The following is a 59,159-nucleotide window of genomic DNA, read 5'->3' on the forward strand; positions in this document are numbered from 1 at the left end:
TGACTGTCAGTATGGCACAGAGCTATTAGTTAGGTACTGTATGCCTAATGAGGGATGAACTCAGACCTCTCTCTCTCACTCTCTCTTCCTGAGTCCATCTCTTCAGCTGAGCGTCTTGTGCCACAGGTCGAAGCAGGGCACCACGTGTAGCCTGACGTACTTGTGCCCACCGGAGGAGCACTCCAGACAGCCGTAGACCGTCTCCCTCGGTGTCTGGCCCCGGCCACACAGGGCACAGGGGCCCTTGGGGATGTTGTGGTTGAGGAGGTTGACACGGGAGTGGGAGTCCCCTCTCAGATAGGCGGTGGAGACGTCCGTCATGCTGGCTGCTTTTTCGTAGTAGTCTGTCACTACGTCGTCCATATAGGTGTCTGAGTGGGTGTGCGTGAGCTCCTCAAACGTCCTGTCGTCTTGAGTAGGGAAAAGGAAGGATGAGGATTAGAGTGTCACTGGAACATCGGAAAATGTGCAGGGATTATTTTGTTTTCACTCATTATCTTTACATTACCCTGTGCTTTAACTAGCATTTGTGTCAGTGGTTTCCTGCAGTCAAATGACCTAGTGGCCTCATTCCTATTTTTCATAATTTCATAATTAATAACATGTTTGTTTTTTAAACACAGAAAATCCTGTGTTTCGTATATGTCAAACAGTTTTGTTATATTTCAGTCTTCTATGATGTATTTAAAGTGTGATATCGGGATGCATTTCAACTCTATATCTGACATAGTACAGGTGTCTTCTTTTTTTAAGCCCATAATCATGTGTGTGAGGTGTATACGCTTGTTTCAAAGTAGATTTGTTTAAGACTACCAAGAATCACTATGTGACCCTGATTCAGCCCACTGCAGTAAAAGGTTAAGAGATGAAAGAAGGTTCCCACCTGCTCTGAAGGGGTTCCCGTACACAATCCCAGACAGGAACCTGCGTAGCCGTCCCATAGAGAATCGACCAATGAAACCACCCAGCTGCTCTCTGATCAGCTCCTTCTCAAATCCGCCTGACGACTCAGGGCTTACGCAGATATCTGATCAGGAGAAGGGGAACTATATTAGTGTGTGTGTGTGTGTGTGTGTGGTGTGTGTGTGTGTGTGTGGTGTGTGTGTGTGTGTGTGTGTGTGTGTGTGTGTGTGTGTGTGTGTGTGTGTGTGTGTGTGTGTGTGTGTGTGTGTGTGTGAGATTGAGAGAGAGAGGCAGACAGACAGACAGACAGACAGACAGACAGACAGACAGACAGACAGACAGACGCAGAGAAAGACAGAGACAGAGAGAGAGAGAAAGAGAGAGAGACAGAAAGAGAGAGAGAGAGAGAGAGAGAGGGAGAGAGAGAGAGAGAGAGAGAGAGAGAGAGAGAGAGAGAGAGAGAGAGAGAGAGAGAGAGAGAGAGAGAGAGAGAGAGAGAGAGAGAGAGAGAGAGAGAGAGAGAGAGAGAGAGAGAGAGAGAGAGAGAGAGAGAGAGAGAGAGAGAGAGAGAGAGAGAGAGAGAGAGAGAGAGATGGGGGTCAAGTGTAACTGTGTCTGTGTGTTTGTTGTGGTTGTCTCACCAAGTCGTCCATCCAATCGAACAAACAGTTCAAAGATGCTGAATGCGATGGTGGTGTGAGCTGGGATCACTATGGCCTTGTCTCGACCTTTGGGGTTTCGACCATCATCAATCTGAAACTGTAGAACCCCAGTCAGACAGGTGAGACAGGGCATTCATCCATTCAACCATTACCTGCTAAGAGTGTCAGATGTCAGTGTTTCTGTGTGTACTGTACAGTGTGTGAGTGTGTGTGGTGTGTAGGTGTGTGTATTGTGTCTGTGTGTATGGTGTGTGTGTGTGTAGGTGTGTGTACTGTGTGTGTGTACTGTGTGTACTGCATGTTTGTAGGTGTGTGTACCCTTATGTGTACGTGTGTGTACCCTTATGTGTACAGTGTGTGTACGGTGTGTGTACGGTGTGTGTACGATGTGTAGGTGTACGTATTGTATGTGTGTGTGTACTGTGTGTGTACTGTAGGTGTGCGTTTACCCTCATAGTCGTCCGTCTCATGCCAGCGTGGACAGTGAGAGAACACTGACGAGTCGTACGGATGCTCTCCATGACAACGCAGAGAACGCTCCGCCCACTTTCTTTGGACTGACGAATCAGACAGTGATCAAGATCCACTTTCCTATAGTGGACAGAAACCAGAACACAAACCTGTGTCAGAAAGACTTTTACTGTCCAGGTGTAATATACAGTATGTACAACCAACATGGTCTCATTAGAATATAAACAGCTTGGTTCTATCTGCAAAAAGATGATTCTGAGATAATTGGCTTTAAAGTTCTGAAACCTCATTGGTTTGAATGGTGTCAACTACTTTTATCTTGTATTATTTTAAACTTAACATGAATTGAGGTATTTAGACTACTGTATAGGTAGAGAACGTTGAACAGAACTATGTCAATAACTAAATGTTGAGTAAAATACAGATAGAACCAATAGTCCCAAGCTACTCTGCACCAATGTGTCGGAGGAAACACCATACACCCGGTCAGCGTGCACTGCGCCCGGCCCGCCACAGGAGTCACAAGTGCGCGATGAGACAAGGATATCCCTGCCGGCCAAACCCTCCCTAACCCGGACGACGCTGGGCCAATTGTGCGCCGCCCCATGGGCCTCACGGTCGCGGCCAGTTGCGACAGAGCCTGGGCTCGAACCCACAATCTCTGGTGGCACAGCTAGCCACTGCACCACCCAGGAGGCCCCATCGTAGTTATATATTAACTAACCTGATATATTAGTAGTTTGTCATCGCCATTGTGACCCTTGGTAATATCTTATCAGAAACAAGAATGCAATAGAATAAAGTTGAAGCTATTTTCCACCACCTGCAGTGTACCTGGAGTTGAGTTCCCTGAGTAGAGTTGGGACCTCCACCTCGTGTTTGGTGACGATCCCAAAGGAGGCTTTGACGGCCACAGAGTCTGAACCACTGATGTTGAACCCCACGTCGTTCATCAGGTGGTTCCCTAATCTGCCGTTCAGGGCCACGTCAGATTTGTCCTCATAGTTCAGGAGCTGGTACGACGACACCCCTGTTTGAATGCAATAAAAGGCCTTGTTAAAGGCATCTGATATTGTATGGGACTAGCTTTTCATCTGCAGAAAACACATGACGGTCCTGCTTTACTTTGTCAAAGAGAGAGACCGTTATAATGCATTATGAGCCCATTATAATGCCTTATAAGCTATTCATAATGCACTATAATGAATGACATAGGCGTTAATAGCTGCTGATAAAAATGCATTCCTCCTCTCACTGGACTCTACCTGCTGTGATCTCCTTCTCCCCCACCAGGATGTCTTTCAGGGAGAAGGGGGTTGAGGCATACTTGGTTTTCTTCCAGAAGTGTCTCTTCCTCTTCCTGGTGACCAGGCTGAGCGGTTGGTAGCGGTCAGCCTCACTCAGACTCGGTACGGGGATCAACCGACCTGTGTCTCCCACCTGCTTCACAAAGTTCTTGGTCGCCGCAGCGAACATAGCGGTGACCAAGAAACAGCAGACGGGTGCAGGAGTCACTGCTGGACACGCACGGCAGCAACAGGTAAGTGTCCGCTGTCCAGGCAAATGTCAATCCTTTAGTTTACACTATTAAAGAAGTTTATTCTTCTCTTTTCCTTATCTTTGGTGAGTTCACATTGGGAAGTTCTGCACAGGTGGACAGTTGTTCTGATAGATCTCTCTCAAACAAGTAGAGTCATTCAGCTGTGCAGCTCAGGGCTCAGGGCTAATGAATAATGGAGACACCACGTAAGGGGATATGGGGACAAGCTGTCCCATAACATGATTGGACAGGTAGTTCCCTTCATTCTTCCTGTCATGTGACCAGTGAGCTCATCAATGGGTTATGCAGTACTTCCTGTGCTACTCTGCCTTTGAGGCCCTAGATGTCTATCAATAATGCTGCCCTAAGTGCTGAAAGAGATATCAGTGTAAGTAAGGTATCAATAGTTTCATTGTAGCTGGTTAGGGAATCTGATCACATTCAAATGGGTCAGGGTTACACACCTTAAAGCAAAACTCCACCCAAAAGCTATCTATTGGTGTGGTCCCAAATGTTGTTGATATAGTCACAAATGTTTTGCATGTCAGCAATCAAGTTTTCAAGATATATAACCTTCATAATACAGAAATACAGCCGGTATGATACATTCAGCATCACATGAAAGTTATATATCTTGAAAACTTGATTGCTGACATGCATTTTTTAATTGAACCTTTATTTAAATAGGAAAGTCAGTGAAGAACAAATTCTTATTTACAATGACGGCCTACACCGGCCAAACCCGGACGATGTAGGCCAATTGCGCGCCGCTGTGCCACTTGGGGCTATATCAACAATGGACTAATGAAACAAATACCAGAGTAGCATGTGAAACATCTGGTTCCTGTGTTGTGAACTAGCATGACAAATAGCAAGAAGAGTGGTGGTCTTTGTGGTGTCTATGTTCAAATGTACTTTTCTTGTGGTTGTGTCTGGTACCAATAATAGACTAGTCTACATGTTACAGGGAGTTTAATACTTCTAGACCAAGGCTTTCCCCACCCAAAGATCATACAGGATATTTTATGTTATGACCTTGCCTTGCCTTCCTTGTAATTTAGCTGTTTGGCTCGGAAATTAAACGTAATGTTGTTTATTTATGAGACTTTTTAAAAAGTGGGGAATGGGTGTGGTTTCCACAGTGTAAACTATGTCTGTATTCACACTGGTCCATTAACACTGAACAGGAATAGAACGCTCTTTCTAAAGGTCAGAATGACTACCCAGGTAGGCTATTATAGAGATAAGCAGGACACAAAGCAGGACAAGCAGGACAAGCAGGACACAAACACTTATAACTGTACAAATGACCATATGGGGACATGGAATGAATAAACTTCTGTGAATGCCTTCACAGTTTTAAGTAAATCCAGAGAAACTACTGTTGTGAAGCTGGTGAGCGTTTCCAAGCCTTCTGCTGCAAAATGGCTGCCTTGACATCTCAGAATACATTACCTCCTGCTGGTGTGTTTGTGGTGTTTTGATTTGTTTGGCGCGTCAGGTTTTGTTTGTGTAATCATTTTAATATCCTACCCTCCTCATTTTAATACAGACATTCATCAGGATTTTTGTGTCCAAAAGACATTTTTGATTCATCAAGACAGCTCTTTTACAAGCTATAGGATGACACACATGACATCCTATATACACTGCTCAAAAAAATAAAGGGAACACTTAAACAACACAATGTAACTCCAAGTCAATCACACTTCTGTGAAATCAAACTGTCCACTTAGGAAGCAACACTGATTGACAATAAATTTCACATGCTGTTGTGCAAATGGAATAGACAAAAGGTGGAAATTATAGGCAATTAGCAAGACACCCCCAAAAAAGGAGTGATTCTGCAGGTGGTGACCACAGACCACTTCTCAGTTCCTATGCTTCCTGGCTGATGTTTTGGTCACTTTTGAATGCTGGCGGTGCTCTCCCTCTAGTGGTAGCATGAGACGGAGTCTACAACCCACACAAGTGGCTCAGGTAGTGCAGTTCATCCAGGATGGCACATCAATGCGAGCTGTGGCAAAAAAGGTTTGCTGTGTCTGTCAGCGTAGTGTCCAACGCATGGAGGCGCTACCAGGAGACAGGCCAGTACATCAGGAGACGTGGAGGAGGCCGTAGGAGAGCAACAACCCAGCAGCAGGACCGCTACCTCCGCCTTTGTGCAAGGAGGTGCACTGCCAGCGCCCTGCAAAATGACCTCCAGCAGTCCACAAATGTGCATGTGTCAGCATATGGTCTCACAAGGGGTCTGAGGATCTCATCTCGGTACCTAATGGCAGTCAGGCTACCTCTGGCGAGCACATGGAGGGCTGTGCGGCCCCACAAAGAAATGCCACCCCACACCATGACTGACCCATCGCCAAACCGGTCATGCTGGAGGATGTTGCAGGCAGCAGAACGTTCTCCACGGCGTCTCCAGACTCTGTCACGTCTGTCACATGTGCTCATGTGCTCAGTGTGAACCTGCTTTCATCTGTGAAGAGCACAGGGCGCCAGTGGTGAATTTGCCAATCTTGGTGTTCTCTGGCAAATGCCAAACGTCCTGCACGGTGTTGGGCTGTAAGCACAACCCCCACCTGTGGACGTTGGGCCCTCATACCACCCTCATGGAGTCTGTTTCTGACCGTTTGAGCAGACACATGCACATTTGTGGCCTGCTGGAGGTCATTTTGCAGGGCGCTGGCAGTGCACCTCCTTGCACAAAGGCGGAGGTAGCGGTTCTGCTGCTGGGTTGTTGCCCTCCTACAGCCTCCTCCACATCTCCTGATGTACTGGCCTGTCTCCTGGTAGCGCCTCCATGCTCTGGACACTACGCTGACAGACACAGCAAACCTTTTTGCCACAGCTCGCATTGATGTGCCATCCTGGATGAACTGCACTACCTGAGCCACTTGTGTGGGTTGTAGACTCCGTCTCATGCTACCACTAGAGTGAGAGCACCGCCAGCATTCAAAAGTGACCAAAACATCAGCCAGGAAGCATAGGAACTGAGAAGTGGTCTGTGGTCACCACCTGCAGAATCACTCTTTTTTTGGGGGTGTCTTGCTAATTGCCTATAATTTCCACCTTTTGTCTATTCCATTTGCACAACAGCATGTGAAATGTATTGTCAATCAGTGTTGCTTCCTAAGTGGACAGTTTGATTTCACAGAAGTGTGATTGACTTGGAGTTACATTGTGTTGTTTAAGTGTTCCCTTTATTTTTTTGAGCAGTGTATATATATGCTACTGTAATGTCATCTGTAATCAGTAACTGATTCAATTTTTTCAGTAATCTGCTGAACGCTGGCTGTCTGAGACTGAGAGCACAGGAAAAAAGGAAGAAAATTAGAGGTTAGACAACCCTTTAAAAGCGGGAGTGAGAGAGAGCCGCGAGAGAGAGAGAAGTAGAGAGAGAGTGAGGCGGCGGGAGAGAGAGAAGTAGAGCGAGAGAGAGAGACTGTTTCTCTGGTCTAGTTCAGGCAGTTCTTTTCTCTTCTCAAGGCTACTTGGATATTACTGGATGGTACTGTGCACTGCAACGCTAGCCTAGCTCTCTCATCCTCCTCTCCTCTCGTCTTCCTCTCTGCCCTGTACGTGTGTTGGGAAGGTGCCTGTCTCAGGTGCAGACATGGCCACCTCTGTGCTCTCCAGGATTATTCTATGTCTTGCTATATCTCTGGTTCCGGTTTTGACAGTGACCAGCCAGGATGTCAAGCTAGGTGAGTGGACGGGGCTGCACTGCATGACTTATGGTCTGACTGACGGATGATTGTGTTGATTGGCTTGTACTCAGTGATATGAGTTGCTCATGTGTTTAACTTTTTGTTCTACATTTTTTTAATTGATTGATTTAATAATCAGAAGTAGTAGGCTCGGCCAGGTGCAGACAACATTACAGACATAAACACTGTTGAAGATAACAACACAGCCAGAAAACCCAGAAATGGTTCCGATCGTTTTTTCACCCCTTTTTTCTATCTGGGATTTTAGTACTACTTCATATAAGGTCTGTGTTTCATGTAGACTTACCCTGGCATGACGTTTTGATAGCCTGGTCTGTGTTTCATGTAGACTTACCCTGGCATGACGTTTTGATAGCCTCATGCCAAGCTAAGCCTACACCAAACACACAATTCATTTGAATTGTGGCGGACTGTTGGGGTCCTCTTCGGCAGGTAGATGGCAGGTGGTCAAGATTGACACATCACACATCACACACAATGCAATTTAAAAACAACAGTATAATCAATTACTACTATATCAACCTTATCAACAGCACAGAGGTGCCCGTTTAGGAGTCGCCTCATCAAAGAATACCTCTAATCACACCGACATACTATTTCTCAGATATTTTGTAAGTTAAAGCTATTCTCTGAAGACAGAGTTTTCAGGTAGCTTGGTAACCCGTTCCACAGAACTGCAGCAGAGTACAGGAATTACTTTTTTTCCATGTAGATCTTGAGTCTATAGGGAACACATTTTGTTAAAGTCCCTCTGGGAACAAAGGATTACGGTTGAAAAGCTACCCGTAATATAACAAAGTTACTGGAATCTTCAGTGATCTATGGCAATCTATGGTAACTTTGGTGATTTATACTTGAATAATAATTTAAAAAAAATATTCATATATAGTATTCATTTTTTATATCTGTGTCCATATTGTCCATGAGTTTCTAGTGGATAGACCATATGGTTCAAGAGAAAATAGCATAATTAATGAAAAAGCATCTTATCATCAATGGCATTAATTCTGCAACTCTTCCAACTATTGTATTTTTTCACAACTGCCATCAGTTTGGCCACAAAACATTTACAACATAGACATATTGACATAGTAAAATAAATAAAAGTGTGTAAAAATATATAAATAATATTTCATGCTGAAACAACCCTCATTAAACACAAATGGTTTTCACTAAAATGATGGTTTATATTTCGGATAATGTTTTACAGTTTTGTTATTCCATTTTTTAATTTTAAAAATCATCTTATTAGACATATATATATATATATACTGTATATATATTTTACATGTGATAAGCCACACAGAGGGACACATATAATTACAGACACCTGTGATAATCTGAAGTACCACAAAAGGCCACTAGATGTCATCTGATAAGATTCCATATATTCCTTGAAAGTTAGATCAAGCATATCAATGAGAGGATGCAACTCTTTTATAGGGCCTTATTGAACATCTATAGGTGTTGTATAAGCCTTATTGAACATCTATAGGTGTTGTATAAGCCTTATTGAACATCTATAGGTGTTGTATAAGCCTTATTGAACATCTATAGGTGTTGTATAAGCCTTATTGAACATATATAGGCGTTGTATAAGCCTTATTGAACATCTATAGGTGTTGTATAAGCCTTATTGAACATCTATAGGCGTTGTATAAGCCTTATTGAACATCTATAGGTGTTGTATAAGCCTTATTTAACATCTATAGGCGTTGTATAAGCCTTATTGAACATCTATAGGCGTTCTATAAGCCTTATTGAACATCTATAGGTGTTGTATAAGCCTTATTGAACATCTATAGGTGTTTTATAAGCCTTATTGAACATCTATAGGTGTTGTATACGCCTTATTGAACATCTATAGGTGTTGTATAAGCCTTATTGAACAGCTATAGGTGTTGTATAAGCCTTATTGAACATCTATAGGTGTTGTATAAGCCTTATTGAACATCTATAGGCGTTGTATAAGCCTTATTGAACATCTAAAGGTGTTGTATAAGCCTTATTGAACATCTATAGGCGTTGTATAAGCCTTATTGAACATCTATAGGTGTTGTATAAGCCTTATTGAACATCTATAGGTGTTTTATAAGCCTTATTGAACATCTATAGGTGTTTTATAAGCCTTATTGAACATCTATAGGTGTTGTATACGCCTTATTGAACATCTATAGGTGTTGTATAAGCTTTATTGAACAGCTATAGGTGTTGTATAAGCCTTATTGAACATCTATAGGTGTTGTATAAGCAATGTTCATATTTCCTTTTCTGTCTTACTATTTCCTTTCTTTTATTTTTCATTCGTATTTAAAACATTTTTTAAGTTTGTGCTTTCGTTTACAGGCCTCAATATCACAATTATTATCTCACAATGAAATATAAAGTACTAAAATGTGTATTTTTTTTTTACTTTAGGAAGTGGTTTGTTTTATAAGTACCATCATACCTCTCACCCACAACAGGTTTAGTCCAGTTTACAGGCCACCCAGTCTCTGGACCACGTTGGCCTTGCACTCAACATTACACCCAAAAACGGAAAATTAAACAAACACTTTTAATGGATGCTATTTGCACATTGGTCACATTGTAGCTTTTTACAAGTGAGTAAATAAAGTATTCAAATAAAACAAATGGGACAGGTTATCTCAGAAATGATGTCTGGATACAAACATCCATACATGGATAGAATCCATATTTTTATTTAGTTTTTACAAGGCATGTCAGTTAGGAACAAATTCTTATTACTATAACGGCAACAATTTTTGCATTCAGCAAAAATACATCCCTCTCAGACAGACTACGTGGTAAAGTGATGTTGTGTGCATGACTGGTTGGCTGGCTGACTGGCTGGCAGGGCTATTTCAGTGCAAGGCTGAGGCTGAATGAAGGGTTGTAGAGCGACATGGCCATAATGATGTGGGGACGGACCAAAACAGGCCACTGATTTTGGTCAGGGGTTTGCCAGAGAGTAGCCGGACACACCCAGTGAAATGATGCATGCTGGGTATGAATATGCTTCATGCTGTCGGCATCCACAAAGCCCATATCACTTTAGGAGTATACTGTCTTTGAACAGCGAAGAATGTAAGTTACTGATGTGGTGAACAAAACATATTATTGAGTCTGGTTTCTCCCAATTATTCTTTTCCTTGTCACTTTTGTATCTGCTTGTGTAGCGACAGGTCAATCAAGTGATAAGTAGGCCTAACATTGCCTGCCACCTGGGCACAGTTTTTCAAAAGTTATCTGTTCGGGTTTTCGTCTATCGGATAAGATGAAATGCATAGAAACAGAATGAATAGAACGGGAGTCCTCATTCAAGATAATGATTCATCCGTTCTATTCATTCTATATCTCTGTATTTAATCCTATCCGATAGGTGAACTCCAGATAGATAAGGCCCTGATGACTGGTGTTAGCTCAACCAAGCTGATGCCTAGGCTTTAGCTCAGCGGGTGAAAGCAGACTTGTTCCAGGCAGGCAACCTGAGTTCAAACCCAGTAGGTCACACTTGCTGCTTGGGGGTTTAGGCCCATGTTGCTATAGAAAACGTCTTAGTGTAAAAAGTCACAGGTATTATGTAGTAAGGGAGGGGTGTATTGTAGTGTATTGTAATGTCTCATAATAAAGGCAGGAACGGAACAAATGGAATGGCATCAAACACTTGGAAACCATGTGTTTGATGTATTTGATACCATTCCACTGATTCCACTCCAGTCATTACAACGAGCCCGTCCTCCCCAATTAAGGAGCCACCAACCTCCTGTGGTCTATTGTTTGAGCAGATTAACGCTACAGCGAAAAAGACAAGAAAACCATACTTTCCAAAATGTTCCCCCATGTTCTTTAGCTGTAAAACAGTATACTATTGGACAATGTGTGATAGTGCTTGATAATATAACACCAAGATCACTTTCACCTGACTTCACAGCTGAGCAGCACAGTGTCATGAAGGTCAGTGTGTAGTGGGAAATTATAGCAGGCGGCCATATTGGATAATTAACTGAAGAGAAGCGGTGTTATGGTCCATGTGCAAACCACAAATTGATTCAATTTACAATAACCACAAGCCTCACTTTTATAGTGATCAACCCTCTGAACATAATGGATTTAATAATAACACCCTGGTTGGTGAAGTCAATTTGCATATTATTGATTCATTTGCACTATTCACTTGGGTACAGCTGACTTAATAATGTTATAACATTTTGTAAATGGAAGTTGGTCCATATGATGAAGCGTTTAGATTCCATGGCTGTGGAGTTAGCTGGGTGTGGCCTCTTATGGCTGGGTCAGAAATACAGCCCAGCCACAGGCACATGCTAAGCATAACCTATAATATAGGCCACTGTGGTTCTCCCTGAAATAACTCCTGCTTTTGAAAAGTAGCTTCTCTCTTGGGGAGAAGCTCGCCCACATAATGAGTACTTAGAAGTGACGTTTTTCATATAAAACTGGCTACGTTTATAAAAGTGAGATTCCGCAATGATACTACAAATAGTACTGCAGCAGGTGGTCAGTGTTGCTCCTAGTTTCACTCCCTTTGTTTCCAACAGAGGCCCCACGACCCCGCCTAGATAATGCCATGGGAAGTGCTTGGCTTGTTTCTTGCTTCCTGGCACCATCTGTATTGGAGCGATGTTTCCCCGATTCACAGATGAATTGTGAAAAGAGCTTCTGTTCTGTGTCATCGACCGTGCTGTATAACATCTTCCTCTTATCGTCAGTGAACTTTAGTCTCAGGGATCTCATTGAAGTGGGAAGAGCAATGTAGGCACCTATTTATAAAGGTACAAAAATAACATCAAGCCCAGAACCTGAATGGAAAGTCTGATTTCTTAGTCTATATTACTGGTTTTGACTTACATGACGTCACTGTCTTACTCAGTACTTATGTCGACTATATTTAGATGTAGGCCTAGAATTTACAACTTTAAATGACAAGTGGGGAGATGTAATTTTGCTAAGTAACGTAATGATTTATAATGACGAACTTCCTATTTTGTCATAGAAAGTGGTGAAATGTCTCTTATGGTGAGCAATCGCCCTACACAACTACATCCTTGGTATGAGCTTCTTCCAAGATTCATAATTACACATTGGAGGAAAAACATTTAACTTCACATTTTGACAACGAAGAGCTTCACTGAAAATGATAGTTGTGTGGAGCTGCTGCACCAAGATACATAAAGAGTAGGTCAGGACTTTCTATCCTGGGGACAATCTGAGACGGTGGTAATGTGTTACATTCTTCATAAAAACCCTAAACTGAACGCTTCACGCATTGGATAGTTTGTGGCAAGTGAGCTATATTTGACTTAACAGAATTTCGGACGTGTACCTAAACACAATGACACCAACACCACATTGTCCACATTATAGTAAACGTGAGATTGTCCCACTCTGGGGCAGTGTTCTCTCTCTTTAGTCTGCCACCTAGTGGCCATAGAAGAAACACACAATTTACAAGACTAATAATTTAGTCACATGGACACTCATCAGGTCACATGGTCCTTAAAAACTCTCATCCTTAATCAGGCCTCCTGAACATCCCCTTGATTCTATTGGCCCGAAATGGTCATTCATGCTTTTTGTCATCTCTGAAAATCCCAGAAACATGGTGGTGTTGTTTCCTGGTGTTATTGTAGAGGGTTACTCTACCTCTTACTTCATATGGGTTGAGGACTTGACATGTAAAGATACGTGTGTAAATGCTGTTTACTTGCTCTGGCAGGGCACAAAGACAGCTGTGCCGAAAACGGCAAAGTCTACAGCAACAACGAGATGTGGAACCCGGAGCCATGTAAGATCTGTGTGTGTGACCTGGGGACTATTACCTGTGAGGACGTCCGATGTGAAGACCTAGCCTGTAATGAAACCAGCACCCCTGAGGGAGAATGTTGCCCTGTGTGCTCTGAGGCCGCAGGTACCCAGGGCCAGCAGGCTACTACCTGGGATAATCTGCTACCAAAGATCAAAACAGGTGACTACATTCTCACCACATTACATTGATCCATGTTTTACAGTTTCAAAGGCCCACTAAGAGAATTATTCCTTATGGTCATGATGGAATGGTGTTCGATTAATGGTGTTGTTACATTTCTTACAACACTGTAATTACAATCTCCCTACATCCTCTCAGTTCTCTCAGTGTTTTCTAATAGGACCTATGTGTGATTCATGTCTGTTCTTCAAACTCCATGACTCTGTAGAGGAGAAGACAGACGAGACCTGCAGGGACAACGGGCAGGTGTACGCCCACAACGACATGTGGACCCCAGAGCCGTGCAGGGTGTGTGTGTGTGACAGTGGAACCACCATCTGTGAGGAGGTGCAGTGTGAGATGGTGGGGAACTGTGAGAAGGTGACCATCCCTGAGGGAGAGTGCTGCCCTGTGTGTGACAGCTTCTCCAGCGCTAAAAGGAGGATAGGTGAGATAAATTATATATACAGTACATGCTTAAACATATATATTAATTATATGTCTAAGGAGCAGGGCTCACATGTCTACATCATTATCTCAGACGAACTGTGACTGCAAGGTGTTGCATGGAAATCCAAGTGTGAAACGTAGCGATTTAAGTTTGGATTCCCTGGAAGTGTTTCACTGATGATAAGAGGGGAAAACATACTAGATTTCATAGTGTTTCAACATATAACACAGTATCAAGTCATTGAAGATCACACATCAAATGAAGGATGAAAGATCTACATTAAAATCTGATTTCTTCCTTTCCCTTCCTCAAAGAAATGATGGCGTTCAAGGTGAGTAATGATAAAAGATATTCTCAATTTTCGGTTTTCCAATTTTTACTTGGACACACTCCTGAATATTAGGCTGAGTGCCAGTCTGTTTGTGTTGTCATGCCAACTCCTTGTCACTCATTGTCATATTTGGCTCGACAATGAGCAATGGGGTTGGTAAGAGCACAAACAGATCTGGAACCAGGCTACCTGAATAGCTGAGCTGATTGTCACATTGTTATTTGATGCATTTGATTTCCAGGGTCAGAAAGGCGAACCTGGTGATATCCCTTACGTAAGTCTGTGTTCATACATCTCAGAGACAGTGCATCTGTTAATCAACAATTCATGTGACTTTTGACACCTATTATGACAACTGTTATCAAAAACATTATACTGTCACTTTTATAGCTGAACAACTGTTTTTGTTTGTTTTTTGTTTCCAGGTCGTGGGGCCAGTAGGTCAACCCGGACCAATGGTGAGGACTCTGTAGACATTTCTTTTGTGTAAAAATAAATAAATTCATAAATCAACATATTTGACATAATTATGTTATAAGTTTTTCGTGCTGCTCATTGTAATGGCTGGAATTGAATCAATGGAACTGTACCAAACACATCAAACACATGGATACAACATGTTTGACTCCGTTTCATTGGATCTATTCCAGCCATTACAATGAGCCCTTCCTCTTATAGCTCCTCCCACCAGCCTCCTCTGGTATACTGTATAGAAGTTCAGCTGGCCCCTCCCCTCCTTGAGGTTCAGTCAGATTCCCTTTACCACACTAGATGGTACTATAGAGTTTCAGTAACCAAGGAGGGTTACCTGATGCTACTACTGCAGCCTCTTTCCACAGCTACAGTGGGAAGACACTACTGCTAGTGTAACATATCATGTGATCATGTTTTCTTGTTATCTGTGTCAATGTTTCAGGGTCCTCCCGGAGCTCATGGGAACAGAGGATACACTGGTTTCAAGGGCAGAAAAGTATGTCTAACACAATGACATTTACATCTAGAGAAGCGTGTTACAATACTGGGATTCAATGTGACCTAGGACTAACACACTATCCTGAGATAACTCACTGCTCTTCAATAGCTTTATGTGTTGAATCTGGTAGACATGTTGAATCATCTCTCTAGTAGTGACGTTCAATACTGTCACTCATGAGTTTTCATATGTTTCCTAAAATCCAGGGTTTACAGGGCCCAGCTGGCATCGATGGGGAACCAGGAGTCCCAGGGAACCCTGGTGAGCCAGGATCCCCCGGCCAGCCCTCACACCCTGGGGTGAGTTTGTCTGTCTGTCTCCCCAGCCTGACACTTCACTGGTGCAGTCTGTAACCTTAATTTCTGGTCAAAAGTGCTTTCCCCCCCGACACTTGTTAGTAAACTGACTGAGAGGGTTGGTTTTGGAAAAAATACAGCCATTTTGTATTTTGTTTAGCTTTTTGGCCGAATGTGCTTGCTGTACCTGAAATCATTTTCACCCCAAAACGTCAAGTAAGTAACATGAAGAGACTTGGGGGCTTGTAGGGATAGCTCAGAGGTTCCAAACGTTTTCTATCCCTCTTCTCATTGTACCTGTCCAGTTGAGGGGGAGGTCACTGCACCTATTCTCTTCATACGGAGTCTGTGGTCACCAGTGAAGAACTTCCACACCGTGGTGATGATGAATGAATGACCGTCCTCCTCTCTCCCCCAGGGTCAGCTGGTCTCTCAAATGGCAGCAGGCTTCGGTGAGAAATCAGCTGGGATGATGGGAATGATATCTGGCAACAGGGTGAGTTACTATTAAGCCACCTGGGATGATGGGGATGATATCTGGCAACAGGGTGAGTTACTATTAAATCACCTGGGATGATGGGAATGATATCTGACAACAGGGTGAGTTACTATTAAATCTTCTGTCCTATACAAAAAAGTCCCTGACAACCTCATTGACTGGTAGTCCTTGCTAAGTGTGTGTGTCCATGGGCAGTAGATTGTCAACAAGGAAAGACATACTGTAGAGTATGCACAACAGGGGGCTGGTGTTACCTTCATTTGGGAGGACAGGCTCGTGTTGATGGCTGGAGTGGAATTAGTTTAATGGTTGCCATGGTTTCCATGTGTTTGATGCCATTCCATTTGCTCCGTTCCAGCTGCATCCTGTCTTATACATTGTCTTTGGTGGGCTTGATTGAACGACAGTTCATTTACGTTTGTGCCTACATTACTCATTACTCTGTCTCTGTATGTTGTCTTCATGTATATTTTAGGGTGAAGCAGGACCAAGAGGGCCTCCTGGACCGTCCGGTCAACCAGTAAGTCAAAGATGGTCGACTATATCTACCTTTCAGACATCAGTTTTTACTGGAGATCATTTCTGTAAGTAAACAGACAGACGTGATAATTTCCTTTTCCTCTCTGTCTCGTAGGGACCTACAGGGGGGCAGGGGGCCCCAGGAGACGTTGGAGACCCAGGATCCATGGTAAGAACCATGCATATCTCTGCATCAGTCATCTCTCTGATGCTTTTTTGACTGGGTTTGAATCCTGGTCACCTACATGCTTGAAGACTGTTAGCCCATTGAGCTAAAGCCTAGGCATTGGCACAGGGAGCTAACTCAACAAAAAAAGGGCATAGACCATTGTTTCCCAACTGGCGGCCCACGGAAATCAGAAATCGGTTCCAAAGTATTCGCGCGCATAATATAGAGTTTAACAGTTTGTGATTGCATTCAAATGTAAGCAAGGTTAGAAATTATTTTTTTTTTGGTCAAATATTTGTATCTGTTTGGGCTTCTTGATGTTAATTTGCAGTCTACAAATTATTTGTAATTATGTTCCTGACAATCCGCTCAATAAAAAATCATACCGCGGCTGAATCAACTGACTAATCTTCCTGGTTTAGGCATTATCTCAGGGAGCTAACACAGTCTTCAGTTCTCAGGCAAAGTTATCATCATCACACCAGCTTGGATCACTGAACTACCTCCGCTACACTCTCACACACTGTATTGAGGTGTTACACCAATATCTACCAATCACACACTGTATTGAGGTGTTACACCAATATCTACCAATCACAGTCTGTCTTGAGGTGTTACACCAATATCTACCAATCACACACTGTATTGAGGTGTTACACCAATATCTACCAATCACACACTGTATTGAGGTGTTACACCAATATCTACCAATCACAGTCTGTCTTGAGGTGTTACACCAATATCTACCAATCACACACTGTATTGAGGTGTTACACCAATATCTACCAATCACACACTGTTTTGAGGTTTTACACCAATATTTACCAATCACACACTGTATTGAGGTGTTACACCAATATTTACCAATCACACACTGTATTGAGGTGTTACACCAATATCTACCAATCACACACTGTTTACCAATATCTACCAATCACACACTGTATTGAGGTGTTACACCAATATCTACCAATCACACACTGTATTGAGGTGTTACACCAATATCTACCAATCACACACTGTATTGAGGTGTTACACCAATATCTACCAATCACACACTGTATTGAGGTGTTACACCAATATCTACCAATCACAGTCTGTCTTGAGGTGTTACACCAATATCTACCAATCACACACTGTATTGAGGTGTTACACCAATATCTACCAATCACACACTGTTTTGAGGTTTTACACCAATATTTACCAATCACACACTGTATTGAGGTGTTACACCAATATCTACCAATCACACACTGTATTGAGGTGTTACACCAATATCTACCAATCACACACTGTATTGAGGTGTTACACCAATATCTACCAATCACACACTGTTTACCAATATCTACCAATCACACACTGTATTGAGGTGTTACACCAATATCTACCAATCACACACTGTATTGAGGTGTTACACCAATATCTACCAATCACACGCTGTATTGAGGTGTTACACCAATATCTACCAATCACAGTCTGTCTTGAGGTGTTACACCAATATCTACCAATCACACACTGTATTGAGGTGTTGCACCAATATCTACCAATCACACACTGTATTGAGGTGTTACACCAATATTTACCAATCACACTCTGTATTGAGGTGTTACACCAATATCTACCAATCACACTCTGTATTGAGGTGTTACACCAATATCTACCAATCACACACTGTATTGAGGTGTTACACCAATATCTACCAATCACACTCTGTATTGAGGTGTTACACCGATATCTACCAATCACAGTCTGTCTTGAGGTGTTACACCAGAGCTATATGTTGTATTGACTGTGTGTGATTGGACATGTTGTTTTCATACAGGGTGGCTTTGGTTCCAGAGGACCTGAGGGCCCACCAGGAAAACCAGGACCAGATGTAGGTACTCTACACTCCAACAGAGTCCATGTCCCTGTTCCCCATATAGTGCAATACTTTTGACCAGGACCCATAGGGCCAGTGGTGAGGAACAACCCACATTAGATATGACGTCTTCTGAGTATCAATGAGCCTGGTATGTTGATATTGGTTGCTTTCTGCATATGTTCCTTCATAGTATGTAGTAAGATTAGTGCAGAGTTTTTCCTAGCCACCGTGCTTCTACATCTGCATTGCTTGCTGTTTGGGGTTTTAGGCTGGGTTTCTGTACAGCACTTGGTGACATCAGCTGATGTAAAAGGGCTTTATAAATACATTTGATTATTGATTGATTGCACCGAATATTGTTTTAGTAAGTAGTAGACAAGCCAAAGTAAGTAGGACACAGCCAAAGACCATGGATGCCACTGATCAAAACAGATACAAATGTTATGGAAGTGTAATATCTTGATGCTAATGTAGATTGTAGGTAGCTCTGCATACTTTCTTCAATAGGCGCGGGTTGACAAACTTGTTAGTGCAGGCTACATTAGCACCAATACCTTGGTGTGTCTAACTCTGCCCTAACATGCCATGTTGTGTCATTAACTCGTTCTTTTTAACCTTTATCGGAGATGGTATAATGCCAAGTGACAATTAAACCTCTTGACTATTAGACAACACTAAATACCTAACACACCTTTGTTCAGGATTATACAACGGTGGTAATGCCTTTGAAGTTGGTGTTTGGAGGATACATTGGCTTGGTTTGAAGGCCCGAGACGAACCGTGGCAATATGTCCTCCTGTCATATGTCAGTTGTGCAGAGGAGAGGACAGAGTCAAGAGCAGGACACAGAACTGAGTAAATAACGTACTTTACTCTGAAAAATAAATCAGCCAAAATAATCCACGCAGGGATAACAACCCTAACACACAGGACTAACACAAACCAGGAGTAATCACGCACAAAACATCATGGCAACCAGAGGGTTAAATAGGGAAATAATAATAACTTCATGGGAACCAGGTGTGTACACTCAAGACATAACAAATGGAAAACAGAAACATGGATCGGTGGCAGCTAGAAAGCCGGTGACGACGAGCGCCGAACGCCGCCCGAACAAGGAGAGGCACCAACTTCGGCGGAAGTGGCGACACCTCCAAACACCAGCTTCTTGGGCATGTCACTTTAGCGAACCCAACATGGAGATTTAGATGTTATTTATTGATCTTTGTTCTACATCAAACTTTACTGCATTGAACATCTAGGCTTTACACACCCATCCAGAATCACTTTCACATTATGTTGGAGTGCTGTTTGTTTACCTTTCTGAAGTGCTGTTCATCTGTTGAACCCTTATGAAAAGATATTGCAGTCAGAGTGCAGTATAACAGCAGTACACTGTAATATAACTGTAGTTAGACTGCAATATAACGGTAGTAGGCTGCAAATACGGCGTCCAAAATAAATCAGTCTTTTTTACTACAGTAATTTTGTAGTGTAATTGCAGTGACAGTGCAGTATAACTGCAATCACTGCATCCAAAATACCACAGTTGACTGCAATTAAGTCACTTTTACTGCAGTTTCAAAACCGCAATCTTTTGTTGTAAGGGAAATGCTGTTTGACTATATCTGAGAGAGTGAAAATTACCACTATTTGTTACCTACCTGTACTGTAATATCTTCTAGCAGCTGAGAATGTTATGTGAATATGATGTGTTCCCTTCACAGGGAGAATCTGGCCCAACCGGAATAGATGGAGATAAAGGAGCCGCTGGATCTGCCGTAAGTAACAAACTGTCTTTCAACTGAAACCAACTATCTGTCAGCTTTCAAACAACCAATTATCTGCATTAAATGTCTTTCTCTGTCACTGCAAATCAAATGACAGTTGAATGCAAAGGCATTCGCAAAAACACAATTAATTACACACTTCTTTTATGATAGACATTTTAAGATTTTGATTATACCACTTACAACAATTTCCATATGATTAGAGTGAGTTGTAAGACTGTGGATGGATGTGCTTTATTTTCCCATCCAACTGTACTTAGTTAAGAAAGCAGGTACCATTGCCTTCAACCTAAACTTGAATAGTCTTCATTTTGTAAGTAAAACCAATGAACAATAGTCCACAACTAGAATAGACTGTTGTTTTAATGGGGCCACTGTATGTACTTATACATGTGAAAGTCAAACAGTGATTAAATGTGGTGATTTCCAGGGTGCCAGAGGTTTCCCAGGACTGCCAGGTCTCCCTGGACTGAAAGGCCTTAAGGTCAGCAGCAGCACATGGATGATCACAATGCTCATATCTCTGTACTGTAGTTTGAAGCATGGCTGCATGTACAGTTCTTTAAATAGTTAACTTGCCACTGTGCTGTTATGAACTTCTGTGAGATTCGTTAGAGCCTAGAACAGACCTGATCAGAACTGATGAGCTAATGTCTCATCAACAGGGTCATACAGGTCTTCTAGGAGCGAGAGGTCAATCTGGTGCTGCTGGGTCAAAGGTAAACTCATCATCATGCATATCTGTATATTTGTGCTGCTTCGCAAGGTTAGTATCTAAAAATGATCTGTTTCTGTTTGAAATTGCTGCACATATCGTGACTCTCTCTCTGTGTGTGTGTGTGTGTGTGTGTGTGTGTGTGTGTGTGTGTGTGTGTGTGTGTGTGTGTGTGTGTGTGTGTGTGTGTGTGTGTGTGTGTGTGTGTGTGTGTGTGTGTGTCTGTGTGTGTGTGTGTGTGTGTGTGTGTGTGTGTGTGTGTGTTATTTTACAGGGCCCATCAGGTACTCCTGGTGGAATGGGGCCCCCTGGTCCTGCGGTAGGTCATAATCAATTAGTTAATTGATAATAAATGATTATATGATTGTAACACCTGTTACTCACACACACCAATAGCTGTAAATACCCTGTTATGTGTCCAATCTATTAGTGAGGAGTGTAATATTATGTGAAACACGATACTGTATATTGTAGGGTCCAGCAGGAATGCAAGGGGAGAGAGGAAGGAGTGGCACAACTGGACCTGTGGTAAGAGAGATATGACTACTACTACTATAACTCTACATTACACAGCTCCCTCTCTTCAATCCATTGATTGCCCACCTGAATTAAATTGATCTGAGGTCAGTTGTTATTCAACATGTGGCATGAGGCATCATTGGTTTATATGTAGGTTCAAAATGTTTTGTTTTGGCTTATCAGTGACACATGTTTTAACCTTTGTTTTTATTTTTGATTTATCCAGGCGAGTCAATTAAGAACAAATTCTTATTTACAATGACATCCTGGCTTACAATGACAGCCTATGCTGCCACTGTCCTCCTATGGTGATGTGCATTGAGGATGAGATGATAGAGGTGAATTTGTCAAATCTTCTTTCAGTTGTGCATCTCTCTCCATACAGGGGAAACGTGGTGAATCTGGACATATTGGGAAAGCAGGACCACAGGTACGACCTCTAACATCCAACAAAACATCACCCTTCATATCAAATGATTATAATACACAAATCAGTATTACAAATTCAATATAACAAATGAAAAGCAACACTGTATCTACTCAAAATACACTATTTTCCTGAAAGCCAGTATAAAAGTGTTCTACATTTACAAATCAGCAGTGATGTTAACTGGGAAAAAGTGATGTTTCCAGTACTAACCAACACCAGAAGTGTGTCCAAAATGGCTCCCTATTTCCTATATAGTGTCTATAGTGTGAAGGGAATAAGGGGCCATTTTGGATACAGCCCCAGGTGTGGATGACATGCAGCCTACTGTACCAACCAACCATCTTGGATGTGATGTGATTCTAGGGTCCTATGGGGATCACTGGAGCTCTAGGATTCCCAGGTAGTCCAGGTATAAAGGTGAGTACTGTTCATTCTTTAATAGTCCTCTTCTTCACACCAGCCATGTACTAAATATTGGTGACTCAAACGTATAACCCAGTCCTTCCCCCTCAGAATTACATTTCATTCTAAACAGGCCCATTCGGACTACTCTATTCCGATAAAGATGTTTTTATGAGGGTGTTTTTATGAGGGTGTTTGTTCATTATGAGCTATGCATCTGTTCAACAACGGTTGATTAGAGTGCATGTAAACACACTCTGACTGTGACACTGTTGTCTCCAGGGGCAACCAGGGCCCCAAGGAGCACGAGGAACAGGGGGCCAGCAAGGACCAAGAGGGGAGGCCGGACGCGTGGGATTGGCTGGAGCTACGGGAATTCAGGTGTTTGGCTAATTCATGATGCTAATAATCTCTACACCTACGGTAACTGTACTATCAACAACTCACCACTTCAGGGTGTAGACTGATTCACTGAAAATGTTCCTGAATCTGGTTTCTGATTGAAACGTCCATTGAAAGTACATTTTATGCTTAACTGACTTGTCGGGTTAAATTAAGTTTTAAAAAATGACATAAAAAACATGTTGATTTCTGTAGGGTCCAACAGGAACAGAGGGTGCTGCCGGAGCCAAAGGACCATCCGTATGTATAACTTCACCTACTTTCATCTCTCCTTGTTCATCTCCTTGTTCAGCTACTCCCTTCTCCTCCCCTCAATCTAATGTATCTCTCACCTTCCAATCATCCAAATATTAATATCTGATGTATTGTTCATTATTATGTATTATGTAAAATCCTTGAATGTATGTAACAGGGTGTTGGCCCCGACATGCCATGCTGTCTGGACAGTAGACTACAGCTTGTCCTGTTAGAATGGGCCCTGGCACAGAGACAGTAGACTACAGCCTGTCCTGTTAGAATGGGCCCTGGCACAGAGTCACAGAGACAGTAGACTACAGCCTGTTCTGTTAGAATGGGCCCTGGCACAGAGTCACAGAGACAGTAGACTACAGCCTGTCCTGTTAGAATGGGCCCTGGCACAGAGTCACAGAGACAGTAGACTACAGCCTGTCCTGTTAGAATGGGCCCTGGCACAGAGTCACAGAGACAGTAGACTACAGCTTGTCCTGTTAGAATGGGCCCTGGCACAGAGACAGTAGACTACAGCTTGTCCTGTTAGAATGGGCCCTGGTACAGAGTCACAGAGACAGTAGACTACAGCCTGTCCTGTTAGAATGGGCCCTGGTACAGAGTCACAGAGACAGTAGACTACAGCCTGTCCTGTTAGAATGGGCCCTGGCACAGAGTCACAGAGACAGTAGACTACAGCCTGTCCTGTTAGAATGGGACCTGTCATAGAGACAGTAGACTACAGCCTGTCCTGTTAGAATGGGCCCTGGCACAGAGTCACAGAGACAGTAGACTACAGCCTGTCCTGTTAGAATGGGCCCTGGCACATAGTTACAGAGACAGTAGACTACAGCCTGTCCTGTTAGAATGGGCGCTGGTACAGAGTCACAGAGACAGTAGACTACAGCTTGTCCTGTTAGAATGGGCCCTGGCACAGAGTCACAGAGACAGTAGACTACAGCCTGTCTTGTTAGAATGGGCCCTGGCACAGAGTCACAGAGACAGTAGACTACAGCCTGTCCTGTTAGAATGGGCCCTGGCACAGAGTCACAGAGACAGTAGACTACAGCCTGTCCTGTTAGAATGGGCCCTGGTACAGAGTCACAGAGACAGTAGACTACAGCCTGTCCTGTTAGAATGGGCCCTGGCACAGAGTCACAGAGACAGTAGACTACAGCCTGTTCTGTTAGAATGGGACCTGTCATAGAGACAGTAGACTACAGCCTGTCCTGTTAGAATGGGCCCTGGTACAGAGTCACAGAGACAGTAGACTACAGCCTGTCCTGTTAGAATGGGCCCTGGCACAGAGTCACAGAGACAGTAGACTACAGCCTGTCCTGTTAGAATGGGCCCTGGCACAGAGTCACAGAGACAAAAGGCAGCCTGTCCTGTAAGAAAAGTCATTCATTGATGTCAATTTGTGAACACAGATTATATACCTATTTTAGGCATAATGATGTGATTTCTACCCCAGGGAGCTCCAGGTATCCAGGGTCTGACTGGACTGCTTGGCCCCGCGGGGCCCCCCGGACCACAGGGAACCACTGGACTGCCCGGGCCTAAGGGCCAACTGGTAAGAGATTTGTTGTTTAATTTTGACCACTCATTTCATTGTTTTGCTCAAGAATGGTTGTTAGGTCCCTAGCTGTTACAAAGGTCATAGGAACTACTGCTGGTTTCCATGCTCCAGTTAAAATGCTATCATATGGCTACATGTTCATAACGCCGTCAGGAAAAGCTAGCTCTCAAACCTTGAGATCGTACATTGTCAGTAGACTTGAAAAACAATGTCATGTGAAACATCTATCCATCATATTCTTCTCTTCTCACAAGGGTGATTTAGGCGTTCCCGGATTCAAAGGAGAGGCTGGATTCAAAGGAGAATCTGTAAGATATACAATCCGTCATAATGAATGTATCTCTAATTACATGGTTTAATAATGTACAATAGCAACAACCTGCCTTTCAACACATGCATGTCACATGCATGTGACGTTGAAAGGCAGGTTATGTTGTAAGGCAGGTTATGTTGAAAGGCAGGTTATGCTGGCGCTGGTTTCTTTCTGAATGGGGTACATATCTATCTGAGCCTTCCTCCAAAGTTCAGCTTGTTCACTTCATTTATTGGGCCTTTGACAGAAATGTCTCTTGCATTATCGAGCAATGAGTTAAAGACAACATCAAGGGTAGCAACATTTTCCACTTGGCTATTCCTTCAGTCTAGACCAGCTTTAAAGTGCTTAGTGCATGTTGAGCAGTTTGATGCTCCTAGGGACAAGTAAGTTTATCCACACCCAAAGTTGAGTGCAACAACAATATATTCAATTCATTTTATGGCACTCTTAAAAGGCCATACAGTAAAATATAACAAACACTAATGTATGATGTGGCAGCCATCTTGTTTGATTATGACGTCATTGCAGGGTGCACCTGGTGATCATGGAGCGCTGGGTCCCATGGGAGAGGAGGGGAAGAGGGGAGAACGGGGTGACGCCGGGACTTCAGGCGCCGCTGGACCCAATGGAGAGAGAGTAAATCAGCTCTTTCACTCACTACAAGAACTATGTCTGTCTCTGTCTCTTGTCTTTCTCTCTTTCTCTCTTTCTCTCTTTCTCTCTCTGTCTTTCCTCAGTACATTCAATAACAGCAAACAGCAAAATTATTTGATTAAAATCAAAACCATTTAGCAAATTCTGTTAAAACCAATGTGTAATTTCCAGGGTGCTCCTGGCAGTAGAGGTTTTCCTGGTCAGGATGGGCTACCTGGTCAAAAGGTAGGTTGATTTCTCTTTCAATCTATAGAATAAGTCAGCCGGGTTAAGTCATTGAATAATAATATTATGCCATTCAAACGCCACACTCCATTCTGTGATCAGGGTGCCCAAGGTGAGCGAGGACTGGGTGGGTCATCTGGTGCCAAAGGTGCCGATGGTGACCCAGGACGCACTGGAGAGCCAGGTCTTCCAGGGGCACGGGTGAGATAACACACCTCTACCTCTCGTCAGCATTCTCTATCACAGAAGAAAATTCCTTTGTGGTGATCATCACGCTTATGTTGATCCTAGATGAAACAGACATGAGAAGTACATGAACAGAACCACCTAAAAAAGAGTCAACATTTTATTAAAATCCTCCCTTTTCTTTCCTCAGGGTCTGTCGGGTCTTCTCGGCTCCCAGGGTCCTGAGGGACACCAAGGACCAATGGTGTGTGGATATGAGTCAGGATATATATATACTCCCCTACCCATTTCTATATATATATAAACTCAGCAAAAAAAGAAACGTCCCCTCATTGTAAATTGCATTTATTTACAGCAAACTTAACACGTGTAAATATTTGTATGAACATAACAAGATTCAACAACTGAGACATAAACTGAACAAGTTCCACAGACATGTGACTAACAGAAATTGAATAATGTGTCCCTGAACAGAGGGGGGGGGGGGGGGGGTCAAAATCAAAAATAACAGTCAGTATCTGGTGTGGCCACCAGCTGCATTAAGTACTGCAACGCAACTCCTCCTCATGGACTGCACCAGATTTGCCAGTTCTTGCTGTGAGATGTTACCCCACTCTTCCACCAAGGCACCTGCAAGTTCCCGGACATTTCTGGGGGGAATGGCCCTGCCCTCACCCTCCGATCCAACATGTCCCAGACGTGCTCAATAGGATTGAGATCCGGGCTCTTCGCTGGCCATGGCAGAACACTGACATTCCTGTCTTGCAGGAAATCACGCACAGAATGAGCAGTATGGCTGGTGGCATTGTCATGCTGGAGGGACATGTCAGGATGAGCCTGCAGGAAGGGAACCACATGAGGGAGGAGGATGTCTTCCCTGTAACGCACAGCGTTGAGATTGCTTGCAATGACAAGCTCAGTCCGATGATGCTGTGACACGTCGCCCCAGACCATGACGGACCCTCCACCTCCAAATCGATCCCGCTCCAGACTACAGGCCTCGGTGTAATGATCATTCCTTCGACAATAAACGCGAATCCGACCATCACCCCTGGTGAGACAAAACCGCGACTCATCAGTGAAGAGCACTTTTTTCCAGTCCCGTCAGGTCCAGCGACGGTGGGCTTGTGCCCATAGGCGACGTTGTTGCCGGTGATGTCTGGTGAGGACCTGCCTTACAACAGGCCTACACGCCCTCAGTCCAGCCTCTCTCGGCCTATTGCGGACAGTCTGAGCACTGATGGAGGGATTGTGCATTCCTGGTGTAACTCGGGCAGTTGTTGTTGCCATCCTGTACCTGTCCCGCAGGTGTGATGTTTGGATGTACCGATCCTGTGCAGGTGTTGTTACACGTGGTCTGCCACTGCGAGGACAATCAGCTGTCCGTCCTGTCTCCCTGTAGCGCTGTCTTAGGCGTCTCACAGTACGGACATTGCAATTTATTGCCTTGGCCACATCAGTCCTCATTCCTCCTTGCAGCATGCCTAAGGCACGTTCACGCAGATGAGCAGGGACCCTGGGCATCTTTCTTTTGGTGTTTTTCAGAGACAGTAGAAAGGCCTCTTTATTGTCCTAAGTTTTCATAACTGTGACCTTAATTGCCTACCGTCTGTAAGCTGTTAGTGTCTTAACGACCGTTTCACAGATGCATGTTCATTAATTGTTTGTGGTTCATTGAACAAGCATGGGAAACAGTGTTTAAACCTTTACAATGAAGATCTGTGAAGTTATTTGGATTTTTACGTTTTATCTTTGAAAAGTCTTGAAAAAGGGATGTTTCTTATTCTGCTGAGTTTATATTTACTCCCCTGCCTATTCAAATCAAATTTATTTGTCACATACACATGGTTAGCAGATGTTAATGCGAGTGTAGCGAAATGCTTGACTCTTCACTTCACTGCTTGACTCTTCACTTCACTATTCATTTGGACAGTGATGTTAAAACATTTAATTTGGCTCTGTACTACAGAATTTTGGATTTTTTTATATTTATTTCACTAGGCAAGTCAGTTAAGAACAAATTCTTATTTACAATGACGGCCTACACCGGCCAAACCCTCCCCTAACCCGGACAATTGTGCACCGCCCTATGGTACTCCCGATCACGGCCAGTTGTGATACAGCCCAGAATCGAACCAGGGTCTGTAGTGACGCCTCTAGCACTGAGATGCACTGCCTTAGACCGCTGCACCACTCGGGAGTCAATTTGAGTTTAAATGTTTTATATGAGGTGATTTCATACATACCGGTATCTGTTTTACCGTTTTGAAATAAATGCACTTTATGTATCTAGTACCCCATTTGAAGGGGTCATAAGTATTTGGACAAATTCACTTATAGTGTATTAAAATTAGGTCAAAAGTTTAGTATTTGGTCACATATTTCTAGCACGCAATGACTCTACAGTCTTGTTGGATGCATTTGCAGTTTGTTTTGGTTGTGTTTCAGATTACGTTTTGCCCAATAGAAATGAATGGTGAATAATGTATTGTGTAATTTTGGAGTCACTTTTACTATAAATAAGAATAGAATGTTTCTGAACACTTCTACATTAATGTGGATGCTGCCATGGTTACGGATAATCCTGAATGAATGATGAGTAAGAAGGTTTCAGATGCACACAGATCAGGCCCCAAAACATCCTAACCTCTCATCATTACAATAGCTTAGCATTTTGGGGGGGTAGGATATTTGTGTGTCTGTAGATTTCTCACTCATCATTATTCATGATTCATTCATGATTACCCGTAATCATGGCAGCATCCACATTAATGTAGAAGTGTTAAGAAACATATTAAATACGCAGGGGAGTGTATAATACATGTTTTTATCTATAAACAGGCCAAACGTCAACCTACCTCTGTTTCTGTCTCTCTCTCTCTCTCTTTCTCTCTCCCTCCCTCTCTCTCTTTCTCTCTCCCTCCCTCTCTCTCTCAGGGAGGAGGAGGAGAGGATGGGGGTCCAGGGCCAGCAGGGTCAGATGGTACCAGAGGTCCAGCTGGAACCATGGGTGTAGTAGGACCAAAAGGCTTTACTGTAAGTAACCCACACTTTATGGAGATCATGTGTGTGTGTTCCTTTCCACAATATACAGTAGAAGCAGCTCCATTAAACCCATCACATTTAGAATGATGAATGAAATACTGTAGTTGTTTGAATACGTGTACCATGGACCATACGATGTCAGGAGAGACACAGGAATGCTACTTATATGATATAGGCTGAGGGAAACATTGACATGTTATTGATTGTGGATCATTGTTCATTTGTCCTCTCAGGGAGACCCTGGTAAGGCAGGAGAAGTGGGGACCCCAGGTGTTGCAGGACAGAGGGTAAGTACACTACACTCATCAGGGGTTCAAATAGGATTTTGTAGGTGGTGGAACTGCCCCTCAAACTGGTTCATTTCCAAATATAAACTGGGTGGTTCGATCCCTGAATGCTGATTGGCTGACAGCCATGGTATATCAAACCGTATCCCACGGGTATGACAAAACATTTATTTCTACTGCTCTAATTAAGTTGGTAACCAGTTTATAATAGCAGTAAGGCACCTCGGGGTTTGTGATATATGGCCAATATACCACGGCTAAGGGCTGTGTCCAGGCACTTCGCGTTGCGCCGTGCATAAGAACAGCTCTTAGCCGTGGTATATTGGCCATGTACCACACCCTCTCGGGCCTTATTGCTTAAATAAAACATTTTCAGTTTCCATTCTAAGCTTTCTCCCATTATAAGCTGGTAGAACTCTGCTGTAGTACCTCATAGTACACACTGACCACTGAGGACTGTTTCTCATACAGGGGGTTAATGGGAAAACTGGAGAGATGGGCGCTGGTGGCACTGCTGGTCCAGCAGTAAGTATCTGGTTAATATGTTTCAATTAAACGATATATACCAACACAGTTTAAACATGAAATACTGTATGGGGTTATGGTAAGCTTAAACCGCTGCTGGTTGTCCTGCCCATACTTGACTTCTTTTAGGGAGTTGCAGGGAAGAGAGGAGAACAAGGACCTCCTGGTATGAATGGCTTCCAGGTATGCTGTTTCACATGGGATTTATTCACCTTGTGTTTACTAGAATAGAGACTAGTGATAGTTCTAGTCAATAAAGGGGAAATGAGAGCTATAATGGTGTGATGTATTTCAGGGTCTACCTGGATCTGCTGGTCCACCTGGAGAGTCTGGGAAACCAGGTGCTGAGGTACGGTATGACATCACGCCCGACTGTGACATACAATAAGCTCTATTTACAGTTGATTTGTTTACAGCTTATTTATGTTACATTTCAACAATAGATAATTTCTTTAGATAATGAACTAAATGTTGTTCGTTTGATAGACTCATGACTGGGTATGTGTGCCTTTGCCTGCAATGGACCAAACAAAGGCACATGTTAACCAGTCATGAGTCTGCCAACATAACGAAACACAGTCCATTCATTATCTACAGTAAGAATCTAGAAATGTAACAGGTTTTTGAGTTGAGTTATAGATCAACACTACTATTAGGTTCAGCAACGTTTCCGGGTTATTTAATGCTGCATTTACACAGGAAGCACAATTCTGATATTTTACCCTATTATTGATAGCAGGTTGGCATTTATTGGGATGACTCATGTTCTGGAGGCAGCTCTGCAGGGTAGTTACATGCTGGCACAGCCACAAAGTCAGAAAATCTGATTTTAAACCTAACCTTAACCACAATGCTAACCTTTTGCCTAACCCTAACCTTAAATTAAGACCATTTTTGTTTTTATAAATGTTTATGATATATCACCAATTTTGACTTTCAATCTGGCCCATAAACGTCAACCTGCTTCTTGGCAAAATTGCTGTTCTGGTTGTTCAAAAGACCAATTAGTGGAAAAATATCAAAATTAGGCTGCCTGTGTAAACAAGTTCGAGTTGATTTGTCGTATGCCCGTATTCGATACACATGGTATACACAGTCCAATGAAATGCTTACTTGCAGGTTCCCTCTCGACAATGTGACAACAATAAGAAATAGCAAAAGATAAGAATACAAAAATAATAAGGAAAGGAACTCAGTAGAATATAATAAAAATGTAGCATAAGTATAAATGCAGGAAGTGTGTCAGGGAAGGGGATTGGTCAGTAATGAAGGTGGAAGAGGGGATTGAAACAGCCTGTCTGTTGTGTTGATGAAATGGTTTTGGTATTGTCATTCCCAGGGTATCGCTGGAGAGGGAGGGGCTGCTGGTCTCACAGGGCCAAGGGTAAGCCATCTTAATAGCTGATTTATCTATTCATTTGATGCCCATTTGAATACAACCCGCAATAGGGGAAAAGTAACCCTGCCCCTCTGCAGAGAAAATGCATCTTCCAACTGAAATCATAATCATATTGATATTTTTTCAATACAGAAGTACAATTACCTAATACATAATGGACACCTATCGTGTGGCAAAATTCATTTTTTTCCCCAATGCGGTTTTGTTTGAGTTCAGTCCTTATCTTCACTACTAAAATAAGGTTTGTAACTAGGGCACTGTGTTTTTGTTAATCATGTCACATGACCTGAATTTTAATCTTCATGTAAAGCTTTTTCATCAAACTGTCCCATTTTTAAAATGTCAGAAGGTCCAGCACCATCTTCAGACAATTGCTTTAATTTTTTGGTCTAATTCTCATTTCTGGAAAAAGCTTAAAATCCAGGTCATGTGACATGATAACTAAAACACAAGGCCCTGTTTATAACATACAGTGCTGTAAAGACGTTGTTTGTAGCTGACCAGTGGGTGATTGTATCGCAGGGTGAGCGTGGCATCCCAGGAGAGAGAGGTGATGTGGGAACTAACGGACTACCGGGGCCCAAAGGTATTTCAGGGGGGCCAGGACCAGAGGGATCAAAGGTAAGTCTAGAACACATCACTTTAAAAGATGTATTTATTTGTGTCTTTATTCATTCAGTCATTTAACCAGGTTGTCAAATGATATCTCTTCCACGATGGAGGCCTAATGCAGATTAACAATGTAATGATAACCTCATATATCCATGTTATTTCCCACAAACATGATATGAGAGTTGTTTCTGTGTGTGTTCTTCCCCCAGGGTGGGTCTGGAACTAAAGGAACCGTTGGGGACATAGGAGCTGCAGGCCTGCAGGGGATGCCAGGGGAGAGGGGTATCCCTGGTTCTCCTGGTCCTAAAGGAGATGTGGTAAGTATCTGTGTTGGAGGGGAAAATATCAACCAAAACTTGGTAAAGTCCACAAAGTACCTCCAGAGTCCAAGACACTAGAAGGAACTACAAGTTGTAACCCTTCAAAGTGGTGTATTCCATGCTATAACTGGGTGGGTTCATTCTGCAGTCCTGTTCTGCTGACCCCTCTTCTCTCCTTAGGGTTCAGTTGGTGAGAAAGGAACCGAGGGTACTGCTGGAAACGACGGGCCCGGGGTGAGAGTTGCCTTACACATACATGTCTACACATACCTTTCTGAGTCACCTAAATGGATTACATCAAGGATTTAAGCAAAAATAACATCTTAAAATGTCACCCACAACAAAATTCTGTTAGGTTCAAGTTGAATGATATGTCAAAATGTAGTGACGTCATCATAACCAGTTGTAGGCCCTGGGTGGAGTGGAGTGACCTTTTGATGCACCTTCTAGTTTCATTGGTTTCATAACCATAGGAAGTTGTTCACAGCAAGTTGTCGAATATTTGAAATCCTGTTTGTTTTTCATTTGAAGGGACTTCCTGGTCCAGTTGGACCAACAGGAGGCATTGGGCTCAATGGTGATAAGGTAAAGCATTCACTCACTCACTCACTCACTCACCTCACTCACTCACCTCACTCACTCACCTCACTCACTCACTCAAATGTATTCATGAAGGCCTCTTTACATCATCAGTTGTCACATAGTGCTTTAACAGTAACCCTGCCTAGACCCTAAAGGTGCATCCAGCATACAGTCACCAACAGCACTTAGACAGACAGACTAGATGAACATACACTGTAGCAGAGAACACCTATCCATATTAAGGCCTCAGTGCCTACCACAGATACCCAGACAATATATTATATTTGTTTGTTTTAGGGAGAGGCCGGCCCTAAAGGGCCCCCTGGACGTCGAGGAGCGCGAGCAGTGGCCGTAAGTACTGCGATTCATTTTGTAAAACTATTGACACGTGAAATACTGTAAGTTGTCTTGTGTACAATTGTGTACAATTGTCCCATAGTAAAAAAAGACAATTGCAACATACTGTTAATAGTTATCATATACCTCTGTACTGACCTCTGACCCAACATCTGTTATAGGGAGCTTCTGGGGAGCCTGGTCCAACCGGTGCAGTAGGATTCCCTGGGTCTCCTGTGAGTGGCTTTCAAACAATGTGGCGGTCTGTCACGCCCAATAGTGTCAGCTATGACAGGCGCCTTCCCTGTTGTATTGTGTCCCTTCATGCTCTGTTAATTTGTCAACCTTGGCTTGGTGTTGTTACAGGTGATGTCTGAACAGATTACGCTGCAAACATCCTCCTGTATAATGTTGAATACAAATTTCAGTAATGGTCAAAGTTAATAAGCATTTCCATATAACCACATAGTAAATATTTCCATGGTAAGACTTGGAAGTCGTTTCGCATTGCGATGAATCTGCCCAGTAATCATGGTCATTGTGTCCGACTCTTCGCAGGGTCCTGATGGGCAACCCGGGGTCAAAGGTGAACCAGGAGAGAGGGGTCAGAAGGGTGAGGCTGGAGCACAGGGACTCCAGGGAACAGCTGGTAAACTTGGTTCCCAGGGTCCTGCTGGTGTGACTGGACTAAAGGGGGCCAGAGGAACACAAGGGGCCGCGGTGAGTGCGTCGTACTGAGGGTGACATATAACGGCTGGAGCATTCATAGAAACACTTCACCATGGTATTTACTGTAGAAATAGACCTGATCATGGCTACTCAGCACAGAGTAGGAATGCTTTTCCAGGGAATTCACTGAATATGTAGTACAGTATGTTGATATTTTCTGATAAGAATTTCATCTGTCATTTTCAGGGTGGGTCTGGTTTCCCAGGATTCCCTGGGGGAGTTGGTCCAGCAGGCTCCGTTGTGAGTTAATCCTACTATCGACCAATCAAATCACTTTCTACCTATGAGATCACCAATAAATTATTTCATAAACAATAGCAATATAGTGAAATATGTTATTCCATTACTCACGTTGTCTTTCCCCTCTTCCAGGGTGAGGTAGGGGTGCCTGGAGACATTGGTACCCCAGGGAAGGCAGGTACTCCTGGACTTAGAGGCGAGAATGGAGGCCCTGGGCGTGTAGGAGAGAGAGGGGCCCCGGGCCCGGCAGGTGCCCCAGGAGACAAGGGAGAGCCTGGAGAGGATGGACCAGGGGTAAATATGAGAGAGTTACAGAAGTAAAACATTTAGCTGTATTGTTCAAAGTGGTTTACAGAGCGAGACTTCTCTGCCATCCTCCATTACGCTATACTTCTTTTGATAGACTAGAAAATATCTGAAGTTACCATTGGCCAATGGGATGGTCTTTGTTTCTGACAGGGCCCTAATGGGCCGGCGGGACCACCAGGCATCTCAGGACAACGAGGTGTTGTGGGCATACCTGGAGTCAGAGGAGAGAGCGGGATGGTTGGGCCCCCCGGTACTGCTGTATGTATGGAACTCAAGTTCACATTCACCATTCATTTCTATAGTCTTGAGAGTAGTATCATTATACACTGAACAGAGTCCCAATCCAAGACTCAGTCAGATATACAGTACACTCATACACTTTCCATTTGTGTCCTGACCAGTGATGTCACACTTTTTCCCCAGGGTGCACCCGGAAAATCAGGTGCCCCCGGAACTCGGGGAGGCAAGGGTGCTGTCGGTGCAGTCGGGTTACCAGGGGCAACCGGACCAAGAGGGGACCTTGGTCTTACGGTATGTGTTTTCACTTAATTGACCCATGACTGTTCTGTCTGTGGGTTCAGTGAACACATTTCCATTAAACCAACTGTGGATTAAAACATACTGACACCTTTCATTCATGTGGGAATTATAATAGTTCCCCTGAAAAGCAGGTCTGTACTGTAACAGAAGGATACTGTACTATACAGCACAGGTAAACTTAATGCAGCAATCTGTCTTTACAGGGTAATGCTGGGTCTGATGGGGTACCTGGTAAGGATGGACTTATAGGAGCCAGGGTAAGACACAGCTACAGATGGACAAGAAACTTTATGGAAATGTATGATCAAACCATTTCACCAGAAAATCTGTCCTGTCTGTCTGTCTGTCTGTCTGTCTGTCTGTCTGTCTGTCTGTCTGTCTGTCTGTCTGTAGGGAGATAGAGGGAATCCTGGTGCTGAGGGTCTTGCTGGAACTCCGGGGCTTCATGGCTCTGTTGGTCCAGTCGGCACCTCTGGTGTCCCTGGGAAGAGAGGAGACAATGTGAGTAATCTGGACATTGCCACAATGCCATCGCAGAGTTAATTGCCACACCAACGTTCAGAGCCTTCTAGCCTTGAGACATGACTGTAGACCCTTATGGCGTTAGAGGTCATAGGAGTCTACAGTGTTTGAGGTCAAAACCCAGTATGAAAATATATGCACTCACTACTGTAACTCACTACTGTCTTCTCTGGATAAGAGAGTCTGCTAAATGACAAAATGTAAAAATGTAATGTTTCAGGGTTACGCGCTGTCATGCTCTGAGTAGATGTGACAAGGTTGGTAGTAGTAAACTCATTTTAGGTTCTATGATTTGATTTCCCTTGACATAGTTTTTTTGTTTTTCAACACCAGGGTGCTAGAGGGCCTCCAGGACCCCAGGGACAATCAGGGATCCGGGGGAAGCTGGTAAGAACACCTCTCTTACATTTCCTATGAAGTAAGTACACTACTAGTGGTAGTAGTATGCCTGTTGATGAAGTAAGTACACTACTAGTGGTAGTAGTATGCATGTTGATGAAGTAAGTACACTACTAGTGGTAGTAGTATGCATGTTGATGAAGTAGAGTACACACTACTAGTGGTAGTAGTATGCCTGTTGATGAAGTAGAGTACACACTACTAGTGGTAGTAGTATGCCTGTTGATGAAGTAGAGTACACTACTAGTGGTAGTAGTAGTATGCCTACTGATGAAGTAGAGTACACTACTAGTGGTAGTAGTATGCCTGTTGATGAAGTAGAGTACACACTACTAGTGGTAGTAGTATGCCTGTTGATGAAGTAGAGTACACACTACTAGTGGTAGTAGTATGCCTGTTGATGAAGTAAGTACACTACTAGTGGTAGTAGTATGCCTGTTAATGAAGTAGAGTACACTACTAGTGGTAGTAGTATGCCTGTTGATTAGTACATACTGTATAAACTAGTGATATGCAAAATCTGTTTACTTTTTCCCCGAACCAATATTGGTATCATATCGGTTTAAATGAATAGCATCAAAACAGTTGAATAACATTGCACTTCCAAGGCTTTGTAGCTCAGACAGCTGCTTGCTGATTGCCCATTGGGTCAGGTGTGAATGCCCGTGGTCCTAACCTACCCCTCAGTTCGAATACAATGGGAAGCTCGTTCCAAGTTTTAATGTCGCATGCAGTGAAAAGTCTGCCTTGCAAACTCAACAGCGCAATAATCAATAACAATGTATTACTAGGGGAAAAAACACAAGAAATAAGAAAAAGTAAGTAAGCATACTATACTGTATACAGGAAATATTTTAAAAGTCAGTTCCAATACCATATTTACATGTGCAGGGATACTGGAGTGATGGAGGTAGATATGTATAGGGGTAAGATGACTAGGCAACAGGATATAAGTTGAACAGAGTAGCGGCAGCTTGCATGTGAGTAGGTGTGTTGAGTCAGTATAAATGTATGTGCATATTATGTGTGAGTGTGCAAATGATGGAGTGAGTGTTTGTGTGTGTGTGTGTTGGAGTGACAGTGAGTGTGAGTGTGTAGGTCCCTGTGAGTGTGCAGAGACAGTGCAAAGATTTAAATAAAAGGTCAATTAAGATACAGAGTTAAGTCAGATTGTCTGTGTAGCTATTTTGTTAGTTTGTTAGCTATTTATCAGTCGTATTGCTTGGGGATAGAAGCTGTTCAAGAGCCTGTTGGTTTCAGACTTGATGCACCGGTGTCTCTTGCCGTGCGGCAGCAGAGACAATAGTCTATGGCTTGGGGGGTTGGAGTCTTTGACCACTTAATCGCCCATCAACAGGCAGTGAAGTATACTAAAGAGCCTGTGAGAGGGTTCTGTGCCTACAGAACCGCTATCACGATATGCCTTGCTCGTATTGATATCAATATCAAATGATATCGAAATCATATTGAATTCTCAATATTGATGCCCAGCACTAACATGAACCTATGATACTGACACAGGAACCTGTATCTATTGACAGACCAGTAAACCCATGTTGTATAAGTCTCAATGAGTGTTGATCTGGATAAATCTGCTCACAGTAATTTACAGCAAATGATCATGTCTTTTTTTTAATCCTAGGGGCCTCAAGGGCCACAGGGAGACAGGGGAGCCAAAGGAGACCAAGGAGAGAGAGGGCAGAAAGGCCACAGAGGCTTCACTGGATTGCAAGGCTTACCTGGGACAACAGTGAGTAAAAACTGCCCAAGCACTATTAAAAGGCATAATCTGTCATTTAATTTATGGAAGATTGTATTAACTTCGCAAAATCAATGAAATGCTTTTATTATTAATTATGTCAGCCAATAACAGGCTAATCAATGGCCTTCTGTTTGTAGGGACAATCTGGGGATGTTGGAGCTCGAGGAATTGTAGGACCTACTGGACAGAGAGTAAGTACACTGAATAAGCTGTCAATGCCTCAGTATAATGGTCAATTTGTGTGTGCTGTTTGTTTCCCTTTATAAATCTGATTGTGTTTTTCATCAGGGGCCCCCTGGTGTGGTTGGCCCCGCGGGAGGTGATGGCCAAATCGGGCTGACCGGGCCCATGGGCTCCCCTGGATCAAGAGGAACCAGTGGAGACATCGGACCTCAGGTGAGACGCTAGAGACTAGTGGTTCTGTTGTCATTATGCTGGTTGGATCCGCTATGACTTTCAAATGGATGTCAGAACAAACCAGGCTTTGGATGTTGATCAATTGCTTGTCCAATAGAATTGCTTGTTAGATTAAGCATGCAAATAATTCATACATGTGTCGTGTCTTTGGCTATGCCGTATTAAATGATATGACATGCTATTCTATAAAATCCTTTCTCTGTAATTAATATTACCTGATTGAGCTAGTCATGTAAATGTAATTAACTCGAAAGTCGGGGCACGACAAAATAATATTTATAGAGCAGTTATCTTCCGAATAAACTCTTAAAGACCTAGTAATATTTTACATCAATAGCAGTCAATATTAATCGTCACCTTATTTCTTTCTCATCTGAAAGTTGTAAATTCTTGGTTATCTTCATGAACCCTGGCTAACAAGTTGAATCAGCAATACAAAATTGGGTTTAATTATTTATTTACTAAATACCTAACTAATCACACAGAATTACATATACACAGAATGAATCATACCTTGATTACAAATTACGTCATAAAGGAAAACGTCCCTAGCGGACGGAACAGATATGACAGCTGGTTACCCAAAGGAAAGGGGGCTGGGTTTGAGTGAAAGAGCGGGAAGACTGAAGAACAAAGGGAGAAGCAATGTCTCTATCGGGCCGTAGGCAACTACTCTATCGTAAATACAGAATCTTATGCATTCTAAATTACCGCCCATTTGGAAAAGGAAAAGGCAATGAATATTTACTCTGAGCTGCTAGGTTGGTGGTAGATGGAAGGCCGAGTTGCCCAAGAGTTCTTCCATCCTTTGAAGAGCGTCTCTGGTGGTAAATTGGATACGTTGTAGTAACGTCATTGTGTGGTAGACGGGATACTCTGTCTGTCCTCTCCTAGCCCAGTTTAAAGCGGCCGCTGCTAACTCAACGGCTAGGAGGTATCACTTCTGTAGTGAATAAGAGTTCAAAGTTCATACCATTCGCAACCAAAGCTCACGCTGAGGTTGGCTTCGTTCTGTAGTTATTATCTGAACCCTTCTGACATCGGATCGTCATCCTAATGTACCCGGAACAGAAGGTTACATTTTCGTCAAGGGCTTATATAGTGGAGGGAGAAGGGTGTGTTTTCATAGTTTTATAACCTATGTCTCTTCACAGGGGTGGGCCACTGATTGAGCAGAGCCCTAACCTTATGAAAACCCAAATCTCTCATTTGGAAGCTAAAATTACATTTAATCTTTTCACCAATCATTTTATATTTAAACATTTGAATTGCACAACAATTCCATGTGAATCTGATAACTATAATGTGTAGACTTTCCACTGTACCGTTAATGTCATCCTATCATTGATGAGAATGTCTCAGACGACAACTGAACTGACATCATATTCATTAAGTACCAACGCATATGTTCAACTGGTTGTATTCCCAAAATATGGTTCATTTCCCCCCACCTGATATTCCCAGAATCTCTGTTTAACAAAGGCTATTCAAGAGTCCCTCTGTAGAGTCAAGAGAGAGGGAAGGGAGAAAGGTATTTATGGGGTATCATAAACCTTACCCACAGGCCAACGTCATGACACCTGTGACACATTCAGTGTTTCTAATGCAAAAAAGCCAACAAGGAGACATGGCATATCAAAGGACAGTAACATACCTGTTTCTTGACTTCTCTCCTCTTTTCCAGGGGCCTCCTGGGGATGCTGGTCCCCCTGGTCCCCCAGGGACCCCTGGCCCTCCCACTGCTGGGGCTGATATGTTCGGCTTCAGCAGCTCCTTCGACTACGACTACGGCGAGGACCAGGATGGACCACCTCCACCCCCAGAGTTTAACGGGGATGAATCAGCCCCCCCTCAACCCCCTCCAGAGTCCAACTGGAACGACTCCGGCCCCCATCCCCCTCCAGAGTTCAACGAGGATGAGGCGCGTCCCAATAATGCCTCGACCATCCTCGGGGCAGACCAGAGCGTCCAGACCACGCTGAAGAGCCTCAGTGGAAACCTGCAGAACATGAAGTGCCCCGATGGCAGCCAGGCCAACCCCGCCAAAACCTGCCAGGACATCAAGCAGTGCCATTCCCTTAAAAAGACTGGTAGGTCCAGTTTTCACCACAGACTGTGTCTTCTCTTGTTTTTAACTGCTTTTTGTCTTGCCTATTCTTTACTCAAGCTTTTGATTTGCTGCGACGTAGTTAGATGTTAGATGAATTAATGGATGCATATACTCGTTAGGTGATATTGACTTTATTGACAAGTGGAGTCCGTGTGCCTAATAGATGATGAGGTAGCTGATATGTATCTACTGTATGATCTGATACTTGGTCTTTCCATGTCCAGGAGACTACTGGCTGGACCCCAACCAGGGCAGTACCAAGGATGTTATCAAGGTGTTCTGCAACATGGAGACTGGTGAGACCTGCATCTCAGCCCACCCCATCTCAGCCAGCATCCCTCGCAAAACATGGTGGACCAAATCCACTCCCACTGCCAGCAAACCTGTCTGGTTTGGAGCAAATATGAATGGAGGAACTAAAGTGAGTATATAAAATATACACGATGTCTATTCAATGAACGCAAGTAGTATATAGATGATAGCATTACACTGTGGATACCTCTAAAGCGGCCAACTGTTTCTATGAATAAACGAGCTACCATACTGTAGAATAAATTCACCAAGCACAATACTGCTTTAAAAACATACATCCTCTGCTGCCTTGATTATATAGCAATGGAAGACTTCTTTCTGTCAGAAAAAATAGCTGGAGATGTTTGTGAAAAACTGTTACACCTCCAGGTGTATTTTTCTAACATTGATGTAAAAACTGAAATGCTGATTAATGTACAATAGTGTCCCTGTGAAATACTTTTTTTCAATGAACTTCTGATTCCAGTTTAGCTACGGCAACAAGGAGGAGCTGCCCAACGCCGTAACCATTCAGATTAGGCTGATCCGCCTGCTTTCTAAGGAGGCTGTCCAGAATGTCACCTACCACTGCAAGAACAGCGTGGCCGTGAATGACGGAGCCACAGGCAACCTGAAGAAGGCTCTGATCCTCAAGGGCTCCAACGGACAGGAGGTCAAGGTTCAGGGCAACTCCCGCCTCAGATACACTGTCCTGGAGGATGGCTGCTCTGTAAGTCACCTAACTATCTACCTACAGTACCTACCTACCTATACCTACTTCTACCTACAGTACAGTATACCCACCTACCTACCTATGCCTACCTACCTATACCTGCCTGCCTACCTACCTACCTATACCTACTTCTACCTACAGTATACCTACCTACCTAACTACCTACATACCTACACTACAGGTCAAAAGTTGTAGAACACCTACTCATTCAAGGGTTTTCTTTATTTTTTACTAGTATCTACATTGTAGAATAATAGCGAAGATATCAAAACTAAGAAATAACACACATGGAATCATGTTGTAACCAAAAAAAGTGTTAAATAGCCACCCTTTGCCTTGATGACAGCGTTGCACACTCTTGGCATTCTCTCAACCAGCTTCATGAGGTCGTCACCTGGAATGCATTTCAATTAATAGGTGTGCCATGTTAAAAGTTAATTAGTGGAATTTATTTCCTTCTTAATGCGTTTGAGCCAATCAGTTGTGTTGTGACAAGGTAGGGTTGACTCTCATGAGGACCGCCACAGGAAAGGAAGACCCAGAGTTAGGGGGATAGACAGAAGATAGCCCTATTTGGTAAAAGACCAAGTCCATATTATGGCAAGAACAGCTCAAATAAGCAAAGAGAAATGACAGTCCATCATTACTTTAAGACATGAATTTCAGACAATATGGAACATTTTAAGAAATTTTTATGTTTTTTTAAGTGCAGTCCCAAAAACTATCAAGCGCTATGATGAAACTGGCTCTCATAAGGACCGCCACAGGAATGGAAGACCCAGAGTTACCTCTGCTGCAGAGGATAAGTTCATTAGAGTTACCAACCACAGAAATTGAAGCCCAAATAAATGCTTCACAGAGTTCAAGTAACAGACACATCTCAACATCAACTGTTCAGAGGAGACTGTGTGAATCAGGCCTTCATGGTCAAATTGCTGCAAAGAAACCCCTACTAAAGACACCAATAAGAAGAAGAGACTTGCTTGGTCCAAGAAACACGAGCAATGGACATTAGACCGGTGGAAACTTGTCCTTTGGTTTGGAGTGCAAATTGGAGATTTTTGGTTCCAACCGCTGTGTCTTTATGAGATGCGGTGTGAGTGAACGGATCTCCGCATGTGTATTTCCCACCGTAAAGCATGGAGCAGGAGGTGTTATGGTGTGGGGGTGCTTTTCTGGTGACACTGTCTGTGATTTATTTAGAATATAAGTCACACCTAACCAGCATGGCTACCACAGCATTCTGCAGTGATACGCCATCCCATCTGGTTTGGGCTTAGTGGGACTATCATTTTTTTTTCAACAGGGCAATGACCCAACACACCTCCAGGCGGTGTAAGGGCTATTTTACCAAGAAGGAGAGTGATGGAGTGCTGCATCAGATGACCTGGCCTCCACAATCACCCGACCTCAATCAAATTGAGATGGTTTGGGATGAGTCGGACCGCAGAGTGAAGGAAAAGCAGTATACAAGTGCGCAGCATATATGGGAACTCACTGAAGACTGTTGGAAAAGCATTCCAGGTGAAGCTGGTTGAGAGAATGCCAAGAATGTGCAAAGATGTCATAAAGGCAAAGATTGGCTACTTGAAAAATCTCAAATATAAAATATATTTTGATTTGTGTAACACTTTTTTGGTTACTACATGTTTCTATATTTGTTATTTCATAGTTTTGACATCTTCATTATTATTCTACAATGTAGAAAATAGTAAAAAAAAAAAAAAAAAACTTGAATGAAACCCTTGAACTTTTGACCAGTGGTGTACTTCTACCTACAGTATACATACCTACCTGCCTGCCTACCTACCTATCTATACCTACCTACCTACCTACCTACCTACCTACCTATAACTACTTCTAACTACAGTATACCTACCTATATCTACTTCTACCTACCTACCTACCTACCTATACCTACTTCTACCTACAGTATACCTACCTACCTACCCATCCTTTACCTACCTACCTACAGTATACCTACCTACCTATACCTACTTCTACCTACAGTATACCTACCTACCTATACCTACTTCTACCTACAGTATACCTACCTACCTATACCTACTTCTACCTACAGTATACCTACCTACCTATACCTACATCTACCTACAGTATACCTACCTACCTATACCTACATCTACGAAAAGTATGTGGACACCTGCTCATCGAACATCTCATTCCAAAATCATGGGCTTTAATATGGAGTTGGTCCCCCTTTGCTGCTATAACAGCCTCCACTCTTTTGGGAAGGCTTTCCACTATATTGGAACATTGCTGTGGGGACTTGCTTCCATTCAGCCACGAGAGCATTAGTGAGGTTGGGCGCTGGTGTTGGGCGATTAGGCCTGGCTCGCAGTCGACGTTCCAATTCATCCCAAAGGTGTTTGATGGGGTTGAGATCAGGGTTCTGTGCAGGCCAGTCAGGTTCTTTCACACCGATATCGACAAACCATTTCTGTATGGACCTTGCTTTGTGCACAGGGGCATTGTCATGATGAAACAGGAAAGGGCCTTCCCCAAACTGTTGCACAGGATTGTCTAGAATGTCTGTGTATGCTATAGCGTTAAGATTTCCCTACACTGGAAATAAAGGGCCTAGCCTAAACCATGAAAAACAGCCCTAGACCATTATTTTTCCTCCACCAAACTTTACAATTGGCACTATGCATTGGGGCAGGTAGTGCTCTCTTGGCATCTGCCAAACCCAGATTTGTCCGTCGGACTGGAAGATGGTGATGCGTGATTCATCACTCCAGAGAACGCGTTTCCACTGCTCCAGAGTCCATTGGCGGTGAGCTTTACACCACTCCAGCCGACGCTTGGCATTGCGCATGGTGATCTTAGGCTTATGTGCGGCTGCTTGGCCATGGAAACCCATTTCATGAAGCTGCCGACGAACAGTTCTTGTGCTGACATTGCTTTCAGAGGCAGTTTGAGTGTTGCAACCGAGGACAGACGATTTTCACGCGCTACGCGCTTCAGCACTCGGCGGTCCCGTTCTGTAAGTTTGTTTGGCCTACCACTTCATGGCTGAGCCGTTGTTGCTCCTAGACGTTTTCCCTTCACAATAACAGCACTTAAAGTTGACCGGGGCAGCTCTATCAAGGCAGAAATTGGACGAGCTGACTTGTCGGAAAGGTGGTGCCATGTTGAAAGTCACTGAGTTCTTCAGGAAGTCAATTCTGCTGCCAATGCTTGTCTTTGGAGATTGCATGGCTGTGTCCTCGATTTTATACACCTGTCAGCAATGGGTTTGGCTGAAATAGCCGAATCCACAAATTTGAAGGGGTGTCCACATACTTCTGTATATAGTGTACCTACCTACCTACCTACCGACTTACTATGGCTGTTGCTGTGGCCCTATTACCGCAACACCGGCAGTCATGACAGCAGTAAAATTCAGCTTGACTGTTGAGTCATGGTAATATCCTCTTATGCACTCTGGACATGCTTTAGGAGTACCCAACTTGCTAACTATCATCAGGTCCTAATCGCTATTGGCCTGGTACTCAGGGCTCTATTGTCCCTCCATCAGGTCTTAATGGTCTGGTACTCAGGGCTCTATTGTCCCTCCATCAGGTCCTAATGGTCTGATACTCAGGGCTCTATCGTCCCTCCATCAGGTCCTAATGGTCTGGTACTCAGGGCTCTATCGTCCCTCCATCAGGTCCTAATGGTCTGGTACTCAGGGCTCTATTGTCCCTCCATCAGGTCCTAATGGTCTGGTACTCAGGGCTATATTGTCCCCCCATAAGGTCCTAATGGTCTGGTACTCAGGGCTCTATTGTCCCTCCATAAGGTCCTAATGGTCTGGTACTCAGGGCTCTATTGTCCCTCCAGCAGGTCATAATGGCCTGGTACTCAGGGCTCTATTGTCCCTCCATCTGATCCTAATGGCCTGGTACTCAGGGCTCTATTGTCCCTCCATCAGGTCCTAATGGCCTGGTACTCAGGGCTCTATTGTCCCTCCATCTGATCCTAATGGTCTGGTACTCAGGGCTCTATTGTCCCTCCAACCACTCTGACATCAATGCAAATGCAATCGAAAATCACATTTAAAAAAATATATAAAAACAGTATGTGCTTTTAAAACTCACCTCACGGTGATTGAAAAAAGGTCATGACCGTCACACCCCTACTACCTATCTATACCTACCTGCCTACCTACCTACCCCCCCCCCCCCCCCCCCCCCCACCCCGCCCAACCAACCAACCATCTACCTACATGCGTTGTTGAATGTCTGAATCAGGTGTGCCAAAGTGGTCTGGGAAGTGGGAACAAAAGCCTACCCACCCTGTCTTTTAGTATTCAGGATTGTATAATTAACTAGTGCTAAAGCAGCAGTTACTCTTCCTGGGGTGAACACAACACATAAAACATGATATAATACAGAACATTAAGAGACAAGTACATCACAAGGACAGAACTACATACATTTAAAATAAGTATACAAGCTTTCATACATGTATGCCTTCATAATCATCTCATTATGTGGTTCTGTCCTATTGTTTACTTGTTTACGTTGTATAGGACAATGAGTTGAATTCAGAATTATAGCTACGGTATGTCTTCTTCTCCTGTGTCTGCAGAAATCGAATGGAGACTGGGGCAAGACTGTGATTGAGTACAGAACTCAGACGCCAGCCAGACTACCTATCGTAGACTTGGCCCCCATGGACATAGGCAAGGAGGATCAGGAGTTTGGCCTGGACATCGGACCTGTGTGTTTCTCCTAAACCCAACACACATGGATGGATGGATTGATTTATTTAACCCTATGAGGAGTGATTTTTTAGAACGCCATCCTCCATTCTGTTTAAAGAGGCAATCTGGATTTCAAACAACAAAAAAGCACTCACTTTTTAGTTACATTCTTCAAGAATCAATGGCTATATATCACTCATTTAAAAGATTGCCCCTTGAAGAATTAGGTTTCAGTTCAATAACTAATAATGAACAACAAGCCCTTGTGATGTCATCAATTAGAATCGGTTGGAATGTTGTCGTCCATTCTCCTCCAAAGGGTTAAACATTCCCAAGACTCTTGGACTACCTGCTGAAGCGATCAGCTTTGTACATAAAGGCAGGGCGGAGAAACGACAGTACAGTATATGTCCTGCCTGCTACTAAAATATTTATTGCTTCTTTCCAAGAAACAACTAAAGTTGTTAGTGCAATGGTACTGGTAGTAATTACTATTGAAGAATGCAGGTGTATTGTATTAAGAAGATTGTGTCATGATGGAGTTTCAGGGCCTGAAGGTTTCAGCTTGTTGAAAACATGACAATTTATGGAACTTAAGAGTCAGTGTCGTATGACGTTCCATCATACATTTCTTTACCAGTTTCTCAGTGAATGCCACTAAATAGATATACTGTCACTTGATGTAGAGACAAAACAACAACAATTGTATTCCTTTTTCTAATGTAAATGCAACATAAGAATGTCAATTGCTCGTCACACGTTTATTATTCCTGTTTATTATTGATATGATGATATTTTCTTCTGTCGACTGATGGTGTTACACCCAATAAAATGAATCTCATGCCCTGTTCAGTCAATCTGGTTTAAGGTTCAGGTCAGGATGAATAAAACAAATACCTTCCCATTTAATAACAGTGTTTGAATTACGCAGGGGCACAACTTGAATTTCAGAAGAGGGGAGGACATAATGTTTATATTTCTTTAGGAATTTCAGAAGGTGGGGACATGTCCCCCGTCCCCCCCCCCCGTCCCCCCCCCCCGTCCCCAGTGAAAGTTGCAGCCCTGGAATTACAAATTGGGGAGATTTCACCAATTAGAAAAGAGAGACAATCCCAGAAGGAAACATTAACAAGAGCACACAGACTATTTATGTTCGATTTCTTTATTAAAATACTGTCTAATGTGTAATTAAAAAGGGATATAATGACAGTTTACATAGAAATCCTAGTCGGTCAACTTTCACACAGCCAATATTGTTTGGAGGGAAATAGATGCTCTTCCTTGATTATCATCTATACAGTTGTGCTCTGATATATTGGCACACTTGCAAGATTCACTATTTCTTCAAAAAAATAAGTTGAAAGTGAAAAAACATTTGGTGTTCACACGTGTATTTGTTTGATTTATAACTGCACAGGACCAAGAAAAAAATATATAAACTGAAATTTTTCACACAAATGGCCTGGACTAAAGGTGATAAGTTGCAGGTTCCTACAGGGTCAAAATAGCCATTAAACCAGTTTTGAAAATAGAAACCACAATATTCTGCTCTATTGCACTCCATTGTAAAGTGCAAGGGTGCCGATATGTTAGAGCACAATGGTAGATGAACATGGCATCTTGATTAAAAAAAGGGGGTGTTTATTTGCCATGCGTAATAAATCTTACAAGAGCTTTTACATTAAAGTCAGCATTAAAAACTATAAGAAAGTTTAGAACAAGCAGTAACAATTATATGCATAATTAATTAAGTCCAATTCCCCCTGGAAAAATGACCCCACATCCAAACAAGAAGAAAAGTTCAGGGTTGAGTGGAACAACATAGACTGAAGATCAGAGGCAGGTAACAGTTCACTGTTTCTCTCATCTCTATCAAATGCAAAACGTTGTAAAACTTTTAACCAATTACAGTACTACACGCTCCCACTGAGATGTCTGAATTCCTAATTTCTGTAAAACTTCATCGACAGAGGGCACAAGATAATCTCCAAATTCCCAGAGTCTTCTGTCGAGGACCAGCTGCTCATTGGTCCAGCTTTCTCTCCGAGCCTCTTTCACCTGCATGATCTTACACACGTCGGACGGAACCCTGACAGAGTCCCCATAGCTCTGTGTCACCTCAAACATGGCCGTCTGCAGCACCAGACGGGGGTTGACCACCATCTTGTAGGAGCGGAAGGCGTCTTCAAGAATAAGCTCTCTGTAGACGTAGTCCAGCAGATCCACCCCCGGCGCCCTCCTCCGTGCGGAATGGTCTTGCGTAGCAGTACCGGCTGTGGCAGGGAAGAGGTGCGTCTCCATCAGGAACACGGCTGCGTCGGGGTGCTGCCCCTGCAGGTCCTCCATGAGGGGCAGAAGAGAGCTGTGTGAGGCCGGGACCAGGAGCTGATCAACGTCAGCCAGGAGGACGTACCGTGACCTGTACATGTTCCTGTAGATGCACTCGTTCATGATGGTCAGCTGGCCGTTGAGGTGGATATCCCCTTCCAGCTCCTGGGCCTTCCACCCAGTAGAGGGCTTGAGGAAGTGGTTGATGGGCCAGCCAATCACCTCCAGAGTGCCCTCCTCTGCGTAGTACTGGAGGACCTTCTCCAGGTCAGGTCCACAGCTGGTGAGGTAGAGGACAACCCTCCGCACCCCCAGGAGCTTGTAAAACTCCATGGTCTGGACAAACTGTTGGACGTTGTTGTAGTCTCCAAACATGCTGGACATGCACACGGTGAGGTAAAAGGGGAAGTCCTCCTCCCGTCTCTCCCGGTTCTGGATGCTCAGAAATGTCCGGTTGAGGGTGTCCTGGATGTCGAGGGATGTGCCGAGAGTGACGTGCGTGGCGTGGCATCCTGGTTCTTCGAGGCAAAGCATGTCTGCGGCCACATACGGGTAACCATAGTGGACGCTGTGCGTTACGACAGCAGCTGGAGCAACCTGGGGGGCATGTCCTGAGCAGCACAACACACAGTACAGAGACATGGGTCGGTCTCTGTTGACCATGGCAATGATGCGTGTGGCTCCCCCTTCCCTGTGGTCCTGGTATGCAGACACCATTAGATGAGTTGAACCCTTGACTGGTGTTATAGTCTCATTGGCTGTGTGAAGAGGGCAGGTAGAGAGAACAGGGGGAGGAAGGGAGTGAGCTTGAGTAGAGTTGGTCCTGAAAGTCACCAATGGGGAAGACAGTGTGACAGATACTGTGGCAGACAGACACAGGATGATCAAAACCACTTTCCATTTCTGACTCCTGGATTGGTGCACGTCAGCCATTTGATCTGTTGGAGACCTATAGGAGGATCATGTCACAATCAACAATCAACGATGATAACAACAACATCATCATCATCATCACAACATCCTCACTATCCCTGTCATAATCAAAACATTGACATGGATATTATCAGTGATGCACTGAACAATCAGACAGGGAAAATCAAGGCAAAGTGGCTTTCAATCAGCCTAATCCATCTGGTCCACCCCAAACATATATCCTGATATCTCCATACTTACATGTTGGCTGTGTGATCCTCCACCTGGTCTGTTCTGTCATTCAGTGGGGCTGTAGGGGAGTCTCTCATCTCTCTGTTGTCAGGAGTTTCAGGGGGGCAGTCAAGAGATTCAGGCTCTGGTCCAGATGATCGTGTTGCTCTTCTTCTCAACATCTCCAGGAAAATGAAGGGGGGCTCTGACGGCCAATCAACACAGGTTACATTAACACTATAACTGCTGGGCCTCAAGGCCCCCCCTTTAAACTAATGAGCAGTCATTCTGACAGCAACATTCTAACAGTGTAATTAATACATTTTATATTCAGCATGCTAAAGCAAAAATAATCACTTGGTTGTGTTTATGAAGGCCTTGGGTAACAACATTAGAATACCATTTTTATTTTATTTGAATTAACACAATAGCATTTTCATTAGTTTATGTCACTGTAGGCTGTATGTACAAACTAAAAAACACAAACATTCAAGCGTTACATCAATTTCATTTGTGGAGTGACTTTGTTAAAACTATGAAACAGAAAGCATATGTGTTGGAACATGGTAACAGATTATTTTTATAAGAACAAATTAAAAAGTAAAATACCTCAACCACCCAGTCTAGTCAAGACGCGCGGTCAAATGATTACAACATCAGTAGCCTAAGCATCATTATAAGGGCCAAGTGGCCTTGATAAATAGTGAAACTCAATAATGGCATTGTAATGAGTATAAGTATCACATGACAGCGGTCAATAATAGTAATTTATTGTCAGCTTGTGCTTGTGTATATTCACCAATGGCATCAGTTGAATTTCATTTAGCTGTTATCCCTTGTTCTAACAGATGGCAAAATCGTCGTAACTTTCACTTGCTTGTCACACTTTGACATGCTTTGTTTGGTTGTAGTGTGTAAAAGTTTCCTGTTTTCTCTTTATTGTGTCCCTGTCGTCTTGTCATTCTGTGGAGTACAACGGCTGGTAAGGTGCCTTATTTTGCGCAAAGGGTGGGAGCTCCCATCTCACTTTGTTCATGGTCCCAGCCAGACTTGTTTTCTTTGGAAGCAACTTGTTCGCCAATAAAGGAAGAAATTTTCCCCGGTGACAATCCTCCCCTTACCAAGGTAAGGTTCCACAAGCCTCATCACCACATTCTCTGACACCTGCTCACCTGCTGCCTGATGTTGATATTTTGTAAAATTGCGCATGCTCTCACTGTGTAGCCTACTCCGAGAAGAGACAGTTGATTGAATTTTCTCTGCACAAAAGGCCGAATCTTATTGTTTGATAGGGATTTAATAAGGAATTAAAGAAGAGGGATTATGAATGTGCTGAAACCTGCTAAATCAGTAGAGTACAATGGAAACCATAAACATTTTGAAAACAGTTGTCTGCACCCACTTCAAACTGCTTTTCAACCCAGACCTTAGAACCTGTCACATTTCCACCTAGAGACATGTGCACCCAATATGATCATATTTATAATAATAATAATAATAATACAATACTCTTATTCGTATTAATGATGATGATATTAATAATAATAATAATAATAAAGCTGTAACATATGACTATTTAAATGTAATATACCAATACTGTCATTATTTCAATAGGTTTACATAAGTGTAATACATTTTAATAGGCTATTCTTCATAATTTCAATAGGCTATTTTAATACATTGAAATATACATTTTAACCTGAATGTTTTAATCATAAAGTGCAAGTATGCACTCAATTCAATTTGGGGAATACAAATTCAAAACTATTGAATTTAATTACATTTTCTCTTAGCAAAACATTAAGATCAAGACAACTTTTGCCCACAATCAATTCATGATTTCTGACAATTAATCACAATTAAATGATTTAATTTGTACCCACATTGAATACCAGCCTGGTCTCAGAGACCAGACGTAACATAGTAAATGTAAATCCGAAAACACTCAAATTCGTATAATATGTTATGTTTGGTATTTGGTATTTTATTAGGATCCCCATTAGCTGTTGCAAAAGCAGCAGCTACTCTTCCTGGGGTCCACACAAAACATGAAACACAACACAGAATGACATAATACAGAACATCAATAGACAAGAACAGCTCAAGGACAGAACTACATACATTTTTAGAAAGGCACACGTAGCCTACATATCAATGCATACACACAAATATCTAGGTCAAATAGGGGAGAGGCGTTGTACCGCGAGGTGTTGCTTTATCTGTTTTTTTTTAAACCAGGTTTGCTGTTACATAAGATATAAGGTTAGTTAAGGCAATAACAAAAGTAGGGTGGTTGGTCAAGGTGGATGGGTAGGCATATAACACGAATGTCTAGAAACCCAACGGATGTGAGTTCAAACCTCATCACGTACAACTTTAGCGTATTAGCTAATTAGCAACTTTTCAACTACTTACTACTTTTTAGCTACTTTGCAACTACTCAGCATGTTAGCTAACCCTTCCTCTAACCCTAACCTTAACCCTTTTAGCTAACCCTAACCCTTTTAGCTAACCCTTCCCCAAACGCGAACCTTAACGCTTTAACCTAACTCATGAACTTAACCCTAACCTTGAACCCTAACCCTAACCCCTAGCATAGCTAACACCAGCCAGATAGTTAACATTAGTGAACTATGTAGAATTTGTAGCATATCATACGTCTTGCAAATTTGTAACATATAATACGTTTTGCAAATTTGGAACATATAGTAAGTTTTGCAGGTTCGTAACACATTGTACAGTTTGAAAAATTGTAACTTATAATACGAATTGTAATTTGTAACATACCATACAAAATGGGTGATGGACATCCACAATTTAATACATACCGTACGAAACATAACATATCATGCTAAATGATATGTCTCAGATATACATACAGAATAACACAAAATGCTCTGAGACCAGGTTGTGAATATCCCTCCTTACGATATTGGCCCTATGACAAATATGAACTTACTTTAAGCTCTTTCTCTTTGTTGTGATGTTGTGAGGCTTCTTGTGTAAATTCAACCGATGATCTGTAGTAGCCTGTAGGGCTGCACTGTATGTTCCACCTCTGTGTTAGATAAGTGAATGATAAGCATCTACTGTGGGACAACCTTTTGTGTCACAGCAAGTGAAAGCAAGGTTCGGTTCAAAATGGTCTGCCATGATTGAAAGTCATACACCCCTCCCTCCCCAATACAGGGACTCCATGAGCGATGTGGCCACACCTCTGAAGATACTGTAGCGTGAGAGAAATATTTAGGTACAAGCCTGCATGCACAAGTTATCAGGCCACTCCTTGTCATATTAAACAGAATGGAGAACAGACAATTTGATCCTGATTCGATAACCTTCACATCTATCCTCCAGTTACAATGTATGAAACTCCATCACATGCTATTGCTTATTACGCTATAGTACTCACCCTAGCCTACTGTACTAGCCCACTTTATACAATGGGTGGGTCTAATCCTGAATGTTTTTTTGTTAAAACTGCATTCCAGCCAGTGTCTATTCCACAAGTTACCACCGGCTAAATCTATAACGTTAAAATGACGATTTTCCATCTGACTGCCAATCCACTGTCTCATCAGCCCAGCCAGGCAATTTATAACCTTGATCTCCACTATAAAACCATCTAGACACTATTTCCTTTAGACTAACATTTAGTTTTCAAAAGTGGAGATTTGTATAAACCTTCCTGTCTGTCTCTCTGACATTTTCAACATTGTTTCAATATTCAAATTCGATCTCCAGCTGTCCCATAGTAATGAACATCTCGGGAGTTGGGATGAGACAGACAGGCAGGCAGCTTTTCTCAGCCAGTCGAAAAGATGAATCAGCTTCATTTTTATGGATATACAGTGCTTTCAGAAAGTATTCAGAACCCTTGACTTTTTCCACATTTTGTTGCGTTACAGCCTTATTCTTATTCTTTCTCCCCTTGTCTCCTCCTCTAGTTACAACAATTTGAGGTCACAGGATAGGTCAAAACAAATCTGTGCAGACCAATGACAGGAAATGAAGTAAGCCACAGAATATAATATGCACATTTTGCAGCCACTTTAATACACTTTTCATGTGGCAATCCCAGCAGGAATCGACCCCCCCAAACCCTGGCATTGTAAGCACCATGCTCTACCTACTGAGCCACAGAGGACCACATGTGATGTGAGATTATGTTTTTGGGGTGGAGGAAACACAATCAGAAGTTAATGGGGATACAATCATAGGGAGACCAACAGACAGTCTGTCATCATACTATAGTCCAGGGCTCTAGTGGGACTCAGGCTGGTATTTGTAAGGACAGGCTTCTGACCAACTATCGACTGAAGTCTGTTGACCAGTGACCACAAAATCTTGAAAATATTGACTTGCCACGCCCGGTGCCCATTGCAAATCGCCTACAAAATGTCACTAGAGCCCAGCTATTACATCTTCCTTTTCATCTGGTTGATTTTATCACCATGTCCTTGGTGATATTAAAACAACTCACCAGTATAATGGTGTGCTGTAGGTTTTCTGATCAGCCACGTCTGTAAACTGAAGTAAAAGCCTCACTATGTGGACCATCATATTCCCCCTGAAAGGTTCTACACGTCCTCACTAAATATCAAAGGGCTTGTTATGCTCTCCTGCTCCCCTGCCATTCTTCTAAATAAAGAAGTATACAGGTAATAAGTCAATGTGCAATAAGAATCATATGTGTCTGTACAGAAACACAGAAAGGTTCTATCAGTCAGAACCACTAGTCAGATCCTTGAACACATAAACGTCCCTAATTGTCATGGGTGTGGTGGGAGCTAAGCAACCAGGAAGGCAGTGTTTTGTTTAGTGCTGACATCAGAGGAGGGCTTGGTCACCATATGAGTTACAACATGATGTGAAGGCCCTTCAGAAAACACTCACACCCGCATGCTAATGAGAATATGATCTGAAATGGGATGTTGTCATACTGGAATATAATAACACACTGTGTGCCTCGTCCTCAGAACAGTGTTGACAAAGCTATACAGCTGTTCTTGAGCAGAATATGGGGTTGTTTTGAACACACACACACACACACACACACACACACACACACACACACACACACACACACACACACACACACACACACACACACACACACTCACACACACACACACACACACACACACACACACACACACACACACACACAGTGCAGTCAGGGGTTATAATGTCAGTGAGTACAGCTGAGAGAGCGAGAGTCATTGGTTTAAAAGTCAGTGTATCTGCCTCAGGTTCTAATGAAGCTCAGCTGGAATAATAGGATTAGTGGTCTGCACTGCAGCACCAACACACATCACACACCATCACACACAGGAGAATAAACAGAACAGTACATCCTATTTTATTGAAGTTTTACTGGCGCAGGGTTAAGCAACGAGCTACTGTGCTTCTGACAAATAGACCACATGAATAATACCCTGACATCAAAAAAAGGTCACTTTCAGTGTCACGTTCCTGACCTGTTTTTCCTTTGTTTAGCTTTGTTGAGTTGGTCAGGACGTAAGCTGGGTGGGCAGTCTATGTTATTTGTTTCTTGTTTAGGTTCATTGGTTAATTAGCCTTATATGGTTCTCAATCAGGGGCAAGTGTTTGACGTTTCCTCTGATTGAGAACCATATTAAGGTAGGCTGTTCACACCGTTTGTTTGTGGGTGATTGTCTTCCGTGTCTGTGTATGTACCACACGGGACTGTTTCGTTTGTTTAGTCTGTTCCTGTTCATGCGTTCTTCGTGTTATGTAAGTTCTCATGTCCAGGTCGGTCTACGTCGTTTTTGTTATTTTGTAATTTATTCAAGTGTGCTTCGTGTTCGTCTTGTTTGAATAAATTCATTATGTACTCCACAAAAGCTGCGTTTTGGTCCGATCCCTGCTCCTCCTCAGACGAGGAGGAGAACAATTGTTACATTCAGTAGCTGCACTTAGTTATTGTCAACAACACAAATGAAAGTACAGATCTAGGATCTTCATTTGAGCCAGTTTGCAACAGCAGGAAAATAATCCTGCAGCAACAGGAAATGTTAATTATTATCTGGATTATAATGAATGTTTTTAGAGGTTGCTACATTTTTTGAAAGGGAAAATCAAGTGTAAAACAGAGTTTAATAACACACTGTGTGGCTTGTCCTCAGAACAGTGTTGACAAAGCTATACAGCTGTTCTAAAGCAGAATATGGGGTTGTTTTGAACACACACACACACACACACACACACACACACACACACACACACACACACACACACACACACACACACACACACACACACACACACACACACACACACACACACACACACACACACACACACACACACACACACACGGACACACACACGGACAACCATCTCTGCAGCACTCAGCCAATCAGACCTTTATGTTAGAGTGGCCACACGGAAGCCCCTTCTCAGTAAAAGGCACATGGCAGCTTGCTTTGAGTTTGCCAAAAGGCACCTAAAGACTCTCAGACCATGAGAAACAAGATTCTCTGGACTGATGAAACCAAGATTGAACTCTTTGTTCTGAATGCCAAGCATCACGCCTCGAGGAAACCAGGCGAAATCCCTATGAAGCATGGCGGTAGCAGCATCATGCTGTGGGGATGTTTATCAGCGGCAGGGAGACTAGTCAGCATCGAGGGAATGATGAACGGAGCAAAGCACAGACAAATCCTTGATGAGAACCTGCTCCAGAGCTCTTAGGACCTCAGACTGAGGGGCAAAGTTCACCTTCCAACAGGACAATGACCCTAAGCACACAGCCAAGACAACCCAGGAGTGTCCCTGAGTGGCCCAGCAAGAGCCCGGACAGGAAACCGATCAAACATCTCTGGAGAGACCAGAAAATAGCAGTGCAGCAATGCTCCCCATCCAACCTGACAGAGCTTGAGAGGATCTGCAGAGGAAAATGGAGAAACACCCCAAATACAGGTGAGAGAGAATATAGTAGACGGTATGTGTCAAAAAGGGATTGATGAGCTATTTCTGTGTCCTGTGTTTATGTCCTTTTAAGGACATCCTGTCCGGATGTCCTCATGCTATTTATGTTGTGCTTATGTAACATAATAGTGCAGCAGTTTCTTCGAAGTAAAGCAAATGTTTGCAAGAAAAAGTAATGGCCTGATGATTGATGTGTGGTGACCTTGTTGAACTGAGAGAAATTGTGTGAAAGAAATTGTGAAAAATGTGAAACAGTTGGATTTTTTTGTAGTGAACTTGTGGAGCTGCTGTGTATCTCGTGACCCCATGTTAATTAAAAAGTAATTTCCGGGCTAAGTCTGCCTGAGTATAAGTAAGTGTTAGACTTGTCCTGTGACCACTACGAGCGACAAGAAACCTCAAGAGAGACAAACGACAGAAAACTACAGAAATATGTCTCCTAGACTAATTCTAGGTGTATTGTGTCCTTCATGTCTGGGTCCCAATGACAAAACCATCGATGCCATTCTTTGTGATGCACCTTATTGTTTTAATGGTGTGATGGATATGAGTGAAGGACATATATGTTACATTTTCCAACCGGACGATTCAGCGGTGAAGATTTTCACAAACAGCTGCCTCAACACCCTTTTTCATTCTAAACTACATTTCGCATGAGAGAATGGCTTAAGATGTACTATGTCAGATCGAACAGGCCCTGAGTGGAACATCCCTGCCTGGTTATGCATTGGAAGAGGAAGTCTGTGGGCGAGATGATTTGAAAGCCATAAGAATCTCTTCAGTGGCATATAGTCCAGACTCCAAAGTGACAATTTTAGGTTGTGCCGAATTCAATAGCTCAAATGCAACCAAATCTGTTAGTTTGTATGTATTTTCAAACGCATGCACAGAGGTCAACTATTTTGTGCCTGTCTTTAGCTTCAGGTGGGGAGATTATTTTAAAGTGCTTGATATGATGAAACATGTACAGCAGTTTTTCTACCATCGTGAACATTTACGAAGATGAGCCCTTTTGTCCTTAAGACATAACTTGAACTTTACGGCAAGAAGGTTGATCAACCATGGAAAAGAAAACATAGAAAACCTGGAAGGCCCTGCAGATCTAGCATGTAAGAAACATTGTCTGAGGCGCTCACAGCTTGAAGATGAGGATTTAGAGACTTATGGGGGTGTGTTGTGTTGTGTTACAATAGGCCCTTCCCAAGGCCTTCTTTTTCTCTAAGAAAGGAATAAAAAAATAATTATGCATATACACATGTATTGTGTAGTAAAGTGTATGACGTACATGTATATAAAGATTTAGAATAAAATAAAGGTTTTTAATAATAATTGACCTTTTAATGAATGACAGTTCTCTTCCTCTACCCTCTGTATAACAACCGTTAGGGGTGTGTGTGTCTGAGGCCGGGTGTCGGGATACATGCAGAGAGAGAGAGAGCCAAGGCCGCCTTTCTATGAACAAAATACATTTAGAATCTTTCCTACAACAAAATCATATTTGTAATATCTGTACACATTTATGTACTAAACATTATTGAAGAAAATAAGGGTTTTAAAATGTATTTACCCTCATTGAATGAAATCTCTCTTTCTCTGGCCCTCTGTGCGTGTGTGTGTGTGTGTGTGTCAGGTCACATTCAGAGAGAGAGAGAGAGCCAGGCCCCAAGGCCGCCTTTCTATGAAAAAAATACATTTAAAAAACAGTCTTTCCATCAAACATATACAGTGGGGAGAACAAGTATTTGATACACTGCCGATTTTGCAGGTTTTCCTACTTACAAAGCATGTAGATGTCTGTAATTTCACATTGTAATTTCACATTTCACACAGAAAATCACATTGTATTATTTTTAAGTAATTAATTTGCATTTTATTGCATAACAGAAGTATCACCTACCAACCAGTAAGAATTACTCACAGACCTGTTAGTTTTTCTTTAAGAAGCCCTCCTGTTCTCCACTCATTACCTGTATTAACTGCACCTGTTTGAACTCGTTACCTGAATAAAAGACACCTGTCCACACACTCAATCAAACAGACTCCAACCTCTCCACAATGGCCAAGACCAGAGAGCTGTGTAAGGACATCAGGGATAAAATTGTAGACCTGCACGAGGCTGGGATGGGCTACAGGACAATAGGGAAGCAGCTTGGTGAGAAGGCAACAACTGTTGGCGCAATTATTAGAAAATGGAAGAAGTTCAAGATGACGGTCAATCACCCTCGGTCTGGGGCTCCATGCAAGATCTCACCTCGTGGGGCATCAATGATCATGAGGAAGGTGAGGGATCAGCCCAGAACTACACGGCAGGACCTGGTCAATGACCCGAAGAGACCTGGGACCACAGTCTCAAAGAAAACCATTAGTAACACACAACGCCGTCATGGATTAAAATCCTGCAGCGCACGCAAGGACCCCCTGCTCAAGCCAGCGCATGTCCAGGTCCGTCTGAAGTTTGCCAATGACCATCTGGATGATCTAGAGGAGGAATGGGAGAAGGTCATGTGGTCTGATGAGACAAAAATAGAGCTTTTTGGTCTAAACTCCACTCGCCATGTTTGGAGGAAGAAGATGAGTACAACCCCAAGAACACCATCCCAACCGTGAAGCATGGAGGTGGAAACATCATTCTTTGGGGATGCTTTTCTGCAAAGGGGACAGGACGACTGCACCGTATTGAGGGGAGGATGGATGGGGTCATGTATCGCGTGATCTTGGCCAACAACCTCCTTTCCTCAGTAAGAGCATGGGAGATGGGTCGTGGCTGGGTCTTCCAGCATGACAACGACCTGAAACACACAGCCAGGGCAACTAAGGAGTGGCTCCGTAAGAAGCATCTCAAGATCCTGGAGTGGCCTAGCCAGTCTCCAGACCTGAACCCAATAGAAAATCTTTGGAGGGAGCTGAAAGTCTGTATTGCCCAGCGACAGCCCCGAAACCTGAAGGATCTGGAGTAGGTCTGTATGGAGGAGTGGGCCGAAATCCCTGCTGCAGTGTGTGCAAACCTGGTCAAGAACTACAGGAAATGTA

General features: G+C 43.0%; 3 protein-coding genes across 3 annotated transcripts; 1 reads left to right on the top strand and 2 right to left on the bottom strand.

Annotated features, from left to right (window-relative positions):
- Nucleotides 1-84: 84 nt before the first annotated feature.
- LOC129845779 (pejvakin-like) lies at nt 85-3,512 on the bottom strand. The gene is made up of 6 exons (XM_055913690.1): nt 3,302-3,512; nt 2,871-3,066; nt 2,015-2,156; nt 1,545-1,662; nt 884-1,027; nt 85-410 (listed from the first exon to the last, which is right to left on the bottom strand). The coding sequence occupies exons 1-6, from the start codon at nt 3,510-3,512 to the stop codon at nt 103-105; spliced, it is 1,119 nt and encodes a 372-aa protein (XP_055769665.1). The 3' UTR covers nt 85-102.
- Nucleotides 3,513-6,981: 3,469 nt separating this feature from the next.
- LOC129845775 (collagen alpha-2(V) chain-like) lies at nt 6,982-46,554 on the top strand. The gene is made up of 54 exons (XM_055913681.1): nt 6,982-7,280; nt 13,042-13,290; nt 13,520-13,738; nt 14,056-14,072; nt 14,314-14,346; nt 14,498-14,530; nt 14,989-15,042; nt 15,252-15,344; nt 15,760-15,837; nt 16,316-16,360; nt 16,475-16,528; nt 18,351-18,404; nt 20,120-20,173; nt 20,613-20,666; nt 20,848-20,901; nt 21,172-21,216; nt 21,372-21,425; nt 21,802-21,846; nt 22,210-22,263; nt 22,531-22,629; nt 22,846-22,890; nt 24,353-24,451; nt 24,712-24,765; nt 25,302-25,409; nt 25,599-25,652; nt 25,755-25,853; nt 26,029-26,082; nt 28,776-28,874; nt 29,117-29,170; nt 29,642-29,695; nt 29,825-29,878; nt 29,991-30,044; nt 31,035-31,079; nt 31,617-31,715; nt 31,916-32,023; nt 32,207-32,260; nt 32,558-32,611; nt 32,906-32,959; nt 33,127-33,180; nt 33,503-33,664; nt 33,860-33,913; nt 34,046-34,207; nt 34,373-34,480; nt 34,646-34,753; nt 34,966-35,019; nt 35,156-35,263; nt 35,618-35,671; nt 37,326-37,433; nt 37,583-37,636; nt 37,734-37,841; nt 39,547-39,952; nt 40,197-40,393; nt 40,751-40,993; nt 45,590-46,554. Exons 1-54 carry the CDS (start codon nt 7,190-7,192, stop codon nt 45,734-45,736), a joined length of 4,848 nt encoding a protein of 1,615 aa, XP_055769656.1. The 5' UTR covers nt 6,982-7,189; the 3' UTR covers nt 45,737-46,554.
- A 333-nt stretch (nt 46,555-46,887) lies between these two features.
- Nucleotides 46,888-49,373, bottom strand: LOC129845776 (uncharacterized). The gene is made up of 2 exons (XM_055913682.1): nt 49,206-49,373; nt 46,888-48,981 (listed from the first exon to the last, which is right to left on the bottom strand). The coding sequence occupies exons 1-2, from the start codon at nt 49,355-49,357 to the stop codon at nt 47,610-47,612; spliced, it is 1,524 nt and encodes a 507-aa protein (XP_055769657.1). The 5' UTR covers nt 49,358-49,373; the 3' UTR covers nt 46,888-47,609.
- Between the last annotated feature and the right edge of the window lie 9,786 nt (nt 49,374-59,159).

The sequence above is a fragment of the Salvelinus fontinalis genome, unplaced genomic scaffold (assembly GCF_029448725.1).
Source record: "Salvelinus fontinalis isolate EN_2023a unplaced genomic scaffold, ASM2944872v1 scaffold_0365, whole genome shotgun sequence".
In the NCBI taxonomy this organism is placed as follows: Eukaryota; Metazoa; Chordata; class Actinopteri; order Salmoniformes; family Salmonidae; genus Salvelinus; species Salvelinus fontinalis.

Bases quoted from the DNA above. Each gene is read 5' to 3' on its own strand.
- LOC129845776 (XM_055913682.1), bottom strand. From the start codon at position 49,357: ATGTTGAGAAGAAGAGCAACACGATCATCTGGACCAGAGCCTGAATCT. The intron at 48,982-49,205 runs GTAAGTATGGAG...ATCCTCCTATAG, and splicing joins GAGGATCACACAGCCAACAT to GTCTCCAACAGATCAAATGG.
- LOC129845779 (XM_055913690.1), bottom strand. From the start codon at position 3,512: ATGTTCGCTGCGGCGACCAAGAACTTTGTGAAGCAGGTGGGAGACACA. The intron at 1,663-2,014 runs GTAAACGCACAC...GGGGTTCTACAG, and splicing joins TGAGACGGACGACTATGAGG to TTTCAGATTGATGATGGTCG. The intron at 411-883 runs GTGGGAACCTTC...TCCCTACTCAAG, and splicing joins CGGGAACCCCTTCAGAGCAG to ACGACAGGACGTTTGAGGAG.
- LOC129845775 (XM_055913681.1), top strand. From the start codon at position 7,190: ATGGCCACCTCTGTGCTCTCCAGGATTATTCTATGTCTTGCTATATCT. The intron at 37,842-39,546 runs GTGAGACGCTAG...CCTCTTTTCCAG, and splicing joins GTGGAGACATCGGACCTCAG to GGGCCTCCTGGGGATGCTGG. The intron at 39,953-40,196 runs GTAGGTCCAGTT...TTCCATGTCCAG, and splicing joins CCATTCCCTTAAAAAGACTG to GAGACTACTGGCTGGACCCC.